The sequence below is a fragment of the Thermobia domestica genome, chromosome 9 (genome assembly GCF_964235325.1).
Source record: "Thermobia domestica chromosome 9, izTheDome1.hap1.1, whole genome shotgun sequence".
NCBI lineage: Eukaryota > Metazoa > Arthropoda > Insecta > Zygentoma > Lepismatidae > Thermobia > Thermobia domestica.
Window position 1 is genome coordinate 222,383,751 of NC_137462.1, and position 72,089 is coordinate 222,455,839.

The window sequence follows — 72,089 nt, forward strand, 5'->3', positions numbered from 1 at the left end:
GAAGAATATGGGATGAAAATAAATGTTAGAAAGATAAAAAAAACCATGGTGATTGGAACGGAGAGATTTGTGTGAATATAAAAGTGGGAGGGGAGAAAATAGAACAAGTGAATAGTTTTCGATATCTGGGCAGTACTCTTAGTTTAACATGAAGTGCGAACGTGAAAGAAAAGCAAGGATAGGAATGGCGAAAGAAGCCTTTAGGAGGAAGAAAAGTCTGTTTTGTGGGACCTTCAATAAAGCGTTCAGATAAAAACTCATAAAATGCTTCGTGTGAGTGTTGTACTGTATGGGGTGGAAACATGAATATTACTTAAAACTGATGAAAAGTGACTGGAAGCCTTCGAAATGTGGGTGTGGTAAAGAATTAGTTGGGTCGAGCCGAAAGCGAATGAGTGGGTATTAGAAATGGCGGGAGAGAAAAGAACACTTTTAGATATTGTTAAGAAGTGGAAGAGAAACTGGTTGGGACATTGCCTAAGGTGAAATTGTATCATGAGGGACATCCTCGAGAATATTGTGGAGGGCTAGAGAGGGAGGGGCGAAATATACTACAATTAATGTATGATATAAAACAGAAAGAGGGGGCGCGGTGGCTCAGTGGTAGAGCGTTCACCTCTGGTGCTTGGGGTCCCGGGTTCGATCCCAGCCCCCGCCAAGTGAACTTTATGGTGGACAAACATCGTGCTCGTGGGTTTTCTCGGGGTTCTCCCGTTTCCTCCCACTTTCTTCATTCCACCATTTCACTCATCTCTCATCATCACCGTCTCCTTTAGCCTAACCGGCATAACCGTGGGACGTAAAACTCAAAGATTTCATTTCATTTTCAAAACAGAAAGATCATGCGTGAAGACGAAGAGGTTAGAGGAGAACCGTGGAAGCTTCTCAGGTGCGGCAAGTGATCTGCTAGTAAGTGATCTATGATAATGATGATGAATATTGAATTATTCTGCTACATTGAAATTTGTGTAAAAACGGAGCAACAGAATATCGTCTGCAAGGATACATACTAGGTGCATACTTTCAGGTTGTCTTGCTTCTTAGGATGAGAGAAGAACATCAAAATATCATTCATTCTGTCATCTTTATAAAGTCAGGAATCTACTGTTAATACCGGACAATGGAGAAGTGTTGCATTTGTATAAATTGTAAATTACTTCTGATGCTTCATATATGGCGAAAAGAGGCTCATTGCAATTTTTTCGAAAACGCCAGTATGAACACCACCTGTTGGTGCTAGTTTGTACTTACTTCTAAATGCACTACTAAAATTATGAAAAAAGTGCATCGAGGCAGAGAAACTTACAGAAAACAAATCCATACAGGGAAAGAGGGTGCCCGTGAAAATTTTAAGTTACTTCTTCTGCAAAAAATATAAAATATCGATTAGCCCCTTCTTTCTGTGTACCCTTCATGTGTGCTTGTATATGCACCAGGGGCAACAATGAGGGTTCATGGCACAAATGCGCCATTGTTATTTTGGGAGAGTGTAAAGTAATGCAGCTTGGTCAGATGGTTTTATAGTTGCAAGAGAACAATGCCAGATTGGGCATTACGTCAGATCAGTCAGTGTCAGGGCAGAACTTACTGCCTAAAGGAAGTTTTAAATTTGCATTTTCAGACTTTTCAGCATACTCCCAGACTCCCTTTTATTGCTGGTAGAGAAAGGGCAGTACGTTCATGCGAGTGGGCCACTAGAAAGTACCTTTCTGGAGGGCTCCTGGGTTTCAGTTCGGCTCTGACCCAAAATATTTAAATTAAAACCCTGAGGCGAATATTCGGACTCAAGAGAACGGGAATGGTGAATTGTGGGAATTTCATAACGAGAACCGCATAATTTATACCGTTTATCTAACATTGTTAGGATTATTAAGTCGAGGAGGCTCAGATAGGCAGATCGTATAGCCAGAATGAAAAAATAGGAATGCTTTCAAAATTTAAACTGCTCAATTAGAAAAGGACCAGATCTAGTAACAGATGGAGGACAATGTCAAGATGGATCTCGCAGTGGAAAATGAGTCCAATTAGCAGTAATACAAATGGAAATAATTAGCTAAGGATGACTGAGATTTTTTTCTGAATCCGGGAATGACTCTTTGGATTTCCTAGAAATATGTGTTTAATTATTTAAAATGAAAAGTCTAAATACAAAATTTCATGCCTCTAAGCTTAAAGTATTCCGGGTAATAAATATCGTATATAATCATTGAAATCAGCAACAGCGTTTCTTCTTAGTTTTTCTTCTCTTCTAGGATAAATATTAAAATACACTGAAGTATACGTATATTTCATTATTTTAATATCTTCACGGGTATAGGATTAAATGATGCCACACATTTATCTTGAAAATAATCCGAATTTTTTTTCACGAAGAAGAGTGCGAACTGAAGGTAATAAAAATAATATTCTGAAGCACTTGTTTTTACTTACCTTTAGTTCGCATTCTTCTTCGTGAAAAAAAATTCGGATTATTTTCCCGATAAATATGTGGCTATCATTTGATGCCATGTCCGTGAAGAGGCTAATTTGAAAGTCTAAATACCGAATGTCTTATCTCTAACTTTAAATTCCAACCTTGGATTCCGAGATTTGGACACCATTTTAAAATAATTCGAACCCGTATTTCTCTCTCATCTTCTACGTTGAATTTTCAAAACTCCTCCATTAGTGCCAATAATATGATAGTGCTGGACAATGCGGATAGTTAAGTTTTTAGTTACGTTCAATTTATCAGCAATTTGCTAGTTCGTCAATTCTACCCTACCAATGAGAAGCATGAACACAGATCAAATACAATTGGTTATTTGATCTACTTTATCGTCCGTTTCAGCAGAGAGGCTGATTGACATGTGGAACTACAGCTTAGCGTGGGATCTGAATCATATGTACTCCACCGGGAATGAAATCCGGAACTCCCATGCCAATGACGCATACGCTAACAATATATTCACTTGAGAATTTCCAGACCAAAAGTAAACTAGCATACAAACTTTAATCACTGTATATCATGTCCCAAATCAAACTCTAAAATAATGGTGAACTACTAATTAATATTTTGTCTTTCAGCATGAATTTTACTAACCGATAAGGCCACAAAGTAAGTACCTGAGATTGCTATTGCTGGTTGAAAACTCACTCAATTCAATACCTAATTATCATGTCTTGCTTTGGTATAAAGAAGTTGATGCACTGTACTACCAAATTAAGTAGAGAAAACTTAATATTATCTGATCTCTGCAATATTTTAAAAATATGGAAAAGACTTGAGGACGGGGATGATTAGAAGTTTTAAGTGTAACTAATTTTATAAATATGCTGTTCCTTCATAACTAAAGTCAGGCATCTCTTCATCCAGCTTCGTTATTCAAATATCTATCGTATACCACTAATAGTATGCCTCTTTGTGTGAATGTGTAAGCGTATCTTCAAAAGATTACTAACATTTTAACAAATAACAAGTTTTGCATAACCCACTTGTTTTAAAAATTCCTTTTCTGTCTAAGACATTATTACCTGCTTACTTGCCTACACACTGAATCCTAAACTGCCAGTAACTTGGTTAGGTGGCCTCGTTTTGTTGCGGGTTTGTAATAAATCAGTGTCGTTATTAAACAGTACTAATAATTTTTAAAACGTCAACCCGAAAACACCAGTAATGCACATTCTTATCCTCTAGGAGAATATGGTCCTTTTTTCTACAGTAGCGATTGTTTTCCAAATCCATGTTCAATTTTGAAATATACCCGTCATGCAGCTTTGATGGAAGGATGATTATTGATACAGGCGTGAAAGAAAACTGCATCTTACTTCGGTACGCTTTAAGACATTAGCCTACTCATTTTCTTTTATTTACAGGAAAGACTCATAAATTTAGTATGTAACTCTGGCAAGATTGAGACAATACGCTACTGTTTTCATCTCAAAAGCCTTGAACATCCACAACTATGAAGGACAAAACGCAACTCAATGTGGAATATTAAAGAGCATATTTACGACATAAAACAGCGCAAAGCCCTTTAGGAGTGATGCGTACTTTAAAAAGGCCATAAATCTGTATTCTTTGTACGAGTTACATATTATCTTCGAAACAAAGTAGTGTAGAGCTTCGACGAACACAATAAAGTTGATCTAATCCCTCTACGTCATCCACTTGCCAAACTGCTTTTTAGGAAAAGAAAAATAAATACCATAAATGAAATTTGATGTTGCATACTTTGTCTTTGCAGTAAGTGTGGTGCATACAAATGTAAAAATGGTGCAAATATGAATAGAGAAATGCGACGGTGGAATAAATATTATTTTAAGCATTCAACATACTGTAGATTCTATAAAGCAGAGAACAACTAGTGTTAAACGAGAAACGACAGGTATACAACTTTCCAAACCTGTTTGATTCTTGAGAAACTTGTGATACAGTCAAAAGAACAACTTGCTAAGAACAAACTTACACCTTTCACTAGGAAAAAGGAACTTAATATTGTATTGTATAAAGAGTATGGAATACTTTCTTCTCAAGTACTACAATTTTTACATTTTGAGTTTAGCGTCCCTTTCAGCAGCGAGGCTATATGAGACGTGGACCTACTGATTAACGTGGAATCCAAACCTCGTAAGCTACACCTCGAATCGAACCCGGATCTCCCATGTCAAAGGCGCGTACGTTAATCGCTTAGCCACGAGATAGCTCTATCATTTTTACAGTTTACACATGCGCTTAGTAAATTTTCCTTTCTCCTAGAATTTTAAAACTAAAATTTGATTTTGGAGATTGGTGGCCGGAGAGTTTTAAAAATGATCAGAACCTGTCAAACAATATTAAGGCAGTAGTAGAAGACACAAATTAGAATTAAATAGGTTTTTTTTCTTTAAAAAAAAAAGGAGAAAATTACAGGACTTTGCATTCCTCATGAATTGCTCCAGGCAAACTAGTCCTATGGTTAGCGGCGACAGACTAGAACAGGGCACCTAGAAACATTACTCGAAGAATTGCATGCATATATAACACTCAGAGCTAGTAAATTTTAATATGATAATTATTAGAAGTACTGAAATAAATAAATGAACCCACAATAAGAACTTCCAAAATTTTACTAAGTCTCTTGTTTCTTCAGTTCTGATACAAGCTTTGCTTGGAGAGCCCACTGCTGAATGATTTGAAAATATTATAGTAACCAATTCACATATTTAGGCGGACCCAACAGAGTTAGGCATGGTCCTACAACTTACATGAAAAGTTTACTTGTAATTGTATTAACTTTCAATGATGTTCTTTCTAATGTCAAAGCCTTGCTCTCATTCACTGAACGATATGGATATGGTATTCAGAAATACATCAATTTAAGATTTTCAGGAAATGTTGATAGAAAATACTCCCTAAATCCACGAAACATTTATCTAGTACAAAGTTGAAATCTCCTGGAAAGTAGAATAACCTCTCCTTTCCAAAAAGTATATTTACTTTTATAGTATATTTACTATTTTCTTTTGCTGTCTATTTATTTGGATATTAGAATATATCTTCGCATCTTACTGCGGAAAGGATTTTCAAAATTTCCTTCCTCTTTGTGTATCATTCCTCTTCGTTTTCGATATTGAATACGTGCAAGTAAATAGCACACACCCTTTCAAGGTTATATGCTCAATAGTTTTGGAGACCGGATGATTGAAAAACGGTAAATCTCATTCCCATCTTACCCTTGGAAGCAACAATTCTCAATATCCCTTCTAATCTAGAACGTAGGGTGCAAAGACATTATTTGTGAAAAATTTGGAAGTTCTACGTTAAATAATTTCAGTGCATTTACAAACAGCAACAAAAAAAAAAAAATAATAATAATAATAATAATAATAATAATAATAATAATAATAATAATAATAATAATAATAATAATAATAATAATAATAATAATAATAATTCAAGCCCTCTTACCCTCTCCCTAAGGATCTCGTTTCTCCAAATGCCGTCTGATGAACATATTAGAATGCAAGGAAAACATTTATACCAAATAGCAAGATTCTACATTTAGTAAATTAGAAAATTTGGCGAGCAACAACAACAAAAAAGATAGATAGAGAGAAATAAAAAAAGAAAAGCAATTGAGTAGCGCCGTAACTTAGATTTTTTACTGGGCCGGGGGAGGGGGGCAAGCATTAATAAGCGTATTTAGGCCCCCAAGAAAAAATGATTTTCTATTTCTTGGGCTCCCTCTTTCCATCTTTCTCTTATTCCTTGTGGGCCCTCCTGCAAGGCAAGACCTGCGGGGCTATTAGTTACGCCCCTGGGCCCGTTCCATACGTAATAAATTAATTAATGGGACAATATTTACAAAATCTCAAAGCCATACGAATAAATATTATCTCTAGGGCCCTTAATAGTAGACATGTTTTACTTAAATGGGCCCAGGACTCATTTTTGTTTTATTTACCTCTTGTGTGCTGTTTTGTTTATGTAATAAAGTCAAGCAGTTCAATGCTTCATTCGAACCCGGATCGAATCGAACCCGGATCTCCCATGTCAAAGGCGCGTACGTTAATCGCTTAGCCACGAGATAGCTCTATCATTTTTACAGTTTACACATGCGCTTAGTAAATTTTCCTTTCTCCTAGAATTTTAAAACTAAAATTTGATTTTGGAGATTGGTGGCCGGAGAGTTTTAAAAATGATCAGAACCTGTCAAACAATATTAAGGCAGTAGTAGAAGACACAAATTAGAATTAAATAGGTTTTTTTTCTTTAAAAAAAAAAGGAGAAAATTACAGGACTTTGCATTCCTCATGAATTGCTCCAGGCAAACTAGTCCTATGGTTAGCGGCGACAGACTAGAACAGGGCACCTAGAAACATTACTCGAAGAATTGCATGCATATATAACACTCAGAGCTAGTAAATTTTAATATGATAATTATTAGAAGTACTGAAATAAATAAATGAACCCACAATAAGAACTTCCAAAATTTTACTAAGTCTCTTGTTTCTTCAGTTCTGATACAAGCTTTGCTTGGAGAGCCCACTGCTGAATGATTTGAAAATATTATAGTAACCAATTCACATATTTAGGCGGACCCAACAGAGTTAGGCATGGTCCTACAACTTACATGAAAAGTTTACTTGTAATTGTATTAACTTTCAATGATGTTCTTTCTAATGTCAAAGCCTTGCTCTCATTCACTGAACGATATGGATATGGTATTCAGAAATACATCAATTTAAGATTTTCAGGAAATGTTGATAGAAAATACTCCCTAAATCCACGAAACATTTATCTAGTACAAAGTTGAAATCTCCTGGAAAGTAGAATAACCTCTCCTTTCCAAAAAGTATATTTACTTTTATAGTATATTTACTATTTTCTTTTGCTGTCTATTTATTTGGATATTAGAATATATCTTCGCATCTTACTGCGGAAAGGATTTTCAAAATTTCCTTCCTCTTTGTGTATCATTCCTCTTCGTTTTCGATATTGAATACGTGCAAGTAAATAGCACACACCCTTTCAAGGTTATATGCTCAATAGTTTTGGAGACCGGATGATTGAAAAACGGTAAATCTCATTCCCATCTTACCCTTGGAAGCAACAATTCTCAATATCCCTTCTAATCTAGAACGTAGGGTGCAAAGACATTATTTGTGAAAAATTTGGAAGTTCTACGTTAAATAATTTCAGTGCATTTACAAACAGCAACAAAAAAAAAAAAAAAAAAAAAAAAAATAATAATAATAATAATAATAATAATAATAATAATAATAATAATAATAATAATAATTCAAGCCCTCTTACCCTCTCCCTAAGGATCTCGTTTCTCCAAATGCCGTCTGATGAACATATTAGAATGCAAGGAAAACATTTATACCAAATAGCAAGATTCTACATTTAGTAAATTAGAAAATTTGGCGAGCAACAACAACAAAAAAGATAGATAGAGAGAAATAAAAAAAGAAAAGCAATTGAGTAGCGCCGTAACTTAGATTTTTTACTGGGCCGGGGGAGGGGGGCAAGCATTAATAAGCGTATTTAGGCCCCCAAGAAAAAATGATTTTCTATTTCTTGGGCTCCCTCTTTCCATCTTTCTCTTATTCCTTGTGGGCCCTCCTGCAAGGCAAGACCTGCGGGGCTATTAGTTACGCCCCTGGGCCCGTTCCATACGTAATAAATTAATTAATGGGACAATATTTACAAAATCTCAAAGCCATACGAATAAATATTATCTCTAGGGCCCTTAATAGTAGACATGTTTTACTTAAATGGGCCCAGGACTCATTTTTGTTTTATTTACCTCTTGTGTGCTGTTTTGTTTATGTAATAAAGTCAAGCAGTTCAATGCTTCATTTATAATTTCATGATCGTATCGTATATGAAGTAAAAAAAAAAATGTCTTAAAATGGGCCCCCCTCTTCCCTGGAAGGGCAGTTGCCCCCTGCCCCCCACAAGTTACGGCCCTGCAATTGAGAATGCTCCAAGAGCATTGCCAGAACGAACTTAAACAGAATTATTTTTTTTATTAACTTCTACACGCTTTATACCAATTGTTCTATGTATTGTACTTTATTATTATACTCATTAAACAATTCTTGTAATACCATTTATAATTTCCTTGAGTACTAAATTTTTTTCAACATATTTTGTTTAAGAGTTCTGTTAAAACGTTCTACGATACAGGTGCGGCTTTAGGATTTTAAATTTTAATTTTGAATAGGCCCGCTCTCTCGCTTACATATACACATTTGATGGATTAATGACAATAGGAAATTACTTTTACAGTAGTGATTGATGCTATTTGTTACAGGGAGGAAAATATATTTACTCTTTATAGTATCTTTCAGCGTTTATATCTTTTTCAAAATTCTTGGGCAGGCCCGTGCCTACCCATTCTACCCGTTAAAGCCACCACTGCTACGACATGTTGGTTTACGAAGACACATGCTCAAAATGGAGGACTCCAAATTAAAATATTTGCAAAATATCGTCTCTCTATGACTTACAGTTCCCGCAAATCTCCCGAAATCCGAACATTTTTGGCTAATATCTGGGGAACAGTGGGCACCGGTTACCGTTTGGTACCGAAATATTCACCATCCTCTTAGGTATTGAACAACCTCAATACGATCTCTCTATGACTTACGATTGCCAAGCTATGGCTCCTCGAATCTCCCGAATTGGGAACTCTTTTGGCCATTAACTCCGGAATGGTAAGTATGACGCAAAAAATTCCATTTTCTCTGATAGTTTTTGATACTCTATTGAATGGAGGGCTCATACTTTCCAAATTCGAAAATAACATACACACACATAGATATAGAGAATTCAGTAAGGGACTTTTTAAGTTCGTTGAAAATCATTCAATCCTCCCATTTCCTATTAGGGGACAAGTTTTGCTAAACACCATCTTACCTGCAACTTAAGTTGCAAAGAAAACATTTGTACAATAATTCAAGGTTGTGCAATTAATAGTTTCGAAGATCTGGCAAACAGAAAACTACTGTTGGGATTTGCATCTAGCAGCACAGCACATTATTTACAACCTACGGTGCAGGAGAAATAATTTAACAATATTTGAATATTCTGCAGCCAAAAATCTGAGATACCTCGCTAACGACAAATAATCAAGCTCCTTCCATTTCCCCGAGGAATAAGAATTCAAAAAAACACCATCTTTTCTGCAGCTTTAGATATAACTGAAACATTTATACCTAGGTACAAAATAACGTAAAAGATGGCATTGTTACTAATGTAATACCGTGCTTTTCTATTAATTTAAAATACAGTAGAGCGTCGATTATCCGAAGTAATTGGGGGACATGGGTGTTCGGAAAACTGGTTTGTTCGGATAATCGAACTGTACATGTTTATTTGCCAAAAAGAAGTACTGTACAGTAAATTTATTCATAAAAAGAAGTGTGCTGATTGTTGAAACACAGCGACTGGCGGCTTGGCCGGTCAGCAGCACCTTATAAAGGCCCCATTAGAAGCAATGTTCCGCAAGCGGTGGCTCAGTGCGGCGACTACTGTGGGAAACTTGGTTTGGGAGTGAGGGGGATGATGGACGGTAGGGTGGGAGAGTAACAGGTGCGAGCGAGTACACAGTTCGGTTAAGCGGTCGTTCGGTAGACCGACGTTCGGATAATCGACGCGCTACTGTATATAGAAATAATTGCTTCTACTATTTAATTTAAAGCATGGAGTGAAAAGTGTTATGGTTATGTTTAGAATTATATGCGTAGAATTAGAATTATAAAATTATACTGTACGAAGTACAACATAATTTTGCAACAATCTCCCTTCTCTTCATTTAATTAACCTTTAGTCGACCAATCGTACATACCGCGCGACCTTTGAAGGAAACAAAATTTCATAGAGTTATTTCTAAACGCCCGTAGCTTATTTCTTAACTGTGTAGAGAAATGAGACAAAAAACATAATATGCATAATAGATCAATTATTTTATAAAAAATGTATAATTTATATCCATTGTAACATATAGCCTAAGTGGGTGGGGGAAATTAAAACTATGTATTCCCTTTAGGATCGAAATGTTTTTGCTCCATTATCCCCAGCAAAGGGTGCATACAACAATTACGAAAGTGAATTAAATTTGTTTATTGAAATGTTGGTTAGGTAATACGAGATCACCATTGGACTAACTCAACCTGATCTGTAACACTTAACTCAACATTAAAATTAGGCATGAAAAAAACTGTTTTGAATACTTTGCAACGATAATACGAGTAGTACGTCTGGTACGTAAAAATATACTGCACTTTTTGATTACAATTTGCTACTTCCAGGATTTCTAGATTATATTAGAACCAAACATTTCAGATATGGAGACACTTCAAAATGTGTGTAGAACACCAAAATGGCGCCTATTCAAGATGACCGTCATCGAGTTTTTAAAATTCACTATATCTCAGGTTCTACACTTCCGATTTCAATTTTCTTTTTTTTTTATTTAAAAGCTTATAAAAAAGTGGAAACTTTTTTGTCATTACACATTTAAAGGAACTTTGGCCTTTAAACAAGAGCATCGAGCGCGACATGACACAACACATCTGCACTTGACCAGTTCTGTACATGCTTCCCAAATAGAAGGCAGAGATGACCAAATTGGCTTCCATTCTCCATCAACCATAGACCATCCCCATCCTTCCGGTCCTGGAATGTTGGCCCCGACTGAGCAGGCCCGACCTCAGACTTCTCCTGCTTGATATGCTGAACGGAGACAATGTTGTCTTAGTGCCTCTTTAGTTGGTGGTAAGCTTTGAAGACTTCGACCTTTTGAAGTAAAGAGGATTTTTCTCACACGGTTGACTGATAAGTCTTCGCCTTTTTTTGTAGTACAACAAAACAACGAACTTCTCCAGACGTGATAAAGTTTCTTCAGATATAGAATCTTCAGGAACAGAGATAGCATGAAAGGCTTTTGTAGCCTCCGGGAATGATTTCCATACATTCCAGGAAGCCTGTTTCCCTTTCATAGCAAATGATGAAGTTACATCTGATCCGGTAAATGCATGGAATTCTCGCAAGGCAACAGCTTTATCTTCACGAGTACTTTCAAAGATGGCGTTAATACTGATGAATCTTGGAGACTTACCAACTCCAAAATTAAGTCATAACTCCTCAAGACCAGCACTTTTGAGATTAACGAAAAATGAGATTGTCAAAACAACTACATCGGTATCTACTGTGTAAATTAATATTTACTTTACACCATGAAGAACACTATCTTGAGCGTGCAGAAATATCCTTCCATCTGCTTCTTCCTGTTGTCTGCATTCGACACCATCGAGTAATGTTTTTTTTTCAATCTAGATGAACGAATGATGCTATCAATCTCAGTGATTACATGAGTCCAGCCAAACTTCAAAAGTGCTTGTTCTCCAAGTAACTTAAATAATTCTGTCTTGTTCTGACTGCATGGGAGAAAGCCATTCCATTTTTGGGGTAGCATGTTTCTTGGTGCTACTTGGCGACGAATTCCAGCACCTCAATCACCTTTGCAACATCATTAAAAATTCTGTTTTTGAACTCCATACCACAGTATTCTCCGAAAGTGCGTAATACTTTGGGTGGAAGGGTATGTACTACGGCTGAGCCATCGTAAATAATTGTGTCACATAAACCTTCAAACTGTGGGGACTCAGTACTTTCTTCTAATATGTTGGTTAGCAGAGATTTCTGCCATGCTCGCAAAACTCCATTTGAGGAAAGAGAGGGTGGAGCAGAAGTGTTCTCATATTCAAAAAAAAAAAACTTGTCCAAATCTACCTCTCTGTTTTGGCTTACAATCAAAGCTCTAGAGAAAAGTTCAACATCATTTCGCAAGACAGAAATAATTGCAGAGGAAATATTTTTCTGAACATATCCGAATATCTTTCTTCCAATCTTGCATATATACTAACGTGCATATATATGCGCAGTGGAGCATATATACTAACATTTGCCTCTGTAGAAAATCGCTCTTTCACATAATTGTTATATAATTCTAAAGCAGTTTCCTCTGCACCAAATAGAGCTTTCACTCTCTCTGTATCCATCACAACCTTTGTGTCCCAAACTACAAGATCGGAAGTGTTTAGTTCCATATGGTTTCCGAAATCAGGGAAGCTTTCTTTTAAGGGTTGTTTCTTGTACTGAAACTTTCTCTGGTAAGCAGCATATTGTTCATGGTGAGCCCTACGATCGGTAATGTTCGTGTTGCTCTGAGCCTCAACCTCATTTACGATTGTAACTACTTCTGGTCCAACAAGCATCCACCTTGTTAACATTGTTTTGTCTTGAAATAGACCTATTGCACCACCATCGCCTTTTATTACAGCATTAATTTGCTCATGAGTTTGGTCTACAGCGAGTGCAGAAAAGGGATTGTTTGTTTTGTGAATCACAAACTGACCATTACAAAAGTATTTGTGTATAATGGGTGCTGTGTCTTTCAGCTCTTCCAAGTCTTTTATATGAACTGGCAACCAACGTGCATAGTGGTAATTGCCCATCAAGAAAAGCCAAGGTGTTATCTTCTTTAATGTTTGGATGAAAAATTTATAGTTTCCTTCGTAATCGACCTAACGAAACACAAGAGGAGTATCTCCAAGTTTAGAACTAAGATTCAGAATCGGAATGTTGGGCATCTGGAACGTTTTTCTTCAATCCATTGTTCAAATGCGACCTCTGGGTTTTCGTGTGCAAATGCATCCTTCATAGACTGTACAAAACAGCAGCTGTAATTTTATGAATTGTTCTTGCCTTTGTTAGGTGAATAACTTTAAGAGTTGCTTCTGATCCTGCTTCTATCTTGATTCCAGAGTTTACCACTACATTAGTCCAACCACTACCCTGGAGAATCTACCCTAGCACTTTTAGAAATGCCTGTTCAATATGGAACGGTGCAAACATGACTACAAGCTTTGATACACCATATAGTGTACGTCAGGCCAGTTCCACTGGATGGTTTTAGCCAAAGCAAACAAAGGCTGATCCACACATACGACAGGAATTTGTCTGGGATTTAGAAATGTTGTAATTTTATTTATTTGTTCCATTGCGTGTCTCAGCATTGATGGTGAAGAAGAACTCTAGTTGAATAGTGGTAGAAGGAAACAACGAGCAAGTTCAACGGATAAAGTTTCTTCCCTTGAAGCATGAAAAGCTGTCCAGGAAAAATCTAGAGATCCATCATTTCTTTCTGTAAGGACATGGTCTAGCCATTCTTGTTCCTTTCTCCATTCAGATCCAAATGTAGAAGTTGACATTTTGGAACACGTGCTTTCTTTTGCTTTCGGTGCAGGTGGCTGCCTAGAAGGCAATGTTCCAGATTTAACAACACTGTAGCTCTCTCGAAGTTCAGGCATTTTCCTCCTTCTTTCATCAACACACGTAATGTTGGAAGTAAATTTACGAGTTACTCCAACGTTTCCTTCGGAAGGGATTTGGAATATAGAAATTGCTCTTCCGTGGCAAGACGATTCTGATGTAGTGCTAGTATAGTTATGATCGGTGTTATCATATGCACCAACCATAAAAAGACCATGAAGCAAATTTGAGGAGCATACTAAGCCTTCTTCTTCAGTTCTTTTAATAACCAAACTACCCAGACTTGCAGTTAACTCCATAATTCTATTGGGTGATACAGAAAGACCTCGTTCGTGCATCATTTCAATTATTGCATTGTTTCGTGTTCCCCCAAATACTGATAGACCCATATACAACGGAAGTGGTGGCTCATGACGTTTCTTATGGCAAATAATGTTACCTTTAGGGATATTTTCACAGTGGTTGAAAACTATTAATTGGCTGATAGTCAATGCAGGCTGAGTTGCTTTTGTTGTGTATTCTACTTCAGTATATCCATAAAGAATATAGTTCACTAGAGCCAGAAGAGATGGAGGAACACTTGCAGTCAGTTGATCCTCAGTGAAGAGGTCATTAAAAGTAACGTTTGTACGTGTCATATCCTTTCTAATATGTTTATAAATCTTTCACATGCCACAGCATCATTAGTCTGGAGGAAAAACCCTACTTTTGGACCAAACCAAAAATTTCAGTATGTCTAATGTTTTTCAGCGGTTTTTAGCTCATTTGAGGGTGCTGAAGCTGAATCTGTCGGGTGTACAAATGTACACTTTGAGCATTTTGAGTAATTTAAGATGGCGGCCAATATGGCGGCTGTAAAAGTGACAGGAATATTTTTGTATATTTTATCAAGATGGGTATCAAATTATATGTTTTTTGGGTTGCAGATTCCAATAATAAAGTCAAAAATGTTATGAAATTGATACTAATCGAGATATTCAATATGGCGCCCAATATGGCGGCTGCAAAAGAAGTTTATGTTGTCATTTCTGAAACTTATTTTTGAAAAAAATATTTACTGACATGAGTAATAATAAATCGTAAAGCCTTAATTTTGTGCTCTCAGATGGCAGCATTTTCATAGAATTTAGGAAAAATATCTCAGGAACAAAATAAGAGATACTTCCAAGTGAAATACTAGAACGATTTATGAAAGGCGAACATGTTCTGCATCACAAACCAGGTATCTGAAATGCTATATGGTCAGACATGTTCATTGAGAATACATTTATGGGTTATGGCTATAGACCAGGAGGAATAATCGGACTTACACTAAATCCATCAGCAGTGAAGCGATGGGCTTTCAGCCTTCACACCTGCAGCCGTTTAGTAAATGACATTTATGTAATGAGAGGTGCTGGACGAAATATGGAAATAACTAAGTATAAGGAAGGAATGCCATCTCGAGTAAAAGGAGATGCTGCAGACCGAATTAAGTTAAAGGAAAAACTGTCTCATTGTATAGATCCTCTCAAGACCGATGATCACCCAAAAACTATTGTGACAGGGAAAATTTGTTTCCAGAAAGTGAATGTTGATAATGCTGTTGAGATAGGTGAGAAGGCGTTGTATTCTTACGAAGAAAAGCTACCAACTGGTTTTCACGATCCAATCTAAACAACGGTTCGTAATGTTTCCTGCGATGACGTCAAAAGAACAGCTAGTATTGGTGTCATTGACACAGAACTCTTGTACATGCGTGCAATGTGTCTCACATCTACAAAAGATATTGATGCTAAAGAAGTGATTTCATATGAGCTTGCCGCTGTCCTCACATCTTTGTTTGATGAATATGGGACTCCCAGGTTCTGCAAAAGTAAGTAAAAACCGAAACAAATATTACAGGTAGAGAAGTCTATGAGATCGTACAAGCACGAAGATGCTATCATACTTCATGGTTGTGCTGTTTTGTGGGTGATCAACTGGCCATCTAACGGAACTATTCTTGACTTCATAAAATTGTATCGGTCATATGTGCTTGAAAAATTGAACAAATGCAACGTGTACCTGATATTTGACTAATATAAGAATTATAGCACCAAAGGAGGAATAAGAAGCGTCAGAACAGGATCAACATGTAGCAAGTATCATAAATTGTCTTTCAACACGTCCTTGCCCTCCCAACAAGTTGTGATGAATGTTATGAAGAATAAGGTACAATTAGTACAGCTGATCTGCAAGTATCTAATGACAGAAGGGTTGTCATCAGATTCCACCAAAAGCCTATTCATCACTGGACCAGAAGATGTTACAACAGAAATAATTGCTAATCAAGGAACGTCCAGGTATGAAAAACACTCACGAAGAGGCTGATGTCATAATTATCACACAAGTAGTGATGGTAGCCAATCAGCTGGACAGAAATTGTACAACAAATGTAATTAGTGATGACACGGATGTTCTTCTCCTCCTGATGCACCAATACCACACACAAAAACTTACTTGTAACATTTTTATGGAGGCAACTCAAAATCATAGAGGAGTTATTGACATTGGATTGTCTGTGTCCAAACACTGTGATATTGTTTCAAACTTACTAACACTTCATTCTCTTTCTGGCTGCGATACAGTTCCTACTCTTTATGGCATTGGAAAGCAGAAGGCAATGAAAGTACTACAAAGTGGGAAGGAGCTTCAAAAGCTTGGAAATAAGACATCAATACTTGAAGATGTGATTCAGGAGGCAACTGAGTTTATAGCTTCTTGCTATGGTAGTAGGAAAACTGGCCCTACAATGTCTGATGTCAGAAGAGATGTCTGGCTGAAGAAATTGTGAAAGAAGTCTGCCTTACATATCCCAAAATTGAAGAGCTTGCCACCAATTACGGAGGCATTCTCTAAAAATGTAAAAATAACTCTTTTTCAGGCTTGTATTTGGAAACAAGCAGATAAACCAGACCCACAAGACATGGATCCGACACATTTTGGGTGGTATCGTGATGAGTTGAACAAAACATTGGAACCAGTTACTGTACCACCGGGAACTGTGATGGCACCGAAAGACATCTTGAAGATGGTGAGTTGCGGCTGTTCTTCTGAAAACATGTGTAAAGGACGTTATGGCTGTGTGGCAAATCATAATAGCTGCACTGACTTCTGCAATTGTGGAGCCTCTAAACGATGCCAGAATATCTTCACACGTCAAAATACTAGGAATCTAGAAGACGAAAACATGAATACTTCTTCTGACAAAGACTGACAAGTGACTGATCTGTGATATTTATTATTTTGTTGCGGAATAACATAGAAACATCGGCATTTTGTATTGTAAATTTACATATTTCTCATTAATGTGACCAGCAACATAATTCTTGATTAAGAAAACGTCCAGGAAAAAATATAAGAGAATCTTCAAACCTAAGCTTGTGTTGTTTGGTTTCTTTTGCACACAGAAAGGAATGGTTTTGTAAATAAATATAGAGAAGCCCAAAATGTGGAAAAAATGTTCTGGAGCGCAAACAAGGTGACGGAGAAAGCATCAACACCCAATCCAAAATTTCAGTGTATCAGATATTGTTCTAAGTATGTATCTAGCTCGAGGGTCGCGAATCTGAATATTCCATATTGAATATATTGATTTCTATCAATTTCATAAGGTTTTTGAAGTAACTATTGAAATCTGCAACCCAAAAAACATATAATTTGATACCCAGCTTGATAAAATATACAAAAATATTCCTATCATTTTTACAGCCGCCATCTTGGCCGCATCTTGAATTACTCGAAACGCTCAAGGTGTACATTTGTACACCCAGCAGATTCAGATTCAGCACCCTCAAATTAGGTAAAAGCCACAGAGAAACATTAGACATACTGAAATTTTTAGTTTCGATGGATTTCCTCCAGACTACATCATCGAGTTTTTTTTACAATAAACATTTTGGAAAACATTAGCACTGTCACGATAAAGGAAATATTCTCTGCCTGAAAGTTGAGCTCTGAGCTTTGGAAAGTGGTCCATAATTCTTTCACGCAGACGAGTTGTATATATGTTTGGTATGTCCTTATTTTTCACATCCAGAAGATTTGCAATGTTGTTTGTATAAATTGCTGTTAATTGAGACATTTTGAATACGATTTCTGTATTATTGGCTTCAGAGGCCTGCAATTTCTCTCTTATGAAGCGTGCAACAGAAGTAAGTGTCATGCTTTCGCATACAGAGCTGACCGCAACTTCTCTTATTGAGCTTGGTGTTCGTAGACAGTTTGTCAGGTTTGTATAGCACTTTCTGTGGTATTTCGCTTCTTTAGCAACTAAATCACCACCTTCAAGGAATGCTTTTAGTTCTATGTTATTGGAGACTTCTGCACATCTCTTCAGTTTTTCACCTTGAAGGGAAGCATCTTTAAAAAGAGGTCTACGATTTCTGCCCGTTTGCTTGCATATAAAACATATTTCATCTTTTATTTGAATAGAAACACTAGTGGAACGGCTAGACTGGGTTAAGTCTTCATCAGCCTCAGAAGGAGTACGTGGACTCTGCTCGTTTCCGTGTCTTAGTCCTATTAAGTTGTAGTCGTCTAGAAGCCATCTCAAATTAATTTAACCTGTTTAGAATCAAGAAAAAAGGATGTAAGTTGTATGAGTGGGTAAAATATTAAAGAAATAAAAATATGAGAATACAAGGGAAGAAATATTAAATCATATTTCAAGAAATTATAAAATATAATCCACAAAAAATGACTTCAAATTATTTCCATGACAGAGCACATTCAAAATTAAGGAAAATTTATAATAAAGAAAAGAATGTAGGTTGACAGAGAATTTTCAAAGAATAATAAAATCTTCAAAATAAGACTTTCGCGAACTTCAGTAGAAAATGGCTCGATCGCTTATACGTAAGTAAACGCCTATTAAACGACGATTACCCAGGAAGTTTGCAACGAAGTGGAACTTGCATGCCTTCGATGGAAAACTGATACAATGGTTATTCTTTGTCTACTGAGGTCGAAAAGTGAAATTTCGAGTTCTAAAAGAGCTATTAGACAATATGTTTTGTGAAGAAAGTGTTGTTTGTTTTTTCAAAAGAGTGTGGAAACCGTAAGGTTAAGGAAAAAATGTGTAATGGCATAAAAGTTTTCACATTTTATAAGCTTTTAAATAAAAAAAGAAAATTTGAAATCGGAAGTATAGAACCTGAGATATACTGAATTTTAAAAAGTCGATGGCAGCCATCTTGAATAGGCGCCAATTTGGATTTTGAAGTGGCTCCCTATCTGAAAAGCTTTATTTTAATATAACCTAGTAACCCCAGAAGTAGCATCTTGTAATCAAAAAATACAGCTTTTAGGCTGTATTTGGCACGTACCAGACGTACTATAATGGTCCGGTACATAAGATATCTTTTTTGTTGAAGACAGACCTGTACATTTATGCTGATATACAGGGCCGTATCGTTGGCGGGGCGACCGGAACAATTGCCCCCGGCGCCACGACTAGGGAGCGCCGTCTCGACAAATCAAGAAAATTCAAGGAATTCAGACTATGTAAGTAAATGATTTTCTAAAATGATGTTTTAATAATCATCAGGTCACAGCCAAGTAAAATTTATTTAATTATTTCATAAGGACAACACAACAGGCTTAATGCCCAGTTTATAATGGCGTGTACATACTTATCTAACATACACTATTATACACACACAAATATAAGACGTTTAATTATGCAGAAGTTATTGCCTGACAGTTGTTTTGAACTTGTTTTGGACATACTAATTACATCTACTACATGAAATCTAATCATTTCGTTATACGAAGCACACATTCTTCACAGAGGAGATTATAAAATATTCCAGTATTTGCTGTTCTAGTCTTACCTGTTGGGACACGTAAAAATACTTCTGAAACTAATCCTGGGCAATTAATTTACCGTTTAATAATTTATATAAGAACAAGTAAAAAAACATCTCCTTTCTTCTGATGTTTGAAAACTAAAATTCGTTAATAAGTCTTCATAGAAGATATCCTTCGGGGTAGAAACCGGTTTTCTGGTATGCAAGGATTTTTACAAATTTAAACTGTACATTTGCTATTGTATCAGAGTATTTAGTGACATCTAATGTCCAAACAGTACAACAACATTCTAATTGTGACCTCACGTACCAAAAATATAACCTTATAAGTTTTGATTTTCCTAGAAATCCTGCCCTATCCTATAAATTAAACCTAAGTTTCTATATGTATTACTCATTATTGCGTCAATGTGTTGAGCAAAGGTTAATTTGCTATCAAATATAACTAGTAGATCTTTGATAGTATTTCGGGTAGACAAAGAAGTGCTACTTATTGTATAGGTGAAGTTAATTAGATTATCTTTCCTCGTGAAAGATACAGATTTGCGTTTGGACACATTCAGGACTAATTTACTCTTACCACACCACATTTGAACTCTTTGTAGATCCAGTTGAAGTTTCACACAGTCACCAATCAAAGTTACTTTGGAGTATAATTTCAGATCATCGGCAAAAAGAACAACTTGAGAAGTTTTAATGTACAGAGGTATATCATTACCCATAGCACACGGACGTCCACGGGACATCCGAGACTGATCCGCAATGGACAACGGGACATTCGGAATCACCCGAATTTGCTCCCGAGAATCCGTAGGACCTCCGCAGGATACCTAGATGTCTACTAATATTCCAGAAAACGGGATATTCTGCCTCAAAGCAATGTCTACTGGTAAATCGTGGAATAATGTGGTCCTAGGTTATGTCTGGTGTGGGATTTCCTTGGTATCTCGTGTTCCATCCGGGACGTCCCATGCAGGGTGTCCTGGGGATATCTACTCATTGTCCCGATAATTCTATGAAGTAGATGGGATAAATGGGTCGTCCTAATAACGTCGTGTAGGGCCTACTATGTGTATAATAACAAGAAGAAAGAACAGGGGACCTAGATTAGATCCTTGAGGGACTCCCCATAGAGTATTGAACTTGAAAATTACCAGTAATATAAAACATCGTCTAGGATTATTCAACTAGAACTTTCTCCAGCCCTCTGTGAGAAAAGTTTTTTCTACCTTGAAATTTAATATTTCTATCCTTATTTATATATTCTATGCTATTCTATGCTATGTATATTCTATGCCTTACAAGTTAATATTGCTAGGTTACAGTTTAATAATTTACAAGGGTAAGTTAAGTGATCACGTAGTTACCACTATCGATTATAGTCTGTAACCGGTAACCTAGGTAGCATGTTGGAACAACCGACTGCTCAGTTAACGAAACAGGGTGTGTCAACTGTTGAACCGGTAACTTGGTTAATAGAACATATTCAATTAATTAAAATGTTTGATCTTATTCCTTTAATCACGCCTTTAATGATGTGCGAACATTAAAAAATACAATATAAAGATATGTAACAACAACCTAATTATCTTTCATTTTTACTTTTGTAATACTCTTGTAGGCTACCCATGTCAGAAATATGTAAATTACCAGAAAGTAAGGAACAAATTAGTAACAAGTTGGAAATTGGTACAGATGTTGGGAATGATGTTCCAACATTTTGCCATTTAAAATAAACAATTTGATCCCAAGGTGGCGAACGACAACCTTAACCACGTCATAATGTTTCCCCCTCCCACCAGCTTTGATCCCAATTGACTTCGGATCGATTGCATTTACAGTTTCTCAAATATTTAGCCCGGTGCAGACTTTGTATTTCACTTTATAAAATATAATCTTTCAATTCGGACATTTGGATACTTTCGAATATGGCGAACCATGAAGTTGTGGAATTTTACAACTATATGATTTAAATAATCCTTACCAACATCTATGTCAAATTTCAACTTGTTAATAATTACTTACTAAGTGCAATAAAATTTTAAATCAGTTTGTCGGTAGTTTTCGGTATTTTAGAATTTAGAGCTAGATATTTCTAAAAGTATCCGTTTTATGAAGAAAGGTTTGTCAGTAAAAAAAAAAATATATTATGTTTTCTATGTTCTATAAAACGACACTAAATTTATCTCTTTATGTTCAACCATAGCGAAGATATTGCTATTTTGGGGGTATAGTTCATTTGACACTTCCAGCGGCCATTTTTCCATATGGCATGTGGAAATCAGGTGGGATTTCAGGGGACTTTTAGTATGTTGTTTAGGATATCATTTCCAGCATCTATACCAATTTTCAGCTTGTTACTAATTTGTTCCGTTCTTCATTACATTTTGAGCTTCATTTACTGCATTAAACGAACAGTGAAAATTTGAGTGGGTCTTATTCTTTCCTACAAATAAAGGTGTGCACGGCTTTTGGTATTTATATCATAGTATTTGTACCGATTTTTGGTATAAACATCACGAAATTATTGTTGAGTGTATGAACTTTCTGACAGCAGTTACATGGTTAGCAGTGTTACCGTCTCGTGTGATATTTTGTACTAGAAACATGACTCATAAGAATATAATTGATTTAAATATCAGAATATGCTTAAACTTCCGTAAATAAACTTTCCTTCACACTTCCCTATTAGTTTCTGTGGAATCCATATTTTAATAACTGTTTTCAACACTGTAAATCGATTCCAGTATCGCACGATCTGCCGTGTCTCGCATATCGCCCAGCTATGGAAAACTGAACATCCAAAAAATTCGTTCTCTTGTATGAGGGTGTGCTAGTTCTCTTTTACGACCCCTTTCTTTTCAACCCCTATTTCATACAACATAGAATGAACCATTAAGAGGGTTGTGCTCGTTCCCTTTTATAAGCACTTTTTTCAACCCCTAATTAAAATAACAGAGATTATATAAGACTATGAACAGATATTACAACCTCTACTTAACACAGGAAAGATTGAACCAATAGCAGGGATGTACTCGTTCTCTTCTTCAACCCCTATATAACATAGCAAAAATTACATAAGACTATGAACACATAGACTACGAACATCTATTTCCTTAACCCCTAAATAAGAAAGTCTACGACCACCTTTTTAAATCTTATGTAGCATAGCCTAGATGTATACTCCTACCCTTTTACAATCCCTTCTTTGGGGTTCAGTCGTTCTCTTTTTCTACACCTATTTTAAAATAACAAAATTACTTAAGACTATGAACACATGTTCCAATCATAAATTACACAGAGACTATGAACACAATTCTGGCATATTTTTGCAAACCCAGCAGAGCTGTTAAAAGAGTACAGGGGCGGACTGGCCATAGTGGAATTGTGGAGCATTCTACAGGGGCCGATCCTTTACAGATTCAAGAGGCCGGTAGATCTAAAAGAGCTTCAAGACAGTATAGTATGACCAAATTAAAAGATGAAGGCTATATTTATAAAACGTTTTTCAAATGTAGGCCTATTGAAGAGTCAAAAGAATTAATTTCTTAATTTCCAATATTCAAAACTTGATTTTTTCCCTGACGTAATAGAACTCCACTTTCGAAATACAGTGATTGAATCTCATTTGAGAAACAAGATGGTGGGCAAAGGATAGAGCTCTGAAGAAAGTTTTCGGATCAAAGGACAACAAGGAATCATGTCTTCTTTTTACTCTATTTGTAACACTTGACAATCCAAAACAAGAATATAATGCTACCAGACACTAAACGAAAAGCAACATCACACAAAGAGTACCTATTCAAATTTGAAAATATTTTGACGTTGTTTAGTTTTTGTGCATTTTTGACCTTTGCAAATAGTTTGGATATAATAAAAGCATTCAACATTGTGAAAGTGACTTCCAAAAAGTTATAGGAACTTAAAGAATGTTTTGAAACAATGAAGAATGAAGTGAAAGAATACATTGAATGAGCAAAAGCTAAATTACTTGAAGAAGATCTGATCATTGCTGTTACTACTACTCTTTCACAAAAAAGACGAAGGAAAATAAAAATGTTGCCTGGAGAATTAGCACTTGATAAACTTGTATCCGATCCAGAAGACGCCTATAAATATCAAGTTTCTAATGTTATTGTAGACACAGTAAACACAAGCTTGTCAGGCAGTTTGATGTGGACAATAGTGCTTTCTTTGCTGACCTAGCTATTCTTGATCCAAATTGTTTCCAAGATATTAGAAGCAAAGGACTTCAAACATCTGCACTTCAACATTTAGCTAAGACATTGGCATATTTCAAGTCGCATGTCACAGAATGTCTATTAAGAACGGAATTGAGCAGTTTAGAAAATTGGGAGAAACTGAAACAATCCCTTTTAGATGAGTATGATGTAATGGAATTAGAAAAGGCGGTTAAAACTACACATATCTCTCCGTACGACTTCACTCTGAAGAAAAAGTGTATTCGTTCATGTCATGACTGTTTTGTTTGTTGCTACAGATTTTGTGTATGTATAATCTTTCCACAGAAATTATTTGAAAAATAGGATTTGCATACAAGTACAAGCTCGCATTCTTTTACACAGGCAGCATGCGAGAGAAGGTTTTCTGTGTTCAAGTTCATAAAAAACAGACTGAGAACGACTCTTTCACCGGATAAGTTGGAATCCTTTATGCTCATGTCAGTGGAGAAGGAAATGATTCAATATATTGATGTAGACAGCGTCATAAGTAATGTAGCACACAAAAGTAATGTCCTAAAAAAAATTATTCATAACTTGAATATGTAATCTGAAAGATATGTGTGTATCTATCGTCTGGCTGTAGTTATTTGCTGATATTTCTAATTCACTTTACAACTTCATAAAACTTGCTAAAATATATAACAGGCAGCCAACTCCGAAAATTTAAGTATTGTATGAAGTTGAAAATAAAAAAATTAAAAAATTCTTTCTCTTAAAACAATACAATACCTATACTATTGAGACTATTGTGTGCTAGAGGAACATTGAGAATGCCTAGCGCAAAGTAGACCTATACGCATTGAATATAGTTTTGTTTACAAATGCGTATATTCCTTAATTTATAAAGGTCCAATTTAAAAATATAAAATTATAAAAATTATTCGATAAGAAAAATGCAGGCTACATTTTTTGAAAGGGGCCGATTGGTGGAATTGTTCCACAGTGAAACTTTCATCCCAGTTCGGCCCTGAAAGAGTATGACTTATTTTTAAATCCCTATTTAACACAGAAGAGAATGAACCAATAGCAGGGGTGTACCTTTCATCAGCCCATATGTAGCATAGCACAGAATACGATCAACACATTTTCCAACCCCTAATTAACGTAGCAGAGACTACATGACACTATGAACGTAGCAGAGCTAATAAAAGAGTATGACTTATTTTTCAAACCCTATTTAACACAGTAGAGAATACATAATACAATGAATCAATAGCAGGGTGTACTCGTTCCCTTTTATCAACCCTTATATAACATAGCAGAAATTACACAAGCATTCATCTAGTAAACATGACCAAAAAGTACTTACTATCGCGGTCAAAGGTAAAATATTTAAACACAAATAACTCGTAAACGGAGCAACATATAGAGACGCTGTTTCCACATTTTGTAATAGGTCATTTAGTACTACATGTCCCAAAAATACATATTGAGGTCGAAGGTAAAATGCTTAAACCCGAATAACTCGTAAACGGAGCAACACATTGAAGTGCTGTTTCCACAATTAGTAATAGGTCTTCTAATACTACATGTGTCAAATGTACTGACCATCGAATTTAAATGTTAAATATTTAAACCCCAATAACTCGTAAACGAAGTAACGTATTGAGATGCCATTCTCACACTTAACAATAGGTCATCAAGTACTACACGTTCCAAAAGTACTGACAATCGAAGTCAAAGATTAAATATTTAGGCCTTAATAACTTCTAAACGGAGAGAGGGATACATTTTTGAGCGCTGTTCTTTTGTACCAAGCAGAAAAAAGTGAAGAATGAATAAATTTGTGTGCTCTTGAATTAAGTAAGAAGGTCCATTTTAACTAGCTGAGTATTTTGTACGATTTTCTACTATTTAAATAAACAAAGGTATAAATTTGTACTAACAAGAAAAAGCGAAAACGGACTACTTTAACAAGCTCAGTATTTCTGTATCATTTTGTACTACTCAAACAAACGAAGGAATAAATATTAATGTTGTGTTCAATTTTGTACCAACCAGAGAAAAAGCGTAGGAGGTTCATTTTAAGTAGCTCATTATTTCTGTACGTTTTTGGGGTTTTCATAAAAAGAAGGAATAAATTTGAGTGGCTGATTTAATTTTGAACAAAGCAAAAAGAGTGAAGAAGTTTCATTTTAAACAATTCAGCATTTTATTTGGCCTATGCAAACAAATTAGGAAATAAATTTGTACCAACGAGAAAAAAGGGAAGAAGGACCATTTCAAGTAGCTCAGTATTTTATAGCTTTTGTACTATTGAAACAAAGGAAGGGTTAAATTTGTGTGGCCTATTCAATTTTGTACCAAGCAGGAAAAAAGTCAAGAAAAAATAAAGATCTTAATGTCCTACTTCCTTTTGTACCAAACAGAAAAATGCAAAGATATGCCATTTTAACTAACTGAGAATTTTATAACTTTTTTACTATTCAAATAAACGAAGGAATAAATTTGAATGAACCAGAAAAAGCGAAAAAGATCATTTTAACTATCTCAGAATTTCTGTACCTTTCGTAGCACTAAAATGAACGAGGGAATAAATTTTAGTGACTTATTTATATTTGTACAAACGAGCAGAAAGCATTGCGGGATCTTTTTAACTACCACAGTATTGTATACTTTTTTGGCCTATTCAAACAAAGGAAGCAATAAATAAGAGTGGCCTATTTACTTTTGTACCAAGAAGAAAAAGTAAAGATGGACCATTTTAACTAGCTCAGTACTTTATACCTTTTGTAATATTTAAGGAAACGAAGGGTTAAATTGGGTGACCTATTCAATTTTGTACGAACCAGAAAAAAGTGAAGAATGAATAAAAATGTGGGTGTTCTAGTTCCTTTCGTACCAAAGAGAAAAAGAAAATAAATGCCATTTTAACTAAGAACTTTATGACTTTTGTACTATTCAAATAAACGAAGGAATAAATTTGTATCAACGAAAATGAAGCGAGAAAGAACTGTTTTAACTAGCTCAGATTTTCTGTACCTTTCGTACTACTCAAATAAACAAAATAATAATTTAGTTGCCCTACGTTTTATGCCTACGAGAAAAAAGCAAAGAAGGACCTTTCTAACTAGTTCAGTGTTTTATACCTTTTTGAGCTATTCAAATAAACGAAGGAATAAATTTGAATGGCCTATTCAATTCTGTACTAAGCAAAAAAAAGAGAAGAAGGTTAATTTTAATAAACTCAGCATTTTATAATTTTTGGCCTAATCCAAGAAACGAAGGAATAAATTTGAGTGAATTATTTACTTTTGCGCCAACGAGCGAAAAGCGAAGAGGGACCTTTTCAACTAGCTCAGAATTTCTGTACCCTCTTGTGCTATTTAAATAAAGGGAGAAATAAATTTGAGTGGTCTATTTCGTTTTGTACCAACCAAAAAAGCGAAGAAATGCAATTTTTAAGTGGTTCAGAATTTCATATCATTTTGTACTACTCAGATAAACGAAGGAATAAATTTAAGTGGGCTATTTAATTTTGTAACAACCAGGAAAAAACGAAGCAGCTTCATTTTAACTAACTAAGAATTTTGTATCTTTTGTGACATTCAAATAAATGAAGGGATAAATTTGAGTGGTCTATTCACTTTTTTACCAAGGAGCAAAAATCGAAGAGAGACTTTTTTAACTAGCTGAGAATTTGTGTACCATTTTGTACTATTCAAACAAACGAAGAAATAAATTTGGATGGAGTATTCAATTTTGTACCAAGGAGAAAAAAGTGAAGAAGGTTCATTTTAACTTACTCAGCACTTTATAATTTTTTGCCTTTTCAAACAAAGGAATAAATTTGAGTGGTCTATTTACTTTCGTACCACCGACAAAAAACAAAGAAATACCATTTTAACTACGTAAGAACTTTATATCTTTTTGTACTACTCAAACAAACGAACGAATTCATATCTTTTCTGATATTCAAATAAAAGAAGGGATAAATTTGAGTGGCCACTTTAGTTTTGTATCAACCTAGAAAAAGCGAAAAGGGTTCTTTTGAACTAGCTAAGTATTTCTGTACCATTCTGTACTACTCTAATAAACTAAGGAATAAATTTGGGTGTCCCATTTAGTTGTGGCGCTAGATTTTGTACTATTTTGTATATTTTGTGTCACCCAGAGAAAAGGTCATTTTAAAGTTTTGCAAACAATTTTTTGTGATACAAATTTGTAATTCAAGATTTTATAATATTTTTGTACAAGGGGGGCTTTATTGCTGTTTGCGCACTTTTTGCAAACCATTCAAAATAAACAAAGAAGAGCCATTTAGTCATAGTAGTACATTTTTAAATTCGAATCATTTGTATCACCAGAAAAAATAATCCGTTTAAATAAGTAACACATTGTTGTGATACTTCGTATCTGATAAAACTCTAGCTTCATATGCCAGATTCGTTCGATGCAAAAATGCTAAACAAGTTGCATTGCTAAATAAATTTTATTGTCTCTCCCTTCACTAAGTAATGCTCATGGTTATATGGTTAATGGACATGCATTTAGCGAATTAAGTCTTACGTGTAGTTATAGGTTGAGAAAATACTAACGGAGACGCTAAAGTCCAAAATTTTCCGGCCACTAACTAAATATTTGAACGTAAGATTTAACCCACATGAGCTGCCGTTTCTTACACACGAAAAATATTTAAGAATAAAAGTAACGCTATGCGTACAATTTTAACTTAATTCTGTAAAACAGAATCCATTTGCAATTACTGTTACAAAGGGATGAAAACGTACTAAAGAAAACTAATGAAAAGCGACGAATTTTGAGGATAATAGAAAAAAGAAGAAACAACATGCTTTGACATTTTATTGAGTACTCCTATTGGATCGTTGTGCTGATAGAGGAAAAGGAAGAAGGAATACCAGGATAGAATAATTAGATGCAGTTACGAAGAAGAGTTCATATCAAAGTAAAAATCAGCTCACCAAGGAAGAAAAAAATTTTCAAACTTTCATGTTGCCCACCATATATAAAAAGTGCTGAATTATTAGCTGTGAACAGTTTTATTCAACTCTCAAAACTATTATTCTTTGTGTTATTTTGTGTATATCAAAAATTTAATAGCTGTAGATATTTAAGATTCTCAATATTAATGCAATTTCAAATAAAATAAAAAAAGAATCGTTACGAATGCGTTACCTAACATTTGTATTTCTAGTACAGTTAGGGTCCTAAGGTACATTCGATTGAGCGCAAATATGTTTTTATATAGGGTACCTTACTAGTGTGGAAGCCAAAAGGATATTAACATTATATTTTACTTCTTTGCTTTAGTGTAATTTCATTAGTCAAAAGCTGCTTATATTGTGCACTTCTTTCACATGACAGGAGAGGGAATTAAAATTTATGTAGCAATGTAACTTGTTTAGCATTTTTCCTTCTAACGAACTTGGACTATGAACCTAAAGCTTTACCAGACACGAAGTATCACAACAATGTGTTGCTTATTTAAACGGATTATTTTTTCTGGTGATACAAAAAATTCGAATTAAAAAATGTAGTACCATGACTTAATGGCCCTTCTTTGTGTATTTTGAATGGTGTACAAAAAATGCACAAACACAGTAATATGGCTCTCCTTATACAAAAATACTATAAAATGTTGAATTACAAACTTGTATCAGAAAAATTTGTCTGCAAAGCTTTAAAATGTCCCTTTCTCTGGGTGACACAAAATATACAAAATAGTACAAAATCTAGCGCCAAAACTACATAGGACACCCAAATTTATTCCTTCGTTTATTAGAGTAGTACAAAATGATACAGAAATACTGAGCTAATTAAAATGAAGTTTCTTCGTCTTTTTAGGTTGATAAAAAAACTAAATTGACCACTCAAATTTATCCCTTCGTCTATTTGAATATCACGAAAGATACAAAATTCTTCTCGGTTTTTCCTGGTTGTTACAAAATTAATAGCCCACTACAAGGGTCTTTCCTGGTAAGATAGTAAAATAGGCCCTTGATCCAAATTGAGTTGCTATTGACCAAAAAGGTTACCCTTGACCTAAAACTCAAAAAATGTTTTGACATCGTATCTCCTCCCCTTAGGGAATTATCGTGTCAAAAAATGCTCAAAATTGAATATTTTTAATTTAGGTGGGAGTGGTGCAATAATTTTGAGTTTCGCAGATTGTATATATTATCTAGATGTAAATGTGCATTTTTGAAACCATCGATGTGTATTTCCTTTATTTTTTTGCGTGTTGAAAATTTCAAAACATTGTAGAAAATGTTTTGGGACAGACGTTCCTGATTTTTTGGTTAAAAAATTTGTTGTACTCTTAGATACAACATATATTTTTCGGGGCCTGAAAGTGATGGCAACATTGTCGAAAAGAAATAAAACTGAAGACATGTGTTTTTTGCACAGTTTTCCACCATTTTCTTGCCCTCAAGGTGAGAGCACCTTCAAAAAATTATTTGCCAAAGTTCACAAGTTTCCTTTCTCTTGCGTGCCTTCCGCTTCTTTTGTTCATTGGATGTTTCGATTGTGTCCATTTCGGAATAGAAACACCAAATACGAGATCTCCGTATCAGTGCTTCCACTTCAACCGACTCTTGCACAACAAAGTTACACATGCCTCGCTTCGGCTCCTCGTATCTATCAGTGCTTGCTTGACTGACCGCACACAGTGGCGCTCTCTACCGCGAGCTGATTGTAGCTTTGTTGTGCAAGAGAAGGTTGAAGTGGAGGCACTGTTGCGGAGATATTATGGGTCTTTCTTTTCCGAAATGGACACAATCAAAACAGTAGAAAAAAGGCAGAAGTAGAAGGGACGCAAGAGAAAAGAAAACTGTGATCTTTGGGAAAGAGTTGTTTGAAGGTGCTCTCACTTTGAGGGCCCAAAAATGGTGGGAAAATTGTGTGAAAAACATATTTGTTTCCCGTTTTATTTCCTTTTGACACGGTTGCCATCACTTTCAGGCCCCGAAAAAATATATGTTGTACCAAAGGATATAACAAATATTTAAGTAAAAAATCAGAAACGTTTCCCCCCAAAAAATTTCTACAATTTTTTTTTTTTGAAATTTTCAACACGCAAAAAAAGTAAAGAAAATACGCATCGATAGGTTAGAAAAAATTGTATATTTACATCCGGATACTATCTATTATCTGTGAAGCTATCACAATTTTTGGACCACTCCCATCAAAATAAAAAAAAATATTCAATTTTGAGCATGTATGATACGATAATTCGGTGTGGGGAAGGGGTAGGGAGTCAAAACTTTTTAAAGGTAGTTTTAGGTCAAGGGTAATCTTTTTGGTCAATAGCGACCCAATTTGGATCAAGGGCGGATTTCACTATCGTACTAGGAAAGACCCTTTATTCCTTCGTTCATTTGAGTAGTACAAAATGATATAAAATTCTTAGTTAAAATGGTACTTCTTTGCTTTTTGCCGCTGGTACAAAACTAAATAGACCACTAAAATTTATTCCATTGTTTATTTGTATAGCACAAGAAGGTACAGAAATTTTGAGCTAGTTAAAATGGTATTTCTTTGCTTTTCCCGGGTAGTACAAAACTAAATAGACCACTAAAATTTATTTCTTCGTTTATTTCATAGTACAAAATGGTATAGAAATTCCGAGTTAGTAAAAATCGCATTTCTCTTATATTTTTCTCGTTGGTACAAAATTGAATAGGTCACTCAAATTTATCCATTTGTTTCTTAAATAGTACAAAAGGTATACAATTCTGAGCCAGTTTAAAATGTCATTTCTCCGCTTTTTTTTTGTTAGCACAAAACAAAATACTCCATCCAAATTTCTTTCTTCGTTTATTTGTATAGAACAAAATGGTACAGAAGTTCTGAACTAGTTAAAAAAGTCTTTCTTCGCTTTTTGCTCGTTGGTACAAAAGTAAATAAATCACTCAAATCTATTCCTTCGTTTGTATGAATAGCCCAATAGATATAAAATGGTAAGTTACTTAAAATGAACAATCTTCACTTTTTACTGCTTGCAACAAAATTGAATTGGCCACCCAATTTTATTCCTTCGTTTATTTGATTAGCTCAAAAAGGTATAAAATACTAAGCTAGTTAAAATGGTCCTTTTTCGGTTTTTCTGGTTGATATAAGTTTATTCCTTCGTTATTTGAATAGTACAAAAGAAATAAAATTCTTATAGTGCGTCCAGTAAGAGAACGTCTCTGACAGCTCGCAGTGACATTGCCACTACTCGCGTGTCAACGTTGTTTTAGTTGCAACTGTAGTGGCAATTTAATTAATGGTATAAGACAGAGTGATCGTGGTTGGTAATACTGGTATCAAAGTAGGGGCTGCAATGTCCCACCGCATGTGGTAAGAAACGTCAGAGACCATCTCTTGTTGGCCGTGCTATAGTTAGTTAAAATGGCATTTCTGTATTTTTCTGTTTCTTACAAAAGGAAATAGAACATCCAAATTTTATTCACTCTTCACTTTTATTCTGTTTGTTACAAAATTGAATAGGTCATTCAAATAAGGTTGAATAGGTCAAATTTAACCCTTCGTTTGTTTAAATAGTACAAAAGTATAAAATACTGAGCTAGTTGAAATGTTCTTCCTCGCTTTTTCTCTCACTGGTACAAATTTATTCCTTCGTTTGTTTGAATAGGCCAAAAAGTATAAAATTCTTAGTTAGGAGAGTGGTATTTCATTGCTTTTCTTCTTTGGTACAAAACTAAATAGACCACTCAAATGTATCCCTTCTTTTAATTGAATAGAAAAAATGTACAGAAATTCTGAGCGTTATAATAGTATTTCTTTGCTTTCTTCGGTGGTACAAAACTAAATAGACCACTCATCGTTTATTTGAATAATACAAAATGATACAGAAATTCCGAGTTAGTTGAAACGGTCCTTTTCTCGTTGGTTTCACTTCACTCAAATTTATTTCTTCGTTTATTGCAATAGTACAAAATGGTATAGGAATTCAGAGTTAGTTAAAATGGCATTTCTTTGGTATTTTTCTCATTTGTACAAAATTGAAAGGTCACGCACATTGATCCCTACGTTTGCTTAATTACTACAAAAGCTATAAAATTCTAAGCCGGTTAAAAATGGAATTTCTCTGTTATTTTTTCTCGTCGGTACAAAATTGAATATGCCACTCAAATTTATACCTTCGTTTGTTTGAATAATACAACATGGTATAAAATATTCAGCTAGTTAAAATGGACCTTCTTCATTTAAGCCACTCAAATTTATTCCTTCTTTTGTTTGAATAGTACAAAAGTTATAAAATTCTCAGCTAGTTAAAATGGCATACCTTTGCTTTTTCTGGTTGGTACAGAAGTAAATAGGTCACCAAAATGTATTCATTCTTACCTTTTTTCTGCTTGGTACAAAAGAAATAAAATTCTTATAGTGCGTCCAGTAAGAGAACGTCTCTGACAGCTCGCAGTGACATTGCCACTACTCGCGTACAAAACTGAATAGGTCACACAAATTTTTCCGTCGCTCCGTTTAGAATTTATTAAGGCTTAAAAATGTGTATTTTGACCTCGATGATCAGTATTTTTGGAAAATGTAGTTGCTGATGACCAATTGTTAAAGGTGAAAAGGGCATCTCAATACGTTCTTCCGTTTACCAGTTATTTGATTTTAAATATTACCTTTGACTTTGATGATCAGTACTTTTGGGACATGTAGTATTAGATGAGCTATTACTAAACGTGGAAAATGAAATGAAATCTTTAAGTTTTACGTCCCACGGTTATGCCAGTTAGACTAAAGGAGACGGTGATTATGAGAAATGGTGGAATGAAGAAAGTGGGAGGAAACGGGAGAACCCCGAGAAAACCCACGAGCACGGTGTTTGTCCACCACAAAGTCCACACGGCGCGAGCTGGGATCGAACCAGGGACCCCAAGCTCCGGAGGTGAATGCTTTACTACTGATCCACCGCGCCCCCTACTAAACGTGGAAACAGCAGCTCAATGTATGGCTCTGTTTACGAGTTATTCGGGTTTAAATATTTTACCTTTGACCTCGATGGTCAGCACTTTTAGTACATGTTTGTATTAAATGACCTATTACTAAATGTGGAAGCAGCACCTCAATTCGTTGCTCCGTTTACGAGTATTCGGGTTTAAATATTTTACCTTTGACCTCGATGGTCAGTATTTTTGGAACATGTAGTACTAGATAATTTATTACTAAATGTGGAAACAGAGTCTCTATACGTTGCTCAGTTTACGAGTTATTTGGGTTTAAATATTTTACTTTTGACCTCGATGGTATGTACTTTTCGGACATGTAGAACTAGATGAATGATTGTGTAATTTCTGTTACGTAGGGGTTAATAATAGGGAACGAATACACTCCTGCTATTGGTTCATAGTCTTATGTGTTCTCTACTGTGTTAAATATGGGTTGAAAAATAAGTCATATTCTTTTATTAGCTCTGCTATCTTCATAGTGTCATGTAATCTCTGCAATGTTAATTAGAAGTTGGAAAATGTGCTCATCGTATTCTGTGCTATCCTAGATAGGGGCTTATGAAAGCTACACCCCTACTGTTGGTTCATTTCCGTTGTGTTAAATAGGAGTTAAGAAATAAGTCATACTCTTTTATCAGCTCTGCTATGTTACATGGGGTTTGCAAAAATATGTCAGAATTGTTTTGGTAGTCTGTGTAAATTCTGATTGGAATATGTATTCATAGTCTTAAGGAAGCTTAATTTAAAGTAGGGTTGAAAAGAAGAACGAATACACCCCAAAAAGGTGTCTAAATGGGAACGAGTACACACCTAACCTAAGGGTTAAAAAGGTGGTCGTAGACTTTCTTATTTAGCGGTTGCGGAAATAGATGTTGGTAGCCTCTGTGTTCATAGTCTTATGTAATTGTGGCTCTTATATAGGGGTTGAAAAAGAGAACGAGTACACCCCTGCCATTAGTTCATCCTCTGCTGTGTTAAATAGGGGTTGAAAAAAGGGGTTGTAAAAGAGACAAGTACACCCTCATGAAAGAGAACGACTTTTCTGGGTGTTCAGTTTTCCATAGCTGGGCGATGCGCGAGACACAGCAGATCGTGCGACACTGGTAATCGAGTCATTCGAATCAGGCGCGACCTGGATTGTTCTAATATGTCTCAGATCGATCGGATCTACACTAATGCTTTTCTATTCCTTCGGACGTATTAACAATTGTTAAGACTTTTCGTTCTTAAAATTGCAAATGGCGACGTTGCTCTTTGTGATTCTAGTAATGCAGTGTTATCAGTAAACAAGTTCTGGACTGTTAAATTTACCTTGTGTGACTGTTTTAAATTAAATTAACCTTCTTGAATTGGTTTCTTTCTTCTAGCCTACTTTGTAGGATAATAACAACCAAATACTGTATTGTTTCTACATATTTTGCAGTAACCTTATTGGATTGATTACCGGTGACCTCGCAAAATTAACCTTTTTTGATACGAAAGGGTTGTTGCAAATCATTAAGGGGTTATCGCAGCCAAATTGTCCATTAACCTCGACTGGTTACAACTTGCTCTTTTTAGTGTGATCTTGCATTCCATATTTAAATCCAGGAGTACAGAATAAACTCTGGCATTTTTTCATAACACTTTAAGCTGCTGCAAGTGACCTGCCAATAAAGGCAGAATACCTATGATGATGATGATGATTAAGGAAAGGGGAATTCTCGCCCCGGGCACTTACAACCCACGTGAAAGCCATGGTGATATGTTATATATCGTGGCCATACTTGGACATTTAGGCTGTTAAATATAATAATATAATGAGTACGCCTTCTTACAAGGATATATATTTTTGGAATTACAGCTAATAGATGATATGTATTAAATAAATTAAGTACCTAAACAGAACAAAAATAACTTAATATCTTGGACTAATTGTCGTAAAAACGTTGGTGTTAAATAAAGTAAGTTTAATTGAACTGAGGCAGAAATAAATATTAAAATGTTTGTTGCGTAATTGTTGGTGTTACTTAAGATGGAATTTCGAGATTAATTTGAGGTCAATTAGTAAAACTATCTCAGTTACCGTATAGATAATAAGATTCCAAAATGGATTACATTTTGTTGCACGGTGGTAGAAGATTGTGTCGAGGTCCAAATATAAATGCACATGCCAATTGAGCCAGCCGTGATGCTGAAGTATTCGAAAATACCCTGTTAACATCTGAATCATCAACAAACGTGGTTGATCTCGTAAGAGAATTAGGACATCAAATGGGTTTAATGTCACAACAGTTGAATTACAAGCTAAAGCAAACTGACGTAAAATAAATTCCAAGCTTGATCAAACCGAGGCTAAAATGGAGCAATTAAACTCCAAGCTTAAACAAACTGACGCTAAAATTTAACAAATAATTTATACTTTTGAGATGGTAAGAAGTTAAGTAAAAGTAATCGAAACTAAAGTAGAGAATCACTCAAACTAGATTCAAAAACTGCAAGAAAAAGTTCAAGTACTAAAGGAAAAATTTGAAGCTATGGATAGCAAACATAACTTTTCTGTGAATGTAGCAGACACCGAACGGCATACAATTGAATCCCGGTTATGTGATGAGTCTTGGCATACACGAAAATACTACTCAGAACTAGAAGAACTTGATTTCACTTCTCAAAATGGGGATGAGACAATAACGCTACGGAATATTCATGCTCATGTACAATGGCATGTAAAAGTACACGTAAATCCTAGCATATTAAGAAAAGGTAGATCACATTTTAAGTTTGGCGAGATATATCCATGACCAAGTTTAGTGGAAGGTCGGATGATTTTCCAGTTAGTACCTTTCTGGAAAAACTAAAAGCAGAGTGTGCCATGATCTCTATAGATAAAGCTAGTATACTTAAAATATTACCACACACATTGTAACCGCCGTGTTCAGGTTGGTTAAAGGTTATTCAAAGAAATTTACATACTTATAGAGATTTCAAACGAGAGTTAATAGGAAATTTTGAGAACGGCATGTATTAACTAATCGGGATTCTCAGACAAGAAATAGGCGTTTCGATTTCAAAATAGATAAAACCATCACCGACTTTGTTAGAACAGCATACAATGATCTGAAATTATTGAATCCTTTTCAACTGGAATCACGTATAATTGCCTTTTACGTATGTTTATACCTTACAAATTACAACGCGTGTCAAGTTAGACCAACCACCAACACCAAAACGACCGGAACATATCTCACAATTATGGGCTAATTATGGGCTAATTAGTTGCCCTAATCCCAATTTTTGGGCTCCTACGGTTTAGTGGGAAATCGGATTCAAAATGGGCAAGTCCAACTTGATATCAAGCTAGAACTCCCAATATGGTTAAAATGGTCCGATCAAAAAAATTCAAACGCCAGAATTATGGGATATATATGGACAAATTAGTTGCTTTAATCCAAATTTTTGGGCTCCTACTGTTTAGCGGGAAATCGGATTCAAAATGGGCGAGTCTAGCTTGATATCAAGCTAGAACCTCCCATACAGTTAAAATGGTCCGATCGAAAAAATTCAAACGCCAGAATTATGGGCTATTTACGGGCTCATTAGTTGCTCTAATCCAAATATTTGGGCTCCTACTGTTTAGCGTGAAATGGGATTCAAAATGGACGAGTCTAGCTTGATTTCCCGCGAAACAGTAGGAGCCCAAAAATTTGAATTAGAGCAACTAATTAGCCCATATATAGCCCATAATTCTGGCGTTTGAATCTTTTCGATCGGACCTATCTAACGGTAATCATATTTGGGGTTCTAGCTTGATATCAAGTTGGACTCGCCCATTTTGAATCCGATTTCCCACTAAACAATAGGAGCCCAAAAATAGGGATTGGATCATATAATTAGCCCACAAACAGCCCACAATTCTAGCGTTTGACTTTTTTTGATCAGACCATTTTAACCGTATGGGGGGTTCTAGCTTGATATCAAGCTAGACTCGCCCATTTTGAATCTGTTTTCCCGCTAAACAGTAGGAGCCCAAAAATTGGGATTAGATCAACTAATTAGCCCATAAATAGCCCATAATTCTGGCGTTTGAATTTTTTTCGATCTGATCATTTTAACCGCATGGGGGGTTTTTAGATTTATATCAAGCTAGACTCGCCCATTTTGAATCCGATTTCCCGCTAAACAGTAGGAGCCCAAAAATTGGGATTACAGCAACTAATTAGCCCATAAATAGCTCATAATTCTGACGTTTAAATTTTTTCGATCGGACCATTTTAACCGTATGGGGGTTCTAGCTTGATATCAAGCTAGACTCGCCCATTTTGAATTCGATTTCCCGCTAAACAGTAGGAGCCCAAAAATTTGGATTAGAGCAACTAATTAGCCCATAATTCTGAGATATGTTCCGGTCGTTTTTGTGTTGTTGGTTGGTCTAACTTGACACGCGTCAAATTACAGCATATATTAGTATCGTCATAACGTATTAACTTTAACCACTTTAAACACTTTAATTATAGTTTAAAAGTATGAAAACCAAGTGGCGATACGAAGTAGTTCAATAAGAAATCAAATAAATCGTTTCCTTGTACGAAATATAAATATCAAAAAAGCTAATACTGAGAAGCAACAGGTCTTCTTACAATTAGAACTCAACTGAATCTAATTTTAATGGAAATGGTGATAACTCAAATTTCAGAAATAATTGTTACAATAGATTTAATTCTTCACGTTATTGTAGATCCCGTAACAATTTCAGAACTAACACAAATATACAAGATAATGTATATACATAGAAATAGTATATGAAATTTCAGGCAAAAACTACTGCACAATGTGACCTAATTCAACCATTCAGCAACATTACTTGATGTTAGACGCGGCTGGCGTGGAACGAATTAAAACCGCGTGAGTAACTTGTTGTTGTGGCTACAAGAATAATTGTTTATACTCTTGTATCAGTAGTTTAAATTCTTTTTGAAAATGAAAATATTCGTCCACCATAAAGTGTTTATTAGAGAACCATATTTATGTACAAAACATATAAATATAAAAGTCTTTTAATTGTATGACATTAAAACCGAAAATCATTTTGGTGTTACATAATGTTTAAAAAATGGTATCCTACGCACAATACCAAATCAAACGCCAGAATTATGGGCTAATTATGGGCTAATTAGTTACTCTAATCCAAATTTTTGGGCTCCTACTGTTTAGCGGGAAATCGGATTCAAAATGGGCGAGTCTAGCTTGATATCAAGCTAGAACCCCCAATACGGTTAAAATGGTCCGATCGAAAAAATTCAAACGCCAGAATTATGAGCTATTTATGGGCTAATTAGTTGATCTAATCCCAATTTTTGGGCTCCTACTGTTTAGCGGGAAATCAGATTCAAAATGGGCGAGTCTAGCTTGATATCAAGCTAGAACCCCCCATACGGTTAAAATGGTCCGATCGAAAAAATTCAAACGCAAGAACTATGGGCTATTTACTGGCTAATTAGTTGCTCTAATCCAAATTTTTGGGCTCCTACTGTTTAGCGGGAAATCGGATTCAAAATGGGCGAGTCTAGCTTGATTTCCCGCGAAACAGTAGGAGCCCAAAAATTTGGACTAGAGTAACTAATTAGCCCATAAACAGCCCATAATTCTGGCGTTTGACCTTTGTTGATTGGACCATTTTAATCGTATGGGGGATTCTAGCTTGATATCAAGATAGACTCGCCCATTTTGAATCCGATTTCCCGCTAAACAGTAGGAGCCCAAAAATTTGGATTAGAGCAACTAATTAGCCCATAAATAGCCCATAATTCTGGCGTTTGAATTTTTTCGATCGGATCATTTTAACCGAATGGGGGGTTCTAGCTTGCTATGTAGCTAGACTCGCCCATTTTGAATCCGATTTCCTGTTAAACAGTAGGAGCCCAAAAATTGGGATTAGAGCAACTAATTAGCCCATAATTAGCCCATAATTCTGAGATATGTTCCGGTCGTTTTTGTGTTGTTGGTTGGTCTAACTTGACACGCGTCAATAAACGTTAACAACAAGGAGAAAAAAAGAGACAAAATAAATTGTACATCATCATATTAACCTGCTGAAGCCACGAGAAATCAAAACATTCACACGAGAAGGAAACGGTCTTCTTAATGGGGAGCACTTTTTGACAATTTTCTTTCTCTGGCACATTCTTTTACAAGACACAAAATAATATAAAAATAAACATCTGTTTAAAGCAATTCTTAAAATACACATGTATAAAACGAAATGTTTAAAACGTATATAACATTTGTTTTAAACAAAATCAATTGTTTAAAACAAGTTTTAAGCTTTTGTCTTAAACGTTTTGTTTTAAACAAAACAGCCCTGGACAAAAGTAAAGAAGCAAATAGTGTTTGTTGTAATGTTTTTGAATAATCGAGTACTAACGTCTGCCAAGTCACAGTGCTCTAAAGATTGTCCGCCACTTAGGAACGGGGTGGGGCTAAAACTTTCAGAAATCAGTTTTGTACTGCTAATGTAGATGGACATAGTAATAAGTAAATAAATAAATAAATAAAAATGAATAAAAAACCAAAAATAATTATTGGATCACTTGTTATAGATTGATGTTTACAGAAATAGTTTACATAGTTTATCGCTAGAAAGGGAACACACGTAAAATAATATATTTTCATCGAAAGTTTTACTGACGTTTCAACGAATCTGCAGTCATTTATTCTTCATCTTCTGACCGTAGTTACCAGATGGTGTTCACACCAAAAAGTTCTCCCCTGGGATCTATATAGTTAAATGTGTTAGTAAGACCACATATCAGAGATGAATGTACTCTGTCATTTCCACTAAACATAGCAGTTAATCTTCATCGAAATGCAATATCGCTCCTCCCACAAGCTAAAGTGTTTCTCAATGGACATCAATGTAATGTCTTTAATTTCGGCCACTGCCAATAGGTAGCTTGATTAACTGTTATTATTGCTACTGTATCGGATTTACGATTAAGAGATTGATTATACGCAGCAATTCATGAAACTGATATATTAATCTGCCTATTATCTAGGATTACAACAATACTTTAACAACAGCATAAGTGAACATTAAAAGAGGCTGGTACGTGAAAGAAATAATCAACAAATAACTTCTACCATTTCTTCTTGCTAACGAAGTTAACTAAGATTAAGTTCAACTAAGAGTATAATGTAATTATTTTAAAAAGTGTTCGTTGTTTATAAGATTTTACATTCTGTATAAAATTGTGCGTTGAAAACCGAATGCGAGGTTGTTAAACGTTATGAACGAAAAAAACATACAGTTTTCCTTTCTCCTGATAATAGCAATTATCTAATCATAGATGCCAAAAATGAATATTGTATCGCATTTGGAAACCCCGCTAGAAGAATTTTAGGAACGAGGAATTTTAAAATACTTTGAAACTGTTTCTCAAACTTTGAAATACATACTTTGAAACATATTTATTTATGACAAGAAAAAAACACAATCGTAGCGATGTGTATTAGTGATATTCATGAATATATTCAGAAAAGGTAACATTGTGATTTTGATTTCAGAATTTGGATATGAAAAGGAAATAATCTTGTGGGTAAAAAGTGTGTCAGAAGAAGGTGTGAGCACATATGCCACGAAACAAAGGAAAGATGGTGTGTTTTTGTGAAGATACATAAATAATATTTGAGGTTTGAACTGAGTGAGCGTATTGAGAGTTATAATGAAAGTATATTCCCGAAGACGAGAGGAACAACTTCAGAGGGGTGAAGATTAGTTCTGTGCAAGAAAAGGAGAGGATGACGGTTAGTAACGAAACATAGAAACCCGGAATTCTTACAGTAACATTTTTTTTTTTTTTTTTACATAAAAATGTGAATAGGTTGCTCCGGATCACTATTTGCTGCAGGACTTGCCCTGAACAAGAGTGGCATGTAATATCAATTTAATTTATCACAGCTATTTCAGGGCAGGAAAACAACTGTGGGAAATTAATTTGTCTTCCCTAAAGCATGTCTGAAACATTGATGAGAAATAACAGAAGTGAGCGCATTATTATCATTGTTGAAAGATCTTGAGATGATAGGAATCAACAATTCCTATTACCGAAATTATGATAATTAAAATGCCAGAAATACCTTGGAAAATTGTAGGAAAATGCCAAACAACCAGTAACTTTAGTGTGGATGAGTACATCTCCTGGTAACTATAGTTTCAGAAATACAAACTTTGTTTCGAACCTTGCATTGAATAATAACACTAGTCAACAAGATTTTGGCACAGAAATGGAAATTCCTGATTCTAATAGAAATTTTCACGTAGAATCTGAATCTGCAATCAGTTTTTCTCCATCATCCTCAGTTTCCGCGTGACAGAGGGATTTTCGGGAAATTCCCCCTCAAATTTCCTTTTTTTATTTTTATTTATTTTTTTTTTTTTTACCATACCTGTAGTTCGGGTACCCTTAGGAATATAAACACACAAATTGTATTGTATGTTAGCTTGATTTATACTTAGTAAGCCCTCAAAGTTTCATAAGAATCGCATTATTCTTTCTAGAGAAATAAACATATTTATGTAAAAATATGTTATGAGTACTGTTCATTTTACCACATTCATTAGTGCATATAAAATCACATATAACTTCCATGAAAATTACAATATAAGCACGGTTTATACCTCATTGGATTTTCAATTATGTATACACCGTGTCACCATTTTTGTATGAGGGAATCTCTAGAGGGATTTTGTGGGAAATTCCCTCCAAAAAGTAGTTTATAAGATTTTTTGTCTCAACTTGCTATTTGTGTATAGTGATACAGAAACAGGGACTGCACTAAAACATAGTTTTATGTCTACTTAATAAATAATGTTAATTTTATGTGAATCGCATTATTCTGTCTAGAGATATAAACTATTGGGTCTATTTATAGGTAATAAAGAATATACTATGCAAGACTTTTACCAAACACAAAAACCTAACGTATTATTGTCGGCACATAGATGGATACTCAAATACAAGCACCAATATACGCAGTGGCGGCGTAAGGGCGGGGCGAGCGGTGCCCTCGCCCCGGGCCCCACTTTGTGGGAGCCCTTGGACGGTAAGTAAAATATAATTACTCAGGAACCTTGCTGACATGAGCCGTACAAAGACCGTCAAGATTTATAATCCGCACCTTCTCTAAAAGTAAACGCAATTAGTTGTCAATCAGTATTACACCAAATAACGAATGAGACAACATAAATATGTATCTAATAAAACTAATCAGTGCCAGATTTCCGCATAAGCAACAAGCTATAAGCTTCGGGCCTCATTCTCTTGGGGACCCGCAAAGAAATTTAAAGAAAAAAATGTAGATTCAAAATAAATAAAATAAAAGTTTCATTATCTTGGAGGCACCCAATGAAATTTAAAGGAAAAAGTTGAATATAGGGAAAAATAGATAAAGTAAATGTTTCACACTCTTGGGGATTCCCATAGAAAAAAATCCGTCAAAATTTGATCCAGTTATGAAGGCACATATTCATTCAATAAGCACTAACACGAAAGACAAAGACGATTATTTTACTTTTCACATGATTAGAACGAATTGATTAACTTTCTTGGAGAAAAAGTTCGACAGCACATACTTGAAAGCGTGAGAAGAGCAAAATACTTCAGCATTGTATTTGATTCAACTCCTGATTGTTCTCATGTTGAACAGTTGTCACAAATCATTCGATTTGTTGACATACAACGTGATTCTGTTCAAGTTCGGGAAGCATTTATTGATTTCATCTCTGTCGAAGGAAAGACTGCTGAGAGTATTTCTGCTGAAATAGTGAAGAAACTTGAACATGATAGGCTTGATATTCAAGATTGCAGAGGCCAGTCTTATGATAATCAAGCTACAATGGCCGGGCAATATTCTGGAGTTCAAACTTTGATACGAAATATAAATCTTTTTGCCATTTTCGTTCCTTGTAACAATCATTCATTGAACCTTGTTGGAATACACGCTGCGCACGTTAACGTTCTGGGGTCACTTTCTTTGGAGTAATGGAACGTTTGTCTGTATTCTTTTCTAGATCTACTTTTCGATGGAATGTGCTGCAAAAGCACGTAAAGATTGGTCTGAAACGTGAAAGTGACACTAGATGGAATTCAAAAGCAGAAGCTGTGAAGGCATTTTCTAGTCAATTGGATGAAATAATTGATGTGTTGGAAGAATTGCGTGATACTTCGACTGAAACTCATGATACTCGAGATGTTGGTTTTCTTCTTGCAAGTATCAAGTCATTTAACTTCATCGCTTTATTGTATTTCTGGTCTGAAGTTCTCCCATATATTGATCGGATCCAAAAATGCCTTCGATCTCAGGATATGAGTTTCAATCAGGCTCTTATTCAGTTACAGACCTTGGTTGACACCATTGATACCTGGAGAATTGAGCTGGCCGAGGAAATCATATCCGCAGCTGAAGGAAGTTGCAGAGAATGGAAAATAACTGAGGGTACACGCAGTAGGAGAAGGAGATGCATGCCTGGAGAAGCATAGGATGAATCTCTGACTGCACAGGCCGAAGTAAATGAAATTTTAGATGAGATGAGACAATAAATGTATTACCATTTTACTTAAATGCCTGACCTGAACGATAGATTTGGATTCCTGTGTTCTATCGCCAACTTTGTGCCGCAACTAGATTATGAGAACGAAGAAAGGTTAAAAGCACGTTGCTCTGATTTGGCTTTGTTCTACCCGAATGACTTGGATGGCTTAGAATTATTTCAGGATTTTAAGGATATAATCCGTTCACTAAGGTGTGCTCAGAAAACTAAAAGAGCAACTTGACTTTTTCTCGCAAGGCATACTGAAATACGTGTCTTCAAGTGGGGCTTGAAGTTGATAAAAGTTTGGCAACCGCTCTTGCGAATTTGATAACACTGCCCGTGTCTGTCGCATCACGTGAAAGGTCTTTCAGCAAAATAAAGCTGATAAAATCATACTTGCACTACTCAATGAGTCAAGAAAGACTCACGAATCTGGCCATTGTTTCTATCGAAAATGAAATAGCATCTACTTTGGATTTTGATAATATAATTGAGACTTTCACATCTACCAAAGCAAGGAAGGTAGCATTCTGAATGGTGGTGGAACACAGGCTAATAAGGTAGTGGAACTATCGTCGAAAGTAGTTTCTTATTTCAACTTAAGACAATAAAAATACAAAAGTACCAAAAGAATAACAAAAAGCCGTCAAGATCTATCTGTCAATAAGAAAAGCAGGATGGTACAACCCGTAGTACAATTCTGAACTCACATACTTAATCTATGATATATCCCAAATTATTCAACATATTCAGGATTATTTATTATACCTAGGTAATACATTCTAGTACAAAGTATGTTAGTAAGTTGCAATTGAAACAGTCATAAATGACAGAATATAAACATGTTTGAGTTATTAAATACAAAATAATATAATCACAAAACAAATGTGAAATCTATAAACAATAGTAAAAAAGACAAGCAGGAAAGAAATATTCTAGTACTTCATTGATATTTCGGCAAAAGCAGTGGGACTAAATAGACTGCATAATATCACTGGAGAGAAACACAGTAAAAAATAAGTGAAGGAGATACGTAGGAGAGAAATCTATTGTAGACATTATTTACTGATAGTTCGGTAAAAAAAAAAAAAAAAAAAAAAGTGTTTACGTATCGTGTATGATCACTGGAGAGAAACTAAATGTTAAAGTGAATGTGGCTAATTGTAGGAGAAAAATGTAATCGTAAACTCAAGCAGGTGAAAAACCATGAATAAACTTAACTATATGAGAAATTGCACAAGAGAAACATCGTATCCCTAATCCTTTTTCTAGCGTGTCCTTGAGTAAAAAATGAATGCAATGATAGTCTTGGTTCGTTTTTTTTAAACATACCAGCGTGAAGGCGGTTCTGAGCATTATAAAAATAGACAGGGATGCTGAATGTTACCCCCATTTATTTAATATATCCTAGATTAAGATTGTTTAAACACACACACCAACGGGAAAGGGAGGAGGAGTAGAGAGAAGGAATGATTATGCAAATGAATGTCAAAAATAGCAGTGTGCAAATCATGATTGTTTGAGAAGGGGCCCCGATCTACTTCTCTGGCCCCGGGCCCCAGTTTGCCTTACGCCGCCACTGAATATACGTATGCTTTCTATGGAAAATAAGTCACTTTTTAATATTTTGATCTGGCAACAATGCATAAAAAAATTAATGATTCACGTAGCCTGATGACTGTTAGTAGCGTTGAGTGACGGTCCAAGCTGGACGTGTTTTAGATGTGACCTCGTGTAAGTTGAAGTGTTTGTGCATTGTGGATTTCGAATAGATTGTGTTGTGTGGTGATGCACTGAGCTAGATTACGGTTTGCTGCTTCATGATTGATGTAGGGGTGTTCGATAAGGCTGAAGACCTATCGAACTTCGGGAGTGAAAAATTATCGAGTTGTCATCGGTTACTCGAAACCGTTCGAGTATTTGAAATTATCGAACTTTCGGGTACTATCGAAATTTCGAGTATTATCGAAGTTTCGGGTATTATCGAAATTTCGAGTATTATCGAAGTTTCGGGTATTATCGACATTTCGAGTATTATCGAAGTTTCGGGTATTATCGAAGTTTCGGGTATTATCGACATTTCGAGTATTATCAAAGTTTCGGGTATTATCAAAAGTAATGATGAACAGTTCGGTTACTTCACCTCTGCAATGATTTCTTCTTGCAGCCAAACTAGTCAAACAACTTTTTTCCTCTGATAAGTTATTGCAAAGTTGTATTTGTCGAAATCATATGTAAAATTATTTTTCTGCCTGCCCCGTAATTGGCGCATCGGCGCAATCGGCAAAGTGACTATTAGTAGACTAATGTTGTCTTCGATTCCAATTCCATTCGTGTGATGCATGTTTTCTCTTCCTCTTTCTCTCTACTGACAGACTGCTTAAACCTTGTACAGATTTGTGGGGAAAAACTTTTCCTTCACTACATTGCTAAGGAGAGAAGTTTTAAAATGAACACTCTGTATATATGTAATACATATATACAACTATGATAACCTCGAATACATCGTTTCTTTCGAACACTCCGATAATCCCGAACTTTTCTAAATATTCAAGCGACTCGACAAATGCGATCATATTGATATATTTCTGTATTTGCTGCTTTCAAACAATTCGAGATTCTCGAACAGTTCGAGTGTCTCGAAGTTGTCTAATGTTTCTTACATTTCGAGTGCCTCGAACACTTCGAGAGTCCCGAACATTTCGGAAGTCTCGATCATTTTGAGAGTCTCGAGCATTTCGGGAGTCTCGAACATTTCGGGAGTCTCGAACATTTCGAGAGTCTCAAACATTTCGGGAGTCTCGAAAGTTCGATAATTCGATAAAATTAAAATTCTTTATCGATGAAACGGTTTTGAAATTTTATCGAATTGTTATCGATTACTCGATTATCGGAACAGCCCTATGATGGAGTGTAGATTCGTGTGTTTATGTGTGTGTGATACCTTACAGGATACAAGATGCCGAGGAAGTGTGTAAATCACCCGGACAATTTCTGTTATAAATGGGGGAGCTGACATTTAAATCGCAACGTCGACGTTTTACTCCACTTGTGATGAAGTGTTATCAGTTATATTTAGGTTGCTGTGTATGAGACCAAGATAAGAATTGGGCTCCTCACTACATTTGTTGTACTTGCGTGGAACGTCTGACTGGGTGGGCTAATGGTGAACGAAACATGAACTTCGCAGTACCGATGATCTGGAGGGATCCAAAAGATCATTCTTCACACTGCTACTTTTGTTTGACATAGATAAAAGGAATAATCAGCAAATCTAACCACACAGTACAGTACCCTAATTTGCCAGCAATTAGGCCATTTCCACACAGTGCATAATTACCTGTACCACTACCTCCTGCTCATCTTACGGTAAATGAGGATTACGTACTTGAGGCAACTACTAAAGTTCCAAATGAAGAAGATGATCCTGCTTATGTAGGAAGCACATCTACACTGGATCCCCATCTGGTAACTCAGGGTGAAGTAAATGACGTCGTACGGGATTTAAAACTCTCCAAGATACAGGCAGAACTTCTTGCTTCTAGACTTAAAGGCTTGAATCTGCTCCATCGTGACACTAAAGTGTGTATTTTTCGAAACCGTCATACAGAATTCCAAAACTACTATTCTCAAGAAAATGATTTAGTGTATTGTAATAATGTCTGTATTGTGATGGATACACTGTACTGACATGCATATATCAGTACAGAGTGCAGATTGTTTATTGATTCTTCCAAAATTAGTTTGAAGGCTGTCCTTTTCCAGAATGGCAACAAATTTCCTTCAGTGCCTTTGGTTTACGAGGGTCACTACGAAAGTTTTGAAATGTGAAACACCTTACACACCTAAAATCAATTTAACACTTAAATTTTCTTGAAGTATTTACCATTACACTGTACACACATTTGCATCCTCGAAAACCACTTTTGGAAGCAGTGTTGCCAGTCTTTTTCTTCAAGTGTTGAAAGTTCATTCTCGTAAGCCACTACAGTTTCTTCAGGGCGGCAAAATCTCTTCCCACGTATACGATCTTTGATCCTGGGGAACAGAAAAATATCACACGGGGCCAGGTCAGGGCTATACGGCGGATGAGTCATAAGTTTCACCTCCGTAGATTCGAAAAACTGAATTGTGATGTTGGCCGTGTGTGCGGACGCGTTGTCATGATGAAGCAGGATCCCACGCAATCCAGTTCTTGGACGCCTTTCTCGAAGCTTCTGGAAAACTTTGTTAGGCGAGCAGTGGTGTACCACTGAGGAGTAACAGTCCTTTGTTCTTCAAGTGGAACAGTTGCAAACATGGCCAGATTTGGAGAAGAAAGTTGCGACCATCTTCTTCCCCACATTTCGCGGACGCTTCACTTTCGTGGGTGGATTTTCGTCTGGAAAGATCCAGACTGTAAACTGGCCTTTATTTTCAGGGTCAAATTGATAGATCCAAGTCTCATCACCAGTAACAATGTCAGAGACCCGTCGAGAATTGTCTCCGTCAAACCTTGCAAGCATTTCTTCACACCATTTCACACGCATGCTGTTCAGTCAAAGTGAAAACTTCCTGAGCCTCCCAACGAGATGAAATCTTCCTGAGCCGAAGATGATCATGAAGAATTTTTGTTACTGCTGGCGATCCAATGTTCACTGTAGATTCAATGTCCTTGAAAGTTGTTCGAGGATTTTCTCGAGTAATTTGTTCCACAGCAGCAATGTTTTCATCTGACACAGCTGTTGCTGGCAATCTCTCTTCATCTTTAAACTATGTCCGGCCTCTTCTGAATTCACCAAACCACCGAAAAATTGTAGCACGGGAAGGTGCAAGGTCCCCAAATGCCCCCTGCAAATGGTCAAGGCTTTGTGTCCCGTTCATAACTTTTGAAATCGAAAAATATCATTGCCCGAAAATGTTCCCTTTCAAGCTCCATTCTAGACAGCCGAATACTGCTCACATCAACAAACAAGTAAAGGCAATACGGCCACGCCGATAAGCGAGGCGAGTTGAAATGTACTTCGCTTCTTTGCTCTGGACACCACTACCGAACGCAATTGTTGGAATTCAAATACTGTGCCACAACAATGCCTATCTCAAAACTTTCGTAGTGACCCTCGTATGCAACTAATATGAAGGAAACCTATGAAAACATCAAAATAGTGTTAGAAAGAATTCAGTATGAGAAATACTAGTGGACCGTTTGCTGTGATTTAAAAGTTATTTCTTTGTTAATGGGTTATACGAAATATTGTTGTTTCCTCTGCGAATGGAACAGCAGGAACAAAGCGGAACATTACGTCAAGAAGGAATGACCAAAGCATGTATTAACTCCTGGACAGAAGAATGTTGTTTATTCCTCACTGGAGTGCCCTGATAAGATAATTCTACTCCTCTTCATATAAAGTTGCGGCTCTTCAAAAACTTTGTTAAGGCAATGGAAAAAGTAATGCAGGATTTTGTTACCTCAAGGAAAAATTTCTTCTGGTTAGTGACGCTAAAATCGAGGAAAGGATTTTTGTAGGCCCCCAAATAAGATGTTTGATTTGTGACCAAAACTTTGAGGATCTCTTAACTCCAGTTGAGAAAGCAGCTTGGTGTTCATTTAAATGTTTAACAGAATTTTTAGAAAACCAGAAAGCCCCAAATTACCGTGAAATTGTGAGTGATTTCCTGCAATAATTCAATGAAATGGGTTGCAACATGTCCCTTAAAGTTCACTTTCTAGACTCCCACCTGCATTTCTTTCCTGAAAACTTTGGTGCAGTTAGTGATGAGTATGGGGAACGTTTTCATCAGGACAATTCCTCCATGGAGAAGAGATACCAGGGACAGTGGAGTTCACAAATGCTAGCTGATTACTGTTATACACTCAAAAGCGATGTTCCAGAAGCCAAACACAGAAGAAAGTCGACAACTAAAACATTTTAGTTCCGGTAAGTAAGTGTTCATTTATTAAGAAGATACCACTTACTTCTTTTGTATTATTTATTAAGTAGACATAAAACTATGTTTTAGTACAGTTCCTCTTTCTGTATCACTATATACAAATAGCAAGTTAAGACAAAATATCTTATAAACTACTTTTTGGAGGGAATTTCCCACAAAATCCCTCTAGAAATTCCCTCATACAAAAATGATGACACGGTGTATACATAATTGAAAATATGTTTTATTTTAAATCCAATGAGGTATAAACCGTGCTTATATTGTAATTTTCGTGGAAGTTATATGTGATTTTATTTGAGCTAATGAATATGGTAAAACGAACAGTACACATAGCATATTTTTACATAAATATGTTTATTTCTCTAGAAAGATTAATGCGATTTATATGAAACTTAGAGGGTTTACTAAGTATAAAGCAAGCTAACATATAATACAATTTGTGTGTTTATATACCTAAGAGTACCCGAGCTACAGGTATGGAAATAGTAAAAAAAAAAAAAATTGAGGGGAAATTTCCCGAAAATCCTTCTGTCACGGGGAAACTGAGGGTGATGGAGAAAATCTGATTGCAGATTCGAATTCTATGTGAAATTTCTATTAAAATCAGGTATTTTCTTCCGTGTACCAGAGAAAAAGTATTTTTTTGTCGACTAGTGTAATATCTTGTAAGCCAGTTCTACCTAGTTTGTTACTACTTATTTACTTAAGGACGAAAGTAAGTTTCACGTACTGTGTCACTTTTGAATAGTATATATTGGTGAAACTCAAATCACACATAGAAAGTAGTGCTACAATAAAATACAGGAACAACGGAAAGAAACACATGATTAGATGGACAAACAGATCACTTTTATACAGAGATAATAGCCCATGTTTAAAGCACTGTGACTGAGTTTCGATTGTACGCATGTATGATCACAGTTAGTAATGACTTCGCGAACAATTTGTCCCATTCAGGCTGAATACAATAAGTTTGCCAATCTTGAGTTTTATACGACATGAGATGGGACCTTGCATAGCTTTGCAGAAGAATATTTTCAAAAGAAAAGATCAGATCCAGCTATTGGTATCAGGTTTCCAAAGAGTGTAAGTCAACACTACACGTTTGATTGAATATTCGAAAGGTATAGGCTTGACTTCATACAGTTAAAAAGAAAATTGTTATTCTACAATAAGTATCTTTATTTGTGGATAAATGTAGATTAAAGTTATAGAACGTGAGATGACATTAATGGAACAACATAGTTTCAAAAATTTATTTTCTATCGCCAATTGATATCCATTTATCAAAAGGATAATTTCGAATTGTGATAAATGTGCATATGGTATGATGTTATGGTTTGGCTTCGAAATTCTGCATATTTCTAAGGTAAAGTCATTGAAAATCAATAACAATTGCGTAATTTGCAACAATGTCTGAGAAAACTTCTGTCACAAAGGTGGTAGCTTCCTGCTTCATCTTTTTCGTTAATTTATTCAAATGATCAACGATATATTTTTCCTGATCCAAAACACATGCAGAAAAATTACGAATTTTCTCAAAGTTCTCTTTAATCTGTTCCTCAAAGCTAAAAATTCGGATGCCTAATTTTGAATACAAATATTATTTTTCAAAAGTTGTTTCTATAACCCTAGAACGGTCTGTTCCAGATTACGTTTTCTCTTATTCATGTCCCTAACAGGAAAACTGTGTGCAACTCAGCAGTAGTATAAAAGAAAAGCACCGACGAAAGATAAAAGAGCTCTCAAAGATCTGGTTGGCATGGCATGAAATCTGGGATTTGATAGTTTTAAAATATCATTGATATGCGTGTCAAGGTCGTGTGATTTTTCTGCTGACTGACAAACAGGTGCCAAGAATAGATTGTTTCTATTTTAACAGTAAAGAAATTGAAATAGCGAAGAAATCAGGAAATCGTGGGGAAAAAGAAAAGGTCAAATTGAATGCTACAAGTAGAGAATATTAGTGTAGAATCACATTAGGTAATTTCCGAAAATGAAATCCAGAGCTGACCGTAAAATCGATTTCATCTGTTTTGGCACAAGGTACGTGGTGTTATGGTGAAAAGGAATAAGCAGCTTATGATATGAATGAATATATAATTAAAACGAAGCAAACTGTGAAAATGATTGATTTCGATTTTCTTACACTTCCAATTTATGCATAAATAAATTATACAATACACTGTAATTTCGTTCCAATATTATGCTTACTAAATGCATTTTTCTCTTTACTTTCTAGGTAAGCCCAACATTCTGAAGTTGACATAATAAGTTGACCCCAAAACCAAAAATCGAAAGTAGATATAGACGAAAAAACATGTCAGCAGATGTTATCGGAGATATATCATTCTCATCGCGTTTTACACACAGTAATATGGGAGGAAGGTATTAAGGTTTTATTATGTACACTGACATTGTCTTAATTCTCTGATAGGCAACCAACGTACTAATCCATTTTCCTGGATGTTCTCGTTTATTTTACTTAGGAAAGTAAAGATGCATAACTGCTCGTAAATTCTCTCATTTTCTCTATCAAACTACGAACACCATTCCCTGAATGGAATCCAGATTTTCTTCCAGGAAAAGTCGTACTGTGTGCAAAGCTATACGAAATGCATCTTCTTTCAGGAATCCAAAAACTCCAGTAGTGATGTTGGAAAAGGCAATCGAAGATATGCCATTATCCACAGCTAGTTGTAGCACCTTCTCGCAATACATGTGTAATTTCTTGTGATATTGATCGTCAGGCGCGCTAGCATGAATAGCATAAGAAACTGGAAGATTATAACCTTGCTTAATGGTGCGTTATCCTGGGCAAAGTGAGACATGCTATGGCACTCGTGCAGCATATCATCTCCTGCGAGACTTAGAATTGCAGTCAACTACTCCTCGTGGCTCTAGGAAACAGTTAGATGAATTGACTATACAATCTCAAGCTAACGATGTATTAGATCCAAAGTGACTTCCATGAAATTGAATTCATATACAGTGCATTTGAAAATTCCATGAAATTGAATACTGTTACTGTTTGGTTAGAATCTGAATATGAAATCATGCACTATTATTCAAACCTAATATTTTGCTTTTAATTACTGAGATTCATATAAGCAATCTTCCACAGTTATAGCAATATTCCACATAAGGACATAAGGGACATAGGAATAACAAAACGGAATTTGTTGCATTTTATTCTACAAGTGTTAAACATACCTGAAATTTAATACAATCTTCAGTTTATAGAGCTTACGTGTAGACTATCGGAATGAAAAACACTGGTTTAAAAGGAAAAAAAGAAGATAATGTACTTGGAGAACTTGCGTTTTCTACTGATATTTTTAATGCAAAAATGTTATTGTTGAATCTGGTTTGCTTCAGACACACCAGACGAGGCAATTAGGTGGAAATTGTAGTCACGAACTAGACTAGAAATAAATAACTATATTTAATCATAATGCATGTGCTTTTAAACAGGAAAGGAACAGCTACTCAACTTGCAAATGCCGAGTCTATGTGTCAAAAATTTTTTTATCTTAAGACAGAAGTTTGCAATCCTGATGTGAAGAGAACGAGAAAGCTCATTCAGCCATGAAGTACCAGTGTTGGAGAGATGAGAAGTGCGATAGTGACTCGCTGAGTTGGAAACCTGATTAATTATTCAGAGTGTATTGGAAGATTATAGAGGTAATGTGTCCTGCACATATAGTCTTTACCTGCCGTTTGGGATGCATATTCTATTTAGATTCGTATTATGTTTTGTTAATACTGTACATAACATTTGGTATCCTTGTCACCAGTTTTCGTATTCTTCTTATATACAAACTTTAGAACAAATTCGTGAACTTCTAATGGACGTTCTAGAATGCGGTCCCTCAATATACATTTTCCTGACGTAAGTAAAAACGAATCTGCAAGGCAACAATAAACAAATGCGAACTGCCGATGAGCATTACGTAGGTGGAAGTGTAAGCATGTAGTCATGCAATTTCATCATCATACGCAGAAGTGGTTTTAAGCAAGTGATACAATTTAACGGACATAAAATAAATCGGTATTGGGAGTGTGCTAGATGTTAGTACACTGTCATTGCTTTGTTACGTGTACCATTATCAACTGTTAACGGGGTAATAGTATACTTCGAACGAGACGGAAAGAACTGGAGTAGGCCTGGTCCAAACGTCTGAAACATTGGATTATCCAAAGCACAAGAAGAAAATATTAAAATCTACCAATGACATCATTGCCAAGGTTCACTTATTAGTACTGCCGTGTCGTGACAAAACGCTGTAACTTTGGCGGGGCAGTTTTGCGAAAATGAGCCGTAAAGTTTTCATCCGAAAATGTGATCTGTATCGTGTAGAACCAGTGTATCTTGACTTTGGAAACACGTGGTTACATGTAATGTTACGTAAATGCATGTTGTGTGATTAAATTTGGTGAAAATTGATTGGTTGACCATTATTGCCTAGTTACACTGGTTCTACACGATACAGATCACATTTTTGGATGAAAACTTTACGGCTCATTTTCGCAAAACTGCTCCGCCAAAGTTACAGCGTTTTGTCACGACACGGCAGAGTAAGAACCCTCTGTCGGCATTATCATAGAGAGGAATTGTATCAACATGTCTTCAAAAGCAAGCCTCTACTTGAAGAAGTACAAATGACACGGATTCAACCACTGTCGTGTACAAAAAACACAACTCTTTTGGAACCTTATTGCATTGTCCGATGAATCCAATTTTGTTAATTCTTGGGCAACAGTCAACAGTTGGTGTGGAAATGATCATTATACTATAAATCATCTCAATACCACTCTCGTCTGATAAAATGCTGCTTCATATCATGTTGTCGGGTGCAATTTCAAAGGGTTGTCATAATATCATTTCTTGCGATGGGCACATCATTGTTGGGTCGAGGTGTTGCAAAATGGATTGCTACCTTTCTCTGAAACAAAACTGATGAAGGACGCTATACAACGTATGGATGGCAGGGCATCATGCAATAGAATAAAGCAACTCTGATATGAGTAACAACTCTATAGATCTGGCCAATTTTTTAAAGAATTGCAAGAACTTCTTTTCTGTTTCCAAAATCATCATAGAAAGCACAAACTGATTTACCTTTCGAAATTCTCACACTAAATGAGAACATACTCAATCCATGATCCGTTGCGAGTAATGAGAGGGAAATTTGATAGGATGAGAAGTACGGGTTTCATGGGCAACATTGTGGCTCTGCGTATTCAGAAACATTTTCGTCGGGATAGAGATTAAATGTATTCAGTATATCGTATTCACTCACTCCGAAACACCACGGAGTGCTTGATCCGTAAGCATCTAGATACTTTTACTAACTTTACTATTCATTCTACTGTCATTATTGTTCTCCAATACATCTTGCACCACATGGCTTTCTCATCTCTGAAGGTGAACATGAAAACACTCAAAATATCTGCTGAATTGTGTCTGTGGTTTCATCTACTGGCTTCCACGTCGAAGTTCGACACTTTTCATATAATTCCTTGTACGGTTTCGTGTCTTAGTACAGTATTTTCTTAAAGTACTTCCCTCGGTAATGACATTTGTGTAAACTAATCAGGAAACTAATTTAAGACTGGGTAATTTGTCTTACTGAATGCACATACAAATCAATAATACATTATTGTTAATTTCCTCTTCAGAAACTATGGTTGTCTAAAGACAATTCGTATTAGAAATTGCTGCTTAGCTTCTTTGATATTTTAAAATGTACAGGAACTGAAAAGGAAAGAGAAGGGGATTAGGGGCAGATTAAGCGAAAAAGAATCCAGAAAGCGGAAAAGGGATAAAGGGTCCAAAACGGAAGGAGAAAGTGCTGGAAAATAATCTCTATTCCTATCTAGAGGCAAGATTTTGTACCGTGGGTAGGTACTTTATGAGAACCCTTTCTTGCTCTAAAAGAAGATGCGAACCTAATAATCCTAACCCTTCATGTAACCTAAGTTGTACGCATACAAATAGCTATCTCCTGTTTATTTGAAATGATGGAACTGACATGTTCTAAAGAGTAGTATATATATAAAGGCTTAAATTTAGAAGACGAGTCGCTTGTGTCAGCTAAATATGTATAATTAAACCAGTGGTTCCCAACAGGTGTGTCGCGAAATTTTAGAATTTAAAAATCATTAAGCATATAATAATTATTTAAATAAATTTTAATCACGGGTAGAGTGCTGAGCTCTTGTGCATAGGGTCCCTGGTTCGATTTCAGCTCCCACTAGGTAGGCTTTGTGGCGAACGAACACCATGTGCGTGGTTTCCTGGGGATTTTCCCATTTTCGTCATTTCTCTATTATTATCTATCTCTTCATCACCGATTCGCTTAGCATCGGTGCATAATAGGGGGATATTAACAAAAGTGAAGTTTGAGACACGCTGTACTACTCAAAGCTCCAGCGTAGTAGCAAGGCTCAAGTACTACATATTCACTAATATATGGAAGCTATATGCTTACAATATTATAATTTATACTATTACAATGATATACGAAAAATAAAGTTTCTGCCAGAAGAAGAAAACAAACTGTTTCTGGAAGACAATTTGGCCCTGAATCCAGATCAAATTGCAGAATTTCTCCATCGGCCTCAGTTTTCCTGTGAAACTGGCTTTTGTGCATGCCTATTGCAGCTGACGTAATATATGTATTTGCCATAAAGACATGGTCTCGCAACACATGGTCTCGCAACACTAGTTTCTTACATAAAGTTTTCAAAATTAGTATTAGTACACAAAGGAATCAAAGGAATGAGCAGCATGGAAGTAAGTAAAAATTAAGCAACTTACTTAAAAATGTTTTCTACCCGATTTCTTGCATACTTTGCCTCACGAAAGTCCCGTCGTGAGGTCTGGCAATAGTCAGACAACATTGCTGCACTCCACTTTCCTTGAAAACGCTTTTCCGTTTGAGAAATGTTCTGGTAAAATCATTCATCATGTTTGTCACTAATGGCATCAGGGTTATCCGGGAAGAAGTCCAATTGGTTATCAGGAAATGCAGTTTAAGTGACATTTTACATCCCATATGCTGATATGATCTCACTAGTTCATGTATAATATCGCCATAATTATCTACCTAATCGTCGCCTAAAAAGTTATTGTACACACTTACAAAGGACAGCATGCCATTTTCTGAACATCACTCAACAAGTCAACAAAACTCTCATCATTCATGAATTCCCTGATTAGCGGTCCTACAAATATTCCTTACTTTCTTTTAGAGTCACTGACCTTTGGAAACTTCTGTCGCAAGTACATGCATGCACGTGATGTTTGGTCCATGTCTTTCACAAAGTTTTTGATGTGCAGTGACTGTTTATTCCAATTTAATGTGCAGTGGAGGTAAATACACATTTTAAGGATCAACAAGAGGAGTGTTCGCCACATTTTTATGTCCAGGCATCAGTTCATTGCGAGCAGGCCCTTGGTTTTACACAATAGTGATTTTTCAGTTCCCCTTGTCCCACTCGCATAGAAAGCAACAGTATTTGTATACCATGGGAGCATGCCAAGCAGAATAGCAATTACCTTTAGATCTCCACAGATATTCAATTTCTATTTGTCATATTGGATAACAGTGAGAAGCAGTTTAAAAGACCTATACAGAGGTTGTTGAGCCTATGTTTGGCCGCTTTCGTTCCTCCCCCTTCCAAGCAAAATAAACTCACCCGACCTGGCTTGTGGCAACCTGCAGTGTTGTGCAATGGCTTCCTGGGAACGGAGTTGTTTTTCGGCGCTGACGACAATAATGCACAAAACAGGACCATTATTATGAGTGTTGTGTTAAATTTGTTTCCAAGTGTGTGGATTTCTGCTCTGTGACCAAAATGCCGCCTAAATTAAGCCGGTTTTGGGAAGGCTATGTTGGGGCTCTTTATGACGCCCACTTTAGTGTTTCTGTCATTAGAGAACAGTGCAAGAAGAATGGTTGCAACATCAGATTAAGTGGAATAAAAATGTTATTTAAAAGTACGAAGCTCCACCGTTTGGATCATCAACGAAGTTGCCTAAGAAGCGGGAATGCACCAAGGCCACCTCCACCATGCAGAGGAAAGTTCACAAAATGGCAATGCAAGAAAATCCGCAAACATGAAAATGTATGACTAATCGTATTGACGTGTTTTTGGGGACTGTGAGCCGGACGTTACACCATCAACTCAAGCTGGAAAAAGTCATGAAAGCTCGCGGCCATCTTCTCACGGATGCCCGCCAAAAGGAACGAAAGTGTAACGCCCGGAAGCTATACGAACAGCATCTGGCAAACAAATGTGGATGTACGTCGTAACGTTCGATGAAGCATGTATTTACCTTTCCGACTTCCGAGAGCCATCATGTACCGAGAGAAAGGCGCCAAGAATTTCTGAAGGTGAGTCCGTGTCTGTTAAGAATCCTTCCCAAAAGGGTTCATGGTCGTTACTGGTTACTGTTACCGAGGTAACTAAAGATTCGTAGGGTGGCGAAGAACTGCAAAATAAATTCTCAGTATTTTCACGAGCAGATCATGCGGCCGATCTACGAGCATGAGATTCCAACAATGTACGGAAATGGTGCCAATGTGATGCGCATTCACATGGACAAGGCCTCATCACATACCTTACGATCGTCCCTCGCATTCTACAGGGAGATGGAGGAGGCAAGTGGTATACAGGTGATATCTTTCAATGAGGTACCTGTTAAATCTCCAGATGCAAGTCCTATGGACTATTGTGGATTTGGATTGCTGAAGCGGGCTTTGGGAAAACGGCGTGTGACAACTGTGGAAGGACTTTGGAAAGCTAGCAAAGAGAATGGGACAAGATTCCCCTCCCAATTCTTCAGAGAAGCCTATTAGAATGAAAATTACGCTGTCTGGCTATTGTTTGGAACCAAGGGAAACACATCGAGCACTTACGGACCTGGCGCCATGGATTGTTCTAAATTTTTAGGTAAGTCGAAATTGGCCAAATGTAGACTGAACAACCCTTGTAAGTCTCCTTATGGTTACCTACGTGAACAATCGGAACAGAAAGAAATTTTTAACCTTTCTGGAGAAGAACTGCTTTTAGACGCAATTTACTAGAATCTATGAACAGATAGCCAGCCATTTACACTGTATGCACTTCCAAGTGTCTCCATAGTAGATTCGATATTGTTACAAAAAAAAAACACGTCATCTTCCTCCGAGAAATATTCAGAAAGATCAGCATGGCGGTCACGAACAATACATACTCATCTGGAGAAAGAAGATTTCATCCTATCAATCGCGAAGCGAAACGCTCAGATTGTTGCTTAGGCAACTTTAAACCGCGAACAGATCGTTGAGATCAACTTGTGTCAAAATATGTGAGGTATTTGATTCACAGGGCAATTCAAATGTTGGGCCGCCATGAGTATATCCCCATCCTCTGAACCTTCTTTATGCTCATTACCAGAATTATCGTTAGTCACTATCACATTTTCTGGAGGCACTGGTACCGGTAATTCCTCACTGTGGGATTCCTCATAGCAGATGGCAAATTCGTTTGTTGTACACTCTTCTTTGTTTTCGACGTGATTCCAGCTCTGTTTGTTAGACAAAACTAACAGTCTGTTGTGTGATCCCACCAAATCATGGGAACAGCGAACAGCATAGGTCGTGAAAATTTTGCCCAGCCTGTTAACACATGTCAAGCAGCATATGTGGGTTCCCACTTCTTGTTTTGGTCGCCAACCATACACCGGAAATAAAGTTCGTAGCACTTCTTTAGGAGCGGGATTAATTGTCGTTTTTGCGACTTGGGTTTCCACTTCTTGTTTTGGTCGCCAACCATACACCGGAAATAAAGTTCGTAGCACTTCTTTAGGAGCGGGATTAATTGTCGTTTTTGCGACTTGGGTTCCCACTTCTTGTTTTGGTCGCCAACCATACACCGGAAATAATAGTTCCTAGCACTTCTTTAGGAGCGGGATTAATTGTCGTTTTTGTGACTTGAGAATCACCTCTCCACAGATATAATAAAAAGAATTTGCACTATTGACACAGGTACGAGGCATTTTCTTCTTCTGAATGACCATAATACTCAAATTTCACTAACCCAGAACAACATGCAACAACGTCCTTTGCTATCTGAACTCACAATGGTGCGACACAAGTGGCAAGAATCACAACACAATTCTATGTGACTGAAATGTCTCACCAGCAATGTTGCCATACGTCACTCATTTCTAGAGTGTGTTCCTTGACGTTAGGGGCATGCATCGGAATACCTTACACTTTTCTCGATTTTATCTCACTTTCTCCCAACTTTATTTCAATCAGTAAATCTGCGAGTTACTTAAATTCAGCCATGGCAGAATAAACCACATGCTTTGTTTTTACCAATTTTCAAGGATTTCAATAAGGAGAGGGTAGCATGTCGCAGGAAAAGTGACCCGATAAACAAAACCTGATATCATTGTCGAATTTAGCACCCTCGTTTTTGCTTAGAACAATATTCAGATTCCTTGTGACAGAAACCTTGTTGACCAGAGTTATTAATAATAAATCATACAGGTATGTCGAGGTGTCATGGGCCTTCAGTCAAATACGTCGTCAGTCAAAAAGACTGGGAACCACTGATTTAAGCTGTAGTTCTTCTGCAATTATTACTACGTAATTATTTTCTGTAAAATTTATTTCATAATTTCAGACACGATAAGGCTAAAATTATGCTTAATGATCCTCAATGAGGCGGATATTTCTGTAGAAATTCAGGAGAGGCAAAATATGAGGACTCACTCCGGGAAGTAATGCTCGCAGAAGTAGGAACTAAATACACGGTTCTGATTGGTTGGCATTATCTGTTTTCTTGACACGTAGGTTATATATATAGCAGAAATCAAATGCTTGCTACCATCGGCCATCCTGGCTAAGCGTGCTGGCGCAACGTGCTGGTAATGAAAATCGTTTTTGGCGTGGGTTCAAACCCTGTCCAAGGAAAGATTTTTTAAACTTTCATAACACTTTTTCCATTGAAGGAAAATGAAAATAATACTCAAAAACGGATTTACTTACTTTTGTGGAGGTAAGAAGAAGAAGAAGAAGAAGTAGTAGTAGTAGTGATAATAGGAGGAGGGGGAGAAACGATTTAGAAGCCCCGCAGAGCTCGTTTTGTTCCACCTTGAACCCATGATATTTTGTGACCAACTTAAAACAGCTGGCTGGCATGGCGCGCGATAAGGTTACTTCCGGTAGTATTACTGTCCCGAGCGGGTCGTAAAATATGGTCTTTGTCGCTTCATCACAATTGATGGGGAAGCAGCTGCACTCTCTGCTTCCCGGTTCCTACATCCTGACCCATTCTTAAGCACCAGTAACGATCTTACGCTAACTCGCTTTCATCCTCAAATAATATTTACCCTTTCACTCTCATTTTCAAACAACATTGACATCTTTATCCTCATCACAAAAATTTTGATGTTTTCATAGTCGATAGATGTGCTATTCATACTCTTGCTGCCCCACCATAAAAAATATCACAAACACTTTGTATAACTTGTATTTACATACTTAAAGGTGGATCCTCATGAGGTAAAATTAGCGAAGTTACACATCTTTGGTAGGTTACATCGCTGTCATGTTGGCTTTTGAATCAGAGATTTAATATGTTCTACCCTGTGAGCCTGTGCAAATGACGAATTTTAGATTCATAGATGGCATTATTTCATGTTAGTATAATTGTGGTTACTTCAGCACGATGTGGATATTTTGAAAATTGAATCACAATCTCCTTGCTTTGTTCTTATAATATTTCTGTTGTAATGATTGAACAGCAAATTGTAAAGCTGTAATTCAGCGGATTTTGTTGGCGAGGATAGTGATAGAGAGTTAGTAGAATTATCAATAGGAGTAGTCACGTAAGTGTTCTGTGCTCTATTTTTCGCATATTGCAATTCATTGGCGTTTCCCTCTTCGTCTCATAGTAGCATCATTCTCTTTCGATAGCTTTTCAGAGCTATTCTTGATAAGTTGCATTAGACTTGGAACGTGCAGCCCTCTCTGATGATCGGACATCCCTTTGGGGGGCACACGCACTATCTTAAGCACTTATTGTATGTCGAATACACATTGTGTTTATATAGTACAATCGAAATATAATCAATGAACACTTTTGTTTTTGCTGTATAGGATAATTTACTTTTTAACGGTTTATTGATGTATTTTGCCCGCCTTATATATTCGTTAATTCAGAACTTTTAAAATCGGCAGAAAGCTTTATTAGAATTTAAGAGTTTAAATATATACAAGTAAGTATTTGTGGTAGTCTTAAATATTGTATTCCCCTTTGTATATATACACACAATGATGACTCTTGAGGGAAGTCACATTGATGAAATTTTAAATTTTCTTCCTAGAAGCTACGGAAAGAAAGCTTCTAACAGCTTCGAAATGTTGTATACAAAACTTAGTAAAGTTTTCTTTCTTTGCTTTGTAGGAACAAAATGATATTTTTACCTATGTGTCTTCCCCCAAAAGCTGCCATTGGATCTATTAAGATAATACAAAATCTGAAATTTAGAAATTCTATTTCAAGGTATATAATTCAGACTATTTTTAATACTTACGTATTATAAATGGTCAAATATGGAGGACACACCATAATCAACGCGATCCATAGCTTGATAGTAAAAATGTGGTCAGATGAAAGAATGCCTGAAAAATGGACAACCGGAATTACTTGCCCAATCTTTAAGAAAGGAGATAAAACAGCATGTGAAAACTACAGAGGAATAACATTGCTAAACAAAGCATACAAATTTTTGTGATGACACAGATGATAGAAAAACACATGGAGCATGACACAGATCTGTAAATGCTATTTGTGGATTACAAGCAAGCATTCGACAGCATAGACAGAGAAATGCTACTCACAAATGGTCAGAATGGAAATACCAAAGAAATTAATCACATTGACCGAAATTATTATGAGAAACTCAAAAGCGAAAGTTCAAATCGGTAACCAGAAGCTTACAAATAGCTTTCCAATTAATACCGGGGTCAGGCAAGGAGAATGGACTTTCAACGACCCTATTCATATTGGCATTGCACCACGCAGTAGCCAAAATAGACCAACGGGGCACAACATTTACAAAATCTAGTCAGATATGTGCATATGCAAACGACATAGTGATAGCGGCAAGATCAAAACGGAGATTAATAGAAGTGTTTGAACAGCTGGAAAAAGAAACACACACACACACAAAAAAAAAAGGACTAATAGAGAACCGAAACAAAACCAAATTTTTCATGTTGTCGGCATCTGAAAGAAGAAGATAAACACATAATTTGAAAATATGATATAAGGAATTTGAGAGAGTAGATAAATTCACCTACATAGGAAACGTCATAAACAACGGAAACAAAAAGAGCACATGTATACAAGACAGAATACAAGCGGGAAACAGGGCATACTTTGCAAATCTCCAAATATTCAATAGTAGATCAATTTCCAGAAGTACAAAACTACAGGTATATAGAACATTAGTGAGACCAGTTATTACGTATGCATCAGAAACATGGACACTCACCGCAGCAAGTGAGGAGGCTTTAAAGAGAATGGAACGAAGAATATTGCGGAAAATTTATGGACCGGTGATGGATGGAGTTATAAGGAGAAAGAGGTATAATGAGGAAATGGAAGCAATAATCGTATGTTTCATCAAAAGTCAACGAATTAGGTGGTTAGGTCACGTCGAGCGCATGGATGATGCTGCAATATCAAAAAGAATGTTAAGGGGAATGCTATATTACAAACGGCGAGTGGGAAGACCAAAGAAGAAGTGGATAGACGACGTGATGGAAGACCTAAAGCGGATGAAAGTGAAGAGATGGAAACAACTGGCGTGCGACAAGAAAAAGTAGAGGCTGCTCGTACAGGAGGCCAAAGCTCACCTCGAGCTGTAGCGCCGAGGAGTAAGTAAGTGAGTAAGTCATCTAATCAGCTGTCTAATTTGTTTGCCAGCTTTAACTGCTGAACTATAACAGCAATTAATCATAGTCCAGTAAATCAACGTATTCAATTTTTCAATTGTGTCTATTGAAGCATTATTTCTATAAATAAAATAATGTTTTACCGTTATTAATTTGGTATATTGAGGATGTTTACGTTTTTGTTGTTGGTTATAGTTCGTTTCGCACTTGTTTATTTTCCTGATATCTATATAATACTTTTAATGCATTTCTTCTAAAAGTTAGAAGTATAAAAATATGAGTTTTATTTTGTGATTTGTTTTAATGTTTGTGCATGCAATCAAGTAATTTTGTTAGCTGTTTAATGTTGATCACACAATTTTGTGTTTTATACCAAGTTGAAATAATCATGTTGTGTGACCTTGATACAGCAATTCAACGGGCTTTAGCTTATAGAATACATGCTTATCATGTCAAATTTGCACAAAATAGAATAAAATATTGCTTACCTTGACATACCTCAATGTAATAAAATGTTGAACCTCAATGTACGACACTGTGTACATTGCTGATTGTTTCTTTTGCCAATAAATAAAAAGAAAAATCGTAATGATATGAACGTACCAATATTCGTTTCTGTATTAAAGTGTTGTACCAATAGAGGCCACTCTGAGGTAAAGGAAGAATTACTTTTATTTAATTATAAACTGATATATAAGGATTATAATTGTTGGTTTGTTTCTCGCTATCAGTCATTCAATTACTGGAATTATCGGAAACCGATCTTCATAGAAGGAAAAAGAGAAGTTAAAATTATCAACCATAATCATCGTATCAAACTCATTAGAAATGTGCAACTATAAGATACTAAATATTTTAAATTGAAGATAACACATCCAGAAATTCTGCTTATCAATGGAGAAGGGTGCATGCAAATATGTAAATTATATGTCAAAAATAGTAGTTTGGTTTATGATAGACATTGAAATGCCTGTGAAATAACAAGGTTAATTTATCTTTTGAAATGTATAGCTTCATTTTTCTTTTACTTATTTCCGTACTTTTTTCTTCTGGCATCTCTTATTTAATATATAATTGATCCAACCTTCTTTGTGTGATCGGCTGTCAAATTTATTTCAGTTCAAAGTTTAAGAAGTAATACTGAGAAATTTTCGTTTCTTTCAACTCATAATTCACGTTTTAACACCTATGTCCTAAAATTGTTTTACTTCTCCGAAATTTTATCTTTTGACCTAAATTTTGTCTTTTGTTTTCTGTCTCTAATATTGACAACGGGTTGTGGATACCGTAGACAGAAGTAGTTCTCTCAGGATCAGTCCTAGTATATACAAAGTTTTGAATATATATAATATAAAAGATACTTTGCTGTTGCTATTTGAGAGAGAAAATTTACTTTGAATGGGTTTGTTTATACACTTAACCATGGAAATAATATATATAGACAGAAAATGCCGATAATGGAAAAATGAAAGCACAGTAAACTGTTTAAAACTAAGAAGATAACAGAATTTTAACAATAAGGATACTCTCAAGAGAAATAAATGAGAAGAAAGAATGATAAGGCAATCGGAAACTAACAGAGATACGTTCTCAATTTACGAATTTTTTATGCATAGGGAAGGCGCCGAATATCGGATACTGTTTGAAAACAATGAATAAAAAACTTTACCAACAGATATTTCATTGATATAGCCCCTTCTAAATGTTCTGTTATCTTTATAGATTATAATTTGAAAGTTTCGAAGCAATAAGAAAATATTAAGGGACATATACACTTTGCACAATAACGGATAGTAGGGGATCTTAATATCGGACGGAAATTAAATAAGAAGGATTTAAGGAAAACTACAATTGGAGAAGACTGCATTATTTTAATTATATTAAGCCTAAACTTGCAAAACATGTAGATTTACCAACGTTGTTCTACCAAATAAGATACTTTCTAAATATGTACATATGTAAATTTATCTTAACTAAATATTGTTCTACAAAATCGTAGACGTTTTCAACATGTAGATTTACTTTTAACTAAACATTGTTCTATCAAACACACAACTTTCTTAATATGCAGATTTTCTGGTTCTTAAAATATTGTTCAACAAAAGAGGCTACTCTCTAATAATGTAGATTTATTTGTAACTAAACGTTGTTCTACTCATCTGTAGTAAGATCTCCCAAGAAGTTAAATTATTGGCAAAAATCAGAAATTAATGATTTCCACCTTTCTGGATCAGTGCCTACACATAGCTCGTGTGCCCATTTAAGACATTGGATACATCGTATCCATCGCTCACCACCATTGTCAAGTTTATAAGGCTGTGAACAAAATATTGAAGATTTCGGATGCCATGAGGAACCCCATTTTTTCCCTTGAAGGCAGCAACAGCCTGGAGCATACCCTCAGGATCCCACTTCTTCCTTCTTGTGATTTCTATCATCTGTAATAATCGAAGAATGACATCAGCAATACCGTTCCCTAATATCTGATATCCGATATTTGAAACCTCTGTACTATCCGATATTTGGCTACGTAGGTCGTGTGGCAACTTTCAATTATATACATCATGTAAACAGAAACGAACTACCAAAACATCGTGTAGTTTAAAACTTCTCTTCTTAGCCTATATTATAATCATAGTATGAATATGATTAGGTAACCTTTATAGACGACATAACACAATCAACTGCAGTATTGGAAATATTTCATAAGGTCAACATCACAAAACACTTCGCCACATAAATAAACAAGTTGCGAGAAATATCGTAACTTAGGTGTGTAATGGCCCACCGATTGGTGTGCAGTTACGATAACGGCCGATACGCTGCAGCACCTTACACAGAATATTTCTCGGTATCCGATATTGGGAAACCATCCGATATTCGGCATCTTGACCCTACCTTTTCTTGACTTTGTCCGATCTTTCTATCTCTTCTGAACGCTTTCTGTATTCAATCCTTATCCCTGTTTCAAAATTGGTCATTTTTCTTTTCAATTTCGTGCTGTGCCAACTTTCATTGTTTACTACGTTTAGATTTCTACACAGTTCTAGTTTCTCGACGAAAGATATCAATTTTTCTCATGTTGAAACCGTTAAATAGGAATTCAGATTCCCTCTCATCCTCTTTCTTTTCTTATTTTTGATAAACCATATTCACACACGCAAAGACAGAAACATGACACCTTTCTTTCTAGGAAAAGGTTAGTTTTTCATCTCTTGAGGGTTTTTCTTTTTATTTTAATCAAGGAGATGAAAAGAGAAAGAACCAGGCATTAATTAACTCAACTAACTTTTATTTTCTCACCTTATTTTCCTTCTTCAATTCCTTTTTTACGAGGAAATGTAGAAGATAACATCTTTAAAAATAATAAAAACATAGATTTAACATTGAACGTCATATGAACTACATGAGGACATACATACAACACAAAAAATGAGTGAGCCTGTAGAACAAGAAAAAGAGAAGCTACAGGTTTTATGTAAAGAAGTATGTGATACATAATGCTATCCAGATGTTTTTACTTGCAAATATTGGAGTAATTGAGTCATAAAAATATAATTTGTACGATATAAAGAGACGTGTGAGATTAAGTATAATTGAAATAAGAAAACCTCAGAATTTCAACAAGGTAAGGTTAATTTTGTCTATCGCCAATGTAGATAAAAGTTTATGTAGCAAGAGCATTGCGTTAGAAATAATATGTCTAGTAAGAGTTTTCTTCTGCATTGAAATTGTATTGTAAACATGTTATTACAATTGAGTCTTCAAGAAGGAAGAAACATATACTGTCTCTTTGTCCCCTGAAAGACAGACTACTGTTACCTTATTTATGAACCGTTTTGCAATGTACTGGTTTAGTGGCTCATTGTAATAGGCTTCATTGTCACTATGAGAACCTTAAATTCATTGTAATTATTAGGAAGTAGAGCAGATCATAAAATCATTGGCAGGCATCAAGCGAGAGAAAGCGAGAGAAGGTTTTCTGAACTTTTGTATTGCTCCTGCATGTATGTACCTAGGTAGTTGTACTTTTTTCATTTGCCTCTTGAAAAGTAGATTAAAAGAATAGTTTTAACTCCAATATTGTTAGCACATGGGTTGTCGAGGATAATCCCATCCCATATTGCATTTTTCAACTTTCATATATATATTTAACTTAAACCTTATTCTGAGAAAGATTTGTTGGTTTCGAAGTATCTATATTATCAGAGCTGATACATGCACATAACAGAATTATGTCAGGCCATCGGAAACTAAATCAGAATACAATACTCTACAGATACAATGTCGGGCAGGACAATTTTAAAGGTTGTGAATAGATGCCATCTTTCACTAAATAACGTTATTGAAGTAACAAAATACTTTTAAACACAGTGATTGAGATCAGTTCAAGAAGATCGCTTCTACAGAGCATATACAATATTCGGCGTTTCTCAGTATTCTTTGTGCTCTTATAATCAAGACTGGTCAGGGCAGGCCTTAAGCCGAATGGACCGATTGCTCCCAATCGGGGCCAGAGCGTAAGGGGGCCTCGCGCTAGTGCCGTCTACTCTATTCTCCAGTGCCGTTTTAGCTGCATATATATATATATATATATATATATATATATATATATATATATATATATATATATATATAGTTTTTTTTACATTCGCTCAGCCGCGTTACTGTCAGTCGGTGCCTCGAGCATTCAAAACCGGCGAGTTATCATTATTGCGAATGTTTTTTTCCTTTATTTCGAATTCTTTATTTCTTAATTTGGAAGGAAAAACAGGAAAAAAGAGGAAAGAGGGCGCAAAAACAAAACAAGGGACTTGGACAAAACGACAACGAAACAACAACAAAAAATAATAACTTTACTTGTTTACTTGACTCTTGTCTAATTTCTTATATTGTATGTTTGTTCTGTATGTTTTATTGTCTGTTTTTGTGCTGTGTATGAACTTCACCTCATTGCCATCTTTATCATTTCTTCTTCAGGTTTTCACCCTGTATGCTCGGTTTCTCTGGTTTCTCCCTGAGTTTCGCTCCTGTGTGTTTTAATTCCTATTTATTTCACTTTTTACACTAGTCTTTCACCTGTGTGTCTTTTCACTTATTTTACACTAGTACTGCACTAACACTGTTTTTACACCAACACTAACTATTTCTAAGTTTAAAAAAATACCTGATCTACACCAAGAAAAAACTAAATTTTCAGAGGAAACACACGTTTGGCATTTATTTCTATCGAAGTTCTTTCCACATTTCACTACAGTGCAACTCGGTTCTTGCATTTCCATGTGATCAGTTTTGAATTTCTACAACGATGCTACTAATGTTCTCAGTTACGTGACTGTGCCTATTCGCAGCCCCGTGTATACTAGCTTGATGTCCAGGGCCCACTCAGAGCACTTAGTGCAGGCCCTGGTCCGTTGTATCCTTCCGCCCGCATACCCGGGCTGGGACCGTAATATCAACATATGTTGGCAATGCTTTCGCTGGGATCCGTCACTGAGACACTTCGGTTTCTACGAAGTACCGAACGACACTTTCACACTCACACATACACACTCTTGCATCGGAATTCCAGTTCCTGGCCAAAGGGTCGGAGATGCAAGGAAAGATACATTCCTGTCCTCAGTGGCAGCACGGTGATCCAGTGCTTGTTTTTCCAGGAGTCCTTTCTCCAGTCCGAGGACTTCCACATGCATTCTTCCACTTACACTTTTTTCTATCTATATCCTTCTTCTAAAAATTTTTCTTCTTAATTCAGAATAAGCATTTGCTAGATTCTCCAGTATTAGACAATCTTCTTTTATTCTTAAAATTTCTTCTAGCGGTTTTTCTCTTATCTGTGTTCTTAATTGTAATGTGTCTTCTAATAGTGGGCACCAAATAACGTGATGGTTAGGAGTTCCCTCTTCTCCACATGCACAGGTTGGGTTGGGGTTTGATTTAATTCTGTATAGATATTGCTCATAAGGTCCATGTTCTGATACATAATGTATTAATACCAGTCCATAAGTTGGATTTAAATGGTCTATTCTCAATCTTTCGAAAATATCAGGGAAAATTCTATGTAACCATTGTGTTCCGATATGTTCCTGCCATTCTTTGTTCCAAAGTTGTAATATGCTGTCGTTAATTCCGTTTTCGTCTTTTAGGTCTTTATCAAAAATTTTACTTATCTTATCTTTGTCTTCTTTTCTTAGCCAATAATTGACTGCTATTTGCAGCACTACGTAGTTCATAGGTTTGATCCCTAAAATCATAGAAAATGCACTATGAGACGTGGTGCTGAAAGCCCCACTCATTCTAATTAATAAATTCCTTTGTGGTTTGTTGACATAATTTTTAAAGGTCTTGCTTTTTAATATCCTATCTATCCAAACACTTGAAGCGTATCCCATAGCATAGAGTTTTCTTCGGTGATATTTTTAATTTGCTCACCATGCTCCACTCTTCGAGTATATCGATTATTTTGTTGACTTTTTCTTCTAGTTCTCGACGACTATTTCCTGATGTTGATATTACGACGTCATCTGTAAAAACCACTATTTTTTCTACTTCTTGATTTTTGTTTAACTTTTCCATACAAGGTTGTATTTCGCTATCCCACAGTACGGGCCATAGTGTTGGTACCTGTGGGCATCCTTTCTCTGCTTTGATTTCAATATCCCCCTCTTCATTGGGTATTATTATTTTTCTATTTTCTAAATAGTTTCTTATTAAGTTTACTAGGTATTCTGACATTTGCAATTGTTTTATGTTTTCTATTTACGATGGAAATCTAAGTTATCGAACGCACCTTCGATATCGATGAAGAGCGCAAGTACATATTTTTTCATATATCTTTTCTTTTATACTGTTTATTGAGGTATTTATAGCATATTCCATTGACTTACCTACTCTAAAGCCAAATTAAAGTTTATCGTTAGTTACTTTCTATACTTCTGAATTCTATTCAGCACAACCATTTAAAAAATTTTTGATGTTTTTTAATAGACAAATAGGTCTATATGAGTTTACTTCCTATGGGTCTCTTTCTGGTCCTTTTGATAATATAGTTAATTTCGATATTTTCCATGATTCTGAAAATTTTTGTTCTTCAGTAGTAAGTTAAAGAGCTTTGTTAGGTAAGGGGTCCACAAATCTCTTGTCGTCTTATAGATTTCATTTTTTATACCATCTATATCAGGTGATTTTTTACTCTTGAGTTCTTTGATGATCTTTTCCATTTCTTCGTTAGTCACATTATCTGTTTCTGATATTACTCCTGTACGTAATTCGGCCATTTTGTTCCTTAATTTGACATTCCCTTATATATCGTTATTATTTTAATCTTTAGGGAAAAAATATTCGCCAAAACTTACAAGGTTTCTTCTCTGTTTGAGGTATATGTTCCATCTGGTTTCTTGACAGTATTTACTATTATTGGGTCTATTTTTTGTGTTATAAGCTTATATGGTACACACCATGGATCTGTTTCAATATTTTTCTTTAGGTATATATATCCCAGTTTCTTTTCTTTGCTTCTAAAATGCTTCTTTATATTTTGTTTTCGCGTTTCTATATTTTTCTAATCTTTCTTTTAATATTAGGTTAGAAGTTGCTTGATAACTCTTTCTGGTTGACGTTGCAATTCTTTTTAATCTTTGTAGTTTGTGTGTCCAAAAGTTCTCATATATTCTTTTTTCGTGATTTGCATGGGTAGCCTCTTTAATCGCTTCTTTTGTTGCTTGCTCAATTGTATTTATTAATCTTATGAGGTCGTTTTCATTTATTTGGGGTAAACTTAATTTCTTGTTAAATGGCGTCCAATAGCAATGTTGAGAAA